This window comes from Nyctereutes procyonoides, unplaced genomic scaffold (assembly GCF_905146905.1).
Source record: "Nyctereutes procyonoides isolate TBG_1078 unplaced genomic scaffold, NYPRO_anot_genome, whole genome shotgun sequence".
Taxonomy (NCBI): Eukaryota; Metazoa; Chordata; class Mammalia; order Carnivora; family Canidae; genus Nyctereutes; species Nyctereutes procyonoides.
The window spans coordinates 23,549,823-23,621,911 of record NW_026575047.1 but is presented as its reverse complement, the minus strand read 5'-3'; the positions used below and the strand labels follow the sequence as shown (position 1 = coordinate 23,621,911).

At 44.6% G+C, this 72,089-nt stretch overlaps 1 protein-coding gene across 3 annotated transcripts; it reads left to right on the top strand.

Annotated features, from left to right (window-relative positions):
* The first annotated feature begins 25,387 nt into the window (after window positions 1-25,387).
* HS3ST1 (heparan sulfate-glucosamine 3-sulfotransferase 1) lies at window positions 25,388-55,177 on the top strand. Of its 3 annotated transcripts, XM_055325965.1 has the most exons (3): window positions 48,441-48,544; window positions 49,410-49,476; window positions 53,222-55,177. In XM_055325965.1, exon 3 carries the CDS (start codon window positions 53,277-53,279, stop codon window positions 54,204-54,206), a length of 930 nt encoding a protein of 309 aa, XP_055181940.1. In that variant the 5' UTR covers window positions 48,441-48,544; window positions 49,410-49,476; window positions 53,222-53,276; the 3' UTR covers window positions 54,207-55,177. The 3 variants fall into 3 exon arrangements, with proteins under 3 accessions (XP_055181939.1, XP_055181940.1, XP_055181941.1); XM_055325964.1 differs by lacking the exons at window positions 48,441-48,544; window positions 49,410-49,476 and adding an exon at window positions 25,388-25,609; XM_055325966.1 differs by lacking the exon at window positions 48,441-48,544 and having other exon boundaries at window positions 49,284-49,476.
* The last annotated feature ends 16,912 nt before the right edge of the window (window positions 55,178-72,089 follow it).

The window sequence follows — 72,089 nt, the reverse complement described above, 5'->3', positions numbered from 1 at the left end:
CTGCCCAGTGTCCTTGCCAGTGCTTTCCACGTGAGTCCTCGGGCACAGGAAGACACTGCCGCTAGACCTCTCTATGGGCAGAAGGGAAAAAAAAAGAAAAAAAAAAACTATTTCTAGTCAGGGTCATGAAGTTCACAATTACACTTCTAATTTAACTTTAGGATTAAGAAGTTATTTCAATTTATTTCCACTTCAGTTTGCCTAACTTAGATTTTACCCCATCACCGCAACTGAAATTGTGTCTCCTTTTGTTTTTATTTTCTCTTTATATTTCATTGCCCACCATATGTAATTGCTTTATGGCTCTAAAGAACTCAAAGCACCTCATAAATTGTCTCTATTTATCTTTTTTCAACGGTCAGTATAGAGACAAGGTAAGTCGGTCTCTTATACAGATATTATAAACACCATCCATACAGTACAGGGTCCCATAGGGTCATATTTCCCAAGCCTATGGCCTAATTTTCTAAAGATGCAATTTACAGGCTGAATGACCTTTTACTCACTTTCCTATCCGGATCTCACTTAACTCATCTATAATTCTTTTTTTTTTTTTTTTTAAACAAAAGGGTGAAAAAAAAAAGGAAAGGGAAGGGAAGGGAAGGGAAGAAAAGGGGGGAAAAAAGCCAGATCTCAAATTTTGTGATTTGAGAATGAATTAAATCTGGGATCGAATCTGCTTCATTAACTAAAAGATCCTGACAGGGTGAATGTGGAGCTGAGACACCCCTGTCCCATAAAACCAAACACTAAATGTCACTCAGCCATTCCTTCCCCATCTGAACCTGAAGATTAAAAGGATTAAACTGTGTGAAAGCATTTTATAAACTTAAACCATGTGTAAATTGTCTGCATTTTTATTATGAATTACCCATCATGAGATATTTCAGGCATTAAGGTGTTAAGGTGCTCACCTAAGTATCGGCAGCAAGGTCCTCACAAAGTCTGCATATCCTGGATTTCCAATTCAGTGCTCTATCCACCACCAGATTATGCAGCATTTCAAATATGAAAATGAATTCCATGGATGAGAAGCAATCATTCACCCATGGGCCAGGCTCTCATCTTTCCCTGCACACCTGTCAGGAAGAGACCCAGCCAGAAAGGCCCCACTTACCTGAGATAAAGGCCAGTCCACTAAGGACTGTGACGCCAGGCGCTCTGCCCTTAAGTCATGCAGCAGACAGCTGCATTTAGGTTGTAAGTCACGCAGGCCTTCCTGGCCTATTTTATTCATCCCAGTTCCCAGGGATGACACTCCATACTCTGAATTAGAGGCATACCTTTGTTTCCATTTCAGTAGAACCAAAGAAAGAAAGCTCATGATACAGCAGTTTAATTAGAGTATGCAAATCACTATGCTCCCATTTCCCTCCTGTGTGTTCCAGATCCCGCCTTCTTGACAAGAGGAGAACACAGTTCAGGAAAGGGGGAGAATGGAAACAAAGATGGCAGTTGGCCCTCCTCCACAGCAGTAACAGGTGGTGAAGGATGAAGGACCACAGTCTCACTGCCATGGGTGCTGCCACGTGACATCATTCACATGTTGACCTTGTGAGATGTCTCTTTGGCATGGCTAAAAAGTACAAAGGGTACACTGCAAACAGCACGTGGCTTTTGTAAATTTATTTTTAATAAGTATATGTTACAGTATACTCTTTTATGTACAGTTGTATGAGACCTGGCATAGGCCACTGTAACCATAACCATAATTGAGATATGGGACAGTGCCATTAACACACAACAACTGCTCTGTACTCAAACCCTTTGTATTCAGATACTTCACCTACCCTGTAACCCTGGCGACCGTCATCAGTTCTTCATCCCTATAGCTTTGCCTTTTACCCAATGTCATATAAATGGAAATCTGGTTTTGTTCATTTGCATAATGTGTGATATATTTGAGATTGGTCCCTGTTGTTGTGTGTTCTTGTTTGTGGCCCTGGGGCATTCTATTGTATGGATACACCAGTGCTTGTTCATCCATTCATCAGTTAATGGACATTTGTGTTGTTTCCAGGTTTGGGTGGTTACCAAAGAAACTGCTAAAAATATTTACCTACATGTTTCTGTGTGATCTAAGTTTTTACGTCCTTGGATAAAGACATAGAAGTAGAATTGCTGAATCGTGGTTTGAGTGCATTTAACTTTGTAAGAAATTGTCAAACTGTTTTCCAAAGTGATTGTACAATTTGCATCTCCATTGGCAATGTATCAGTCTACAACCTCACCAACATTTAGTATTGTCAGGTATTATTATCGTTGTTGTTATTGTTGTTGTTATAGCAATTCTAGCAAGTATGTACTGGCATTTTATTCTGGGTTTAATCTGCATTCTCCTTATGACAGATGATGTTAAGCATCTGTGCTTACTTGCCATCATTTATTTTCTTCAGTGAAATGTATGTTCAAACCTCTTGTCCAATTTTAAATTAGTTGTTTTCTTATTCCCAAATTCCATAAATAATTTGTAAGCTTACATTTTTATTAACTTTTATTAAGTAAAAGCTGAATAGCCAAGATTACTATAAACAAAATTTAAATCACTGATAGCAACAGAAAGTTAGATTTTAAGAAGCCCAAATATTTATAGTTCTAGAACATTGCTTCTAAAAGTTTACTGTGCAAATGAATCACCTAGAGACCTTGTTAAAAATGGCGATTCTGATTCAGTGGAGTAGCGCTTGAGCCTGAGAATTTGTATTTCTAATAAGCTTGCAGGTGACATTGATGTCAATGATGCCTACATCACATTTTAACTAACAAGTGTCTATAAGATCTTGGTTCAAATCCTCTTTTCTAACCTCAAAACTGGCCAACACTCATCATGTAAGTAAATCTTCCTTTACTTTGGGAAGAAAAAGGAACGTGAAATTAATAAAGCTCTCTAGATATACTGCTAAAATTTGAATAGGTATGTCATAGAGTTCATGTGCCAAAGATATGTCCAAGATTATGCTGTGACATTGGTTGATTTTGCTATGTAAGAATAGAGGGATTTCCTCATTGAAGTCACGCCAATAAAGAAACAGTTATATATGTCCCTTATTAGGATAAACTATGTTTTTATCTTCAAAATACTTTGTTGTAGTCATTGTTTGAAGTTACCTTTTTTTAAGTTAAATTTTTTTTGTATTTTTCTCCCCATGATATGGAAGCCAGTGGGTTGTTCAACTTAGGACCTTATTTTATTGTCCAAGTCTCTTTGAGGCTGGAATTTCTGTCTCATTAGCTAATTTTAAAAGAATTAGAATCCTACTAGCCTAAAGAAGAAAATTATTTATGATTTTGGAAAATGTAAACTCTTGTTGTAAAGGGGTTATATATACATTAGTTTGTAAACAAGATAAGCCATTGAGATTTAGGAAGAAAATATTAAAACTTCTATTTTCATTAATTTTTAAATTTAAAAAAATAAGAAAATTGCATTTCACTGTTGTTGAGTATATCAATTGACACGTGGGTCCTCATTCTGTCTTTATGACATACAGTAGTAGATAAAGAATTCTATTTTGGACATGAGCTTTAAATCTCTGAGAGATATTTTAATGTAAATGTCAAGTAAATAGTCTGGTAGCCACAAGAGAAGGAGGGTTGGATCCATAAACCAACAAGGTACCTTAATAGAGAGGGAGTGTATAGGATTGCTTCAGTAACAAAGGAAGGCATTCATGGAAGGGAATTCTAACATTTAGGAATTCTAACAGTAGAGGAGGAGGAACAATCAAGAAATACTGAGGAAGAGGCAAAGAAGTCAAGAATGGCATGGAGAAGCAAGCAGGCTCCCAGAAGAAAGTGGTATTTCAGAAAATAGGGCGCCTGGGTAGCTTAGTCAGTTAAGCTAAGCATCAGATTCTTAATTTCAGCTCAGGTCATGATCTTGGGGTCATGGGATTGAGCTCCCCACCCCTACTCCATTAGGCTCTGCACTTAGTGCCAAGTCTGCTTGGGATTCTTTCTCGCTGCCCTTTCCCTGCTTGTGCATGCCATCTCCCTCTAAAATAAAGACAATATTCAAAAAAATAAAAGTAAATAGTAGGCAGAGTTTCAAGAAAGACTGAGTCTGTGCATTATTACTGGAGGGCTTAGTAAAATGAAGGCAGAACATGCCTATTGGATTTGGTTACTGGGACCTATGCCACTGGTGATCTCCACAAGAGGGGGGCCATCACTAAAAATCCCATGTGCAAAACGCAAGCACATTTATTGTTGTTGTGAACAGAGTTTGTTTTATTTGGGTGTAAATAAAATACATGAATGCTCTAAGTAAAATTTGGGGGACTTAAAAATTTACAAAAGATGAAAAACAGAAATGTGCTTAAAATTGATTACCAATAACACTATCATCTAAAGGCAATCTTTGTCATAATGTTGTGTGTCTAATTCCTGTGTCTTCTTACGTGGTAGTTTTTTGGTTTTTTAAAAGCTTTTCCATATAATTGAGATCATATATTATGCACTGATTTTTCACTTCACTTTTTAACAAACACATTTTAAATGCTTTGTAAGCATAGCATACCATAAAGTGAACATACCGTACAGATATTCATCCCATTTAGATTGTTTCCAATTTGAAGGCTATTATAAATAAAGCTGAATGAGCATCTTTCAGTAGAAACCTTCCCCCCAAATATTTTGGATAATTTTCTCACAGAGGAATATCCAGGAGGTAATGTTTAGGTTCTATGTTATGAGTACCTTCAAACTCTAAGGAAAGACCTACTTTAGACAAATATTGGTTTGCTGTAGATGAAGAGAAGCACCCCAAATTGACCCCAAAACAGTATAAACCCTTGGCAGTTTTAATTAAGCAACTTCCACAAATACAACTTCCCATTTCCTTTTCTTGTGATTTGAAATATTACTTTTCCATCTCGTCTTTCAAAGGTCTAGAATTTCCCTAATACTGAGCAGTAGAACATCACTTCTTGTAAAAAGACAGTAGGGTGAGGGGAGAAAGAGAGAGGAGGGAAGAGAGGAGAGAAGATAAGACAAGAAAAGAGGAGGTCATTTGCTGCCATTAATTTTAAGAAAGTCTGAGTCTTGTATAAACTTTTTTTTTAAGATCTTATTTTATTTTTTCACTCATGAGAGACACAGAAAGAGAGGCAGGCAGAGACATAGGCAAAGGGAGAAGCAGGCTCCATGCAGGGAGCCCGACGTGGGACTCAATCCCGGGTCTCCAGGATCACACCCTGGGCCGAAGGCAGACGCTCAACTGCTGAGCCACCCAGGCGTCCCATAAACTTTTCTTTGTTTCCAAATATTTGTCTTGTCAGAAGTAGGAAAACTTGTATGTAGACACTTACCAGTTTTAGCTTCTCTCACAACTGACCTCTCCTGTCTGCTATCTGCAGGCTCCCATTTGGGAAACCTCTATTTTCTAGAGTCTTAAGGAGAAGCGCCTGGCTGTCCCTAGAGAAGAAAAAGCAACCACAGCTTTTCTAGTCCTGGCTTGATCATTAGGAGGCTGGGATATAGACTGGGCTCAGCAAATGGACAGTCAATGCTAGGGTTTGGCTCTTGAGGGAGCAATGCCATCGTAAGGGTACAGAGGTCTATTTTCATTGTCATGACGGTCTGAGCAGACCAGCCCATGCCTGTGTTTGACTTCTGCTGTAGTCCTTGATGGTCAGCTCCTCCTGATTATTACCCATCTCCACATTTGGTCCTCCTTGTTGTTCTATGAGCCCTAAGAATCCTCCAATAACCCTTTGCCTATGTTGTCATGAGTCAGTCTTTGTTGTTTGTAAGGCAAACAAATAAGCAGGGACAAATAAGCAGGGTCAGGGCACATGTAGGACTTTGGATTTCATCTTTAGAGCAATAGAAAACCACTATTTTTTGCAACACAGGACTAATTATCTGTGGAGAGGGGATGAGGAGCATTAAGTAGGAAGAATGGCAGCAAGAACAAAAAGGTATAAGCAGGTGAATACTCCAGGTCTACAAGGAGCAGAAAGTAGGCTGCTTACCAGGAGCAAGGGCACACTCACTTCTGTGTCATTCAGAGGCTCTGAATACCAGGGAAGGAACGTCATGTGACTATATGTGTCTGGAAGCAGTTACAAGGACAAATGAAGATTCCTGGAAAGACATTTTATGTAGCTCCTGTGTAGACCCACAGAGACATGTTTTGTCCAGTTTATGGGGCCAAACAAAATGAATAATTTGATAGGGGTCTTTCCTTCTGACAACTCTCCACCCCCCCTCATACTCATCTCTGACATGCTAGACAGAAATAGGCCACACCAGCTTAGAGCCTCCTCTCTCACCTCCGAGAAGAGTTTCCTAAGCTTCACTGATAAGATTCATCTGCAATTGTAGTTAAAAATTTAACCTCCCAGGTTCTTGCTTCAGAAGGTCTGATTCAGGGGGACAGGAGTGGAACCTGAGAATGATTTTTAACATGTTCTGTCATATGGTCCTTGTCATCATGGAAGTTTAAGAAATATCACTGTGAAGTCTCTTACTTGATAAAGGTATGGAATACACACCTAGCAGGGATTTTTCTGATCATCTGTAGTTTCATCTCAAAAAGGAGTGGTTTGAAGGTCCAGAGTAAGCGTTCTTGATTTTTCATGCACCAGTATCTCCTGGAGGGCTTCTAAAAATACACATTGCTGTTCCCACCCCCAGAGTTTCTTATTCAGAAGGTCTGGATTGACATCTGAGAATTGGTATATCTAAAAAATTCTTAGGTGCAGCTGAAGCTCTTCTGGTCCTGGATTAGATTTTTTGAACTACTGACATAGAAGGAGCACAACGTCCCCAGGTGCTCAACACATAATTCCTCAAAGGAAACCCCCTCCCAATCAATAAACCCTCAGAACAGAGGATCCTCTGTACAGAATTACAAACCCTGAGGAACCAGAGACCTAGACTTTCTCTCCCACAATATATCAGAAAATAAAGTCTGGAATTGTCAATGTGGTCAACAAAAAGACTTGACTATATAGTTCCAGTTCTAACAAATAGAACAAATAGAAGCAAAGTAGGAGATCAAAGGGAATGGATATCTGTATAGAGGTGATGTTTCTACAGTATAGCCTTGGGAGACCCATGGCAGAGTTAAAGCAAGGAAACTGAGGCAAAACCACCAGGGCCTTGGGACACATCCATACATGCTGGGAGGAGGATAGCCAAGATACAGGGAAGGTTGTGCTGAATGTGGTGCCAGGGTGAGGCCTGGGGAGTGTTGATAGAGCCAGACTGGAGCTTCCCACTCTCCCCTGCCACGTGCCATGCTCTGGTGAGACACAGAGCATCATGCACAGAGTTACGACCACAGGACCCAAAGGATCTACCTTTAAGAAGGCTTTGGGTAAATGCCAGATAATGTAATGTTCTAAGCACTTTTCATGAAATAACTCTCTTAATATTCACAGTAACCCAATAAGTAAATACAACAAACATCACCTTTCACAGATTAAGAAACAAGGCAACAGAAAAGCCAAGTATCCTGGTGGAAGTCACAAGGTAAGCACTCAGTGGAGCCACATTTCAAATCCAGATCATTTGACTTCAGAGACTACAGGCCTAATCTCAACATACTGCTATTTCTTCTTAACAGAATGCATATTTCTTGATCATCTGCTACTTTCGAGTCATTATTTTAGCTACTAGGAGTGGGGACTACAGGAGGGTGAAATAAAATAGATAAATACTTTTTCTTGCCTTGAAAAGAGTAAAATCTGGTAGGATGGACAGACTTACTTACAGCAAACCCTGAAACAAGGCAGATTTCAAGTATAGGCATCTATGTTTCGTTAAAAGCTACGGGGATACAGAGAAAGAACTGTGGGGCTGGATGGCAAGTTGTGGAGATCCCCAGGATCCTTTAATCTAGGCCCTAAGTGGATTGTAAGCAAAAATAAATAAATAAATAAATAAAAACCAGTCCCTCCAGTGTTGATGCTTGAAAGAGGATATCTTGGAGGAAGTAGCAGCTGATTGTGAGGCTCTGACCTCATTTTTCAGATTCTCCTTTACTTTGCACCCCTCTCTGATTCCTGCTATCACCATCCTGCTGGCTTCAGAGGGTAGTAATCTTTCTCAAACACTGGCCCAGACACAAAAGACCTTTCTATTAACTCCCCACTGTACAGCTGAGGCCAGGCTGAAATTAACAGTAATGAAAATCAATAAGCCCTTTACTAAATGCTCAGGCACAGAAACAAGAAAATAAACTGTCCTATAATATCAAAACTCTGTCTAAGAGGACTGCTCTGTCCACACAGAACCCTGGGGGAAGGACATGATCCCTGTGATGTGTGTTCTTCTTAGACCCTGGAATCCTTGAGTTCACAAATGCTATTTTCATCTCTGTCTGATATCTGGACTCCTCAAAGTCTAGACAAGGAGATGGAGGATGACCTTCCCTGGATCTGGTGCCTGCCCTCTTAGGTCCAGCCTTCTATGTTCCAATTCACCTCTTCTCCAAGTAATTGGAAGTAATTGGCTTTTCTTTATGGCCTTTCAAAGAACACCGTGGCTACCTTGTCTGAAATCAAGTCGGACACTTGTTAATTAACTGCCTGAATTTGATACAGGTACCTAATCTTCCGGAGTATCTACTTTTCTGTTGGTGAACTTAGCGGTGTGAATTAGTGGTTAACTCAGTCTCCTTTCTGACCTTTCTATAATTCTAGGCCCATTTGTGGGCCTGACTCAAGTTGCTCATCATATATATTTTGCCTCAGCAGTAATAATACAAAAAAAAATTGAACCTGAACCTGAAAGGTCAAGTCTATGAGGAAGGCACATGTACCTAAGCTCAAAGATCCATTGCTTTTAAAGAACTAGACTAGGTGAGTGGTATCTGGGCTCCTGGGTTCTCTGTACGTATATACATAGTATTGAAGGTACATTAGTGCTAAGGGAATCTAGGGGCTGTTTCCATCTCTGGCAAGCTCAGCCACAGTAAAAATAGTGTGCCTGGTACAAATAAAAGGCTGAGTCATCAACTTCTCCCTCAGGCCACAGCGTCCAGTCTGTGAGCCATCAAAAATGACTAGCAGGATTCAAGCTATTGCTTTCTTATGATCTACAAACCATTGCTCTGGTCATTCACCAAAGGGCCATTAGCACATGTATGGAAGCAACAGAATTTGAACATGAGGGTGATGATGATGATAATAAGGTTCAAATTCAAAGAGGATAAAGCCCCAGTGGAAATACAAAAAGGCTTGAGGTGACCTTATTGACATTACCATCATCATATTTACTGTGTGTTGAAGGCCACACCATTTGCTGGAGGCTTTTCACCAGTAAGAGGCCTAGAGTATTGCATGTTTCTACTTTGACAGGAGGTCTGAGAGTGCCAGACCCAGAAGACATAACAGAGCCAAGATGGAAATGCCTCTCAATGAGAGTAAAGGTGAGACCAAACCTGGAAACTCTGCTCCAATGGAGAATCAAAGCTAGGACACCAAGATGGTAGAAAACAAATATTGAGACCTGGGTGCAGAACCAAAAGATGCAGAAGGTAGAAGAGGAGAGCCAGGACCACTGAATGAGATGGATGAGTAGAAGATCATTCTGGGCAAATACTAACAAAAACCAAAAACCCAAAACCAAACCGAAACAAAACAAAACATAACACAACTCTGCTTCTGAAGTTGGATATTAAGAAGGCTTTTTATATCCTAGTGGAATGATACGGGGGAATCATGAAAGTCTCTGTAAGTCAATCCAGCTCACAAAAAAGAGACAATGAGCTTGTGTTTTCTGGGTTTCACGGTGAATTGACTTCCAACTGAATTTGGTTTCCACCACCTAATTGCCCGGTGTATTAGCTACATATTGCTGAGTAACAATGGACAACAAGCTTAACAGCTGGAAAAAATACACATTTATTATATCATTGTTTCTGGGGATCAAGAGTCCAGTCCCGGCTTTTATTGGTTCTCCGCTTCACAGTCTCATCTGGAAGCTACAATCAAGGTATTGGCCAGGGCTTCAGCCTCACTTCAAGGTTTGACTGGGGAAAAAAAAATCCTCTTCAAGGCTCACGTGATTGTTGGAGGCATTCTATTTCTTGCAGGCTGTAATAGAGGGAACCTCAGTGTCTTGCTGATTATCAATTTGAAGCTACTCTCATATCCTTGCCATGTGGCTTTCCCCTCAGGGCAGCTCACAACATGCATGGCTTCTTCATAGCCAGAAAGAGAGCATCCTAGCAAGACAATGTTATAATCTCATGTAATATAATTGTGTGCATGCAATCACCTACATCCCATCACCTTTGCCATATTCTAGTGGTTTGAGGCAAGTTAGAAGGCACATCACACTCAAGCAGAAGGAATTATGCAAAGGCTTGAATACTAAGAGATGAAGGTTATGGGAACCAACTTAGCATCTGACATACATAAATAGACCTGCTAGTTGGTGCTGAATCTCAATACTACTCTACTGTTCTCCTTGAGAAATTAAACAAAGATACCACAGTATGTGATGTAGCCTGATATACAGGCTCCTGAACCAGAGTACAGAGTTCACTAGGTATGCCAGAGTTGATGGGACAAGGCTGTTTCTCCTACCTTGGCTAGTAACTGAATTTCCATCCCCAAGAATAAAGCCTTCCTTTTCCCAAACAGACAGGAACCATGGACCAGATGAAATGAGGCAGAGAACTTAACAAGGAAAAGTATTAGGAGCTATATTGGGGGTTCCCTTAACCTACTGCAGGAGTTGAAGCAAATTTTGGTAATAAAGGCCTATGAATAAAGCTTAAGGGATTTGGTTGACTCAGTATGAGTCAGCAGTGTGATGTAGCTGCCAAGAATAGCAGAGACTGTGTTAGACTCAGTGTAATTAGTCCAGATGGAGGATTAGTCCAGAGGAGATGACCCTTTCTCACTTGCACTGCTGTGGCCACCCATGAAGGCTAGTGCTAATTCTAGATCCCACATTCTAGAAGGAACATGGGTAAATTAGTGTACCTGCCAAGGAGAGTCCCCCAAAGGTTAAGGAGGTTGAAGATAACAACAATGGAAGATAACAACAGGGATGATGACTGGGAATATTTAATCTGCAAAGGCAAGCTCGCGAAGCCAATAGGAGCATTGTTTTAAAACACTAGTCTTATGGACAAGATATTGGGCAGGAGGGAGGGTCATATGAGCCCAAGAGATAGAACCAATGTCCATAGTGGAATTATTGGAGAATCAGATGTTGGCCCATAGTGAGAAACATTTCCCACTGGGCACAGCTGCCATAACAGAGGACAGATGCTTATCACTGGAGATCTTCCTTAGGTCACGCAGTTCTTCAACAAACACTCATTAGTTCCTACTGACTGCCAAGGACCAAACTGTGCAGATGCCCAACAAACAAAACGTATTCCCTATCTTCAAGGACTGTACCTTGAGGACAAGTAAATAATTTCAATGAGAGACTGAAAGTAACCAACAACCCCCAAGCCTCGTACATTTATTTCTTGCTCATGTCATATGCAGGAGGCCACAGCTCGCTTCCTGTGGCTCTAAGAGCCTTCTTATTCTGGGACTTGGGACAGAAGAACCAAAATGCTTGTGGAAACTTGTGATGCCTTTGAAAACTTGGGCTCCAGTGAGGCTAACCCACTCATTTTGCCTTGGCAGCAACCAGCGTGTCACTACCAAGCCTTGACACAGAGGTCGCTGTGAGTCCCACAAAAATTGGCATGTATGTGCTACAGAGAAAAGGAACCAAATGATGAACAAAAGTACCAGTTTCCTAGTGTCCTCAGACTCTTTCTGTGGGCATTAAGAGGACGAGATTTTGTGGAAGATGCAACTATTTAGAAGGGCTTCAAGGAAGAGGGGGATCACTCTTGACTGTATTGGGCTAATCCTCCTCTCTTTCTAAAATCTTGCTATGTTCACACTTTTATATGGTGTAATCCATTTCATTTTTTTTAATTGAAATTCAATTAGCCAACATACGGTACATTATTAGTTTCAGATGTAGAGTTCAACAATTCGTCAGTTGTGTATATCACCCAGTGCTCATCACATCTCGTGCCCTCCTTATTTCAGTGTGAATATTCAGAAATCAGTTAGCTCTGGTCTGAGCAAGATGGTTTTCTTGCCTGGGAAGAAAAGTGCAAAAACAAACTTTCCACTCGGGGAGTGAACTCTACAGAAATTTAAATGAGGTAAATGAAATTTAACAGTTGAGAAATTACAACTGTGGAGAAGTAGGTTAATCCAGGGACGAAAGGGAGTGAATCAAGAGAAAAATATAAGTTGCTGAATTTAATTAAGGGACCTAGAAGGAAGATATTAGTAGCCATTCTCCATGAGGAATAATAAATGAAAGACTGCATGTCATTTTGGGTTGTAAAGGCCTAAATTATGGTCCTCCTCATGCTTCCCTCCTGAAAAAGAAAAGAATTTATTTAATCTATCTATGAAAATTTCATAGATGGAGGGAGCAAAGCAGGCTGATTACAGTGTGTTTATTTGTTTGTTTATAAGAAATTCTTATTGCCTTAGCCACTGGGAGCAAAGCAATTCCCAGTATGGTAGAAGAGAAAAATGGTCCCTTTTTTCCTAAGTGTGGCTGGTGAACCAAGGGAAGTTGGATGAGGCAGGAATGGGCGCTTGGCCCAAAATACTTCATTGCTCACATCGCACTTCCTTTAATGTTTAATACATTTTATTTCTCTGTTCGGGAAGGTTTTGTTTTTTTAACCTCCCCGTGCAAAACCATTCTGCTAAAACTTTTGGAATTAACACGCTAAACACCAACTGCAATGTGCAGGGGCTGTGAGATGCTTCTTCAGTAATTTTCAATTTGAAAACTACCTTGTTCCCCTTGGAGGAAAAGCGCAATTTTAATATTTTAAAAACAGTGTGCTGATGGTAGTAAAATTACAGCAGCGTTTCACTTCCAAAGTTACCCTTGGGGTCCTGGGTGGGCACAGCGAGGGGTGGAGGTGGTGAGTGCCAATCCTTCTGGCCACGCAAGACAAAGTCACATAAACAGAAGTGACCACTAAGAAAAGAGGCACATCTGAAATAAGACAGAAGCATTTATTTGGGGTCTCAGAATCACAACTTGGGGAGCAGAGATTTGGGAAGCAACACAAGTCCACTAGGGAATAAAAGTCAAGGGTTTTTAAAGGCAAAAAGGAATGCTTGTATACATTGTTTACAAGGAATTTGGGTTGATGTTGGTGGCAGAAAACTAATCTTGGCTACCCGTTATTGGTTGTTAAGGCTCTCGCTCTCTAAGTAAAAGGCTATTACTCTGGCAACTTGCAGATTTTTGTGCAGAATCCCTGGGTTACTTGTAGGTGGGCCCAGTTCAAAAGTTCATGGTTCCATCCATTGAGAACATGCATAAGGCCCATGTCCTTAATGATTTCCTGGCTCCATTTTAAGCACCTCGACATAAGTAATTCTATTTTATTTCAACTTTCACAGAAGGAGGAAGGCCTCTTTGGAGTTCTGTGTCCACAGCCTGTTAGCAGTGGTCTTGGTTAATAACAATAATAAACATTCATTGAACACATGCTGTGTGCCACATATGGTTCTAAATTTTTACATAGACTCACTCATATAATCCTGGCAACAGTATCATGTGAGATAGGTATTATTATTCTTCCTATTTTCTAGATAAGAAAACTGAAGCCCAATAGCTTGCCCCAAATATGTAAAGATCCTCTCTAAGTCAATAACAAAAATGTAAACAATCCAGTGGGGAGAAAAATGGACAAAAGACATGAATTGGCACTTCATAAAAGGGGATAGCCAAATGTCATTAAGTGCAGGAAAATGTGATTGATCTCATTTGTCATCACAAAAATCCAAATTAAAACCAGAATGACACACCACTACATGCTCAATTGAATGCCTAAAATTAAATAGACCGATGGTTCAAAATGCTGGAGAAGAAACTCACACACTCCTGGTGGGGAAGGAGTCGGCCCAACCTCTTTGGAAAACAGTTTGATGCTAATCACTCAAGTCAAACATTTGCAAGTCCTACAATAAAGCAATTCCACTCCCAAATGTAGAGCAAATATAAATATTTGCACCTGTGCACCAAAAAAAAAAAAAAAAAAACATGCACAAGAATGCTCACAGAAGCATAATCTGCAAAGTCCTAAATTGGAAACAACCCCAATACCGTCAACAGTAGGATGACTAAGAACATTCAGTATATGCATACAGTATATGGATGAATCTCAAAAACAACACTGAACAAAGGATTGAAACACAGAATACTGTAGGACTGCATTTAGACAAAGCTCCAAAGTTTGTAACATTAGTTTCCAGTTTTGAAAGTCAGGAATGTTGTGACCTTGGGGGAGGACAGAGGGAATGATGATGAAGAGGAGGCATTGAGGTCTTGTGGAATTACCTCAGTGTTCTTTGCCTTGACCTGACTGGTAAAGGAAAGGCTATCCATGTGTCTTAAGCCACTTCTTTATTTCTGATTCAAGAATTGGGCCAGGGGCACCTGGGTGGCTCAGTCAGGTAGGCGCCTGACTCTTGATTTCAGCTCAGGTCATGATCTCAGAAAAGGTGAGATCAAGCCCTGCCTTCAGCTCCACACTGGGCATGAAGCCTGCTTAAGATTCTCTCTCTCTCCCTCTCCTACTGCCCCTCAGAAAACAAATAATAATTCGGCTATAAGTCTACATGCCCTTCTTTAGAATTCCATGCACAATAAAACGAGAATGTTTTTCCTTCACCAGGAAAATACTGAAGTGTTTATACATTAATTGAATTTTTTAAATCAAACACCTTGCCCCTACTTGTACCTGTTCCTAAGAAACTGGGAATCCAAATGTACAATAACTGTTAGGCTTAAAAAAGTTAAACTTAAAAACTCTAAGTACAACAAACTGGCAGTTTCAATTTCATTCTTTATTTCCCTTATCGTTTACCCAGTCTTAATCCAGGAGTTGCCTTTGGGTGACTAGTGGAATTATTGTCTTGTTTTGTTTTTTCCTTATTTCTAGTTTCCTGTGATTTTCCAAATTAGCTATAATGAACAAATATTACTTTTGCTAAAATAAATGCAAAAATGTACTTTAAAATGTAGCTGAGGGAAGCCTGGGTGGCTCAGCAGTTTAGCACTGCCTTTGGCCCAGGACGTGATCCTGGAGACTCGGGATCGAGTCCCACATCGGGCTCCCTGCATGGAACCTGCTTCTCCCTCTGCCTATGTCTCTGACCCTCTCTCTCTGTGTCTCTCATGAATAAATAAATAAAGTCTTTAAAAATAAAATAAAATAAAAAAATAAAATAAAATAAAATGTAGCTGAACCCCTGAATACAGAGAGGTGGAAGTATAAAAGTAATACTGTCCTCTCTTGTGTATCACTCTGTACCTGCAAATGCTTCTTTCACTCCTCACTTTTGCAGTAAACTCAGTAGAGAATTTTGCCTTTTCAAACTCTTCTGTTGAAAGCAAGCCCGTGATTCTGGGACTCCAGCCCAGGTCCCACCTCTTTGTGAAGTTTTCCTTCCTTGACCAGCCAGCTCGAAGCAGAAAGTCTCTAATGGTCAAGTTAAAATTATCTTATTTCATTGAACACGTCAAATATTTTGAAGGTTTGTACATGTTCCTAGGACATAGCAGTATCCATCTCCTGACTGAATGAATGACTTATTAATCAATAAGTACCTCAGAATTTAATTCCGTGTTTACTTTCTTTATTTTCTATTATAACATGTAATTAGAAAAGTCATGTGGAAGTTACAGGGAGAAAATGTTATAAAACACAACTTTAAGGTGATGTTCCCAGGATCTTAAGAAATAACATATGGCATTTCTTTGACTTCAGGATTTTTTCTTTTTACATTTTATACATTTTATATTTATGGAATTGGATGGTCTCAGGATGGATGGCATCTGACTGTTATTGTTGGCCATGCTGCTGTCATGACCCTGACGTCACTGCCTGCTTCCAAACTGGTCTCTGTGGTCTCTGTCTCCTGAAGTTCATGCTTTCCAATGACCTCAACCTCTTCAGTGTGGGCTGGACCTACTGACTTGCTTCCAACAAATAGAATGTGACAAATGTGGCAATGTGTCACTTCCAAGATTAGGTTATAAAAAGATAATGCCTTCCATTTTAAATGCCTTCTTTTGGTGTCTTACTTGTTCACTACAAGGAAGCCAAATGCCATGTTATGAGCACCCCCATGGAGACACCATGTGGCCAGGAACTGAGGGAGGTTCCTGGAATGGCCAGAGAGGACTGGCCCTCAGTCCAACAGTTGCAAGGAACCAGATCCTTCCAACAGCTAAGTAAGTGAGCGATCATCAATCACTAAGCCTTCCCATGACTACAGCCCTGACAATCGGACGCCTTGCCTAGAACCTGAGTTACTCTGAGCCAGAGGATCCAGGTGAGCCATGCTTGGATTCCTGACCTACAGGCACCATGAGATAATAAACATGTGTTGTGTTAAGGCATTGACTTTCAAGGTAATTTGTTATGCAGCAGTATATAGTTAATACACCCATCTGCTATCACTTCCACGGAGATATTAGCATTATTTGATGTACATGTGGCAAATATAATTGTTTTTAAATATTTTGAAAAAGATGTACTAACAGTATGCATTGGAATAAAGAGGTAGCAGGTAGGCAACAGAAACAGGGCACTGGGGTAATATGACTTTAGGAAGGCAATGTTCTTATTTGTATGAACGATCAGGAGTTCTACGCTTTCTTGCAAAGCAACACCAAGTACTTTATGAGACTGTGTTAGTTGTCTAGGGCCACCCTCACACAGTACCACGAAGTGGGTGGCCTAAACGACGGAGCTGTATTTCTTCATTATTCTGGATCTTAGAAGCCTAAGATTGAGATGTTGGTAGGGTGGATTTCCTCTGAGGGCGTTTCTCCTTAGCTTGTAGATGACTTCCCTTTCCACATGACTTCACAAAGTTGTCCCTCTGTGCAAGTATATGCCCTAATATCCTCTTCTTATAAAGACACCAGACCTTGGATTAGGGCCCATACTAGTGACCTCATTTTCACTTAATTACTTCCATAAAGCCTCTAACTCGAAATATAGTCACATTCTGAGGTCTTGGGAGTCAGAACTTTGCCTCTTGAATTTTGGCATTGGCACCAGGGAACTCATGACACAATACAAGTAAACATATTAACCTTCTAGGTATTAGGATATAGACATCTTTGGAGGTCATTGTTCTTTCTCCATTTGGGTGCATGATGGAAGAAAAAGCGTGGAGAATTTCTACATGCCCCCACATGAATGGCATGTCCCACCTGTGAGGGGACTAGAGCTGGCCTAATCAGAGGTAGAATGATGTGCTCTGCACAAGAAACAGCTCCTATTCTCAATTATTCCAAAGGAAATAAGCTAGTTGTTTGATTTTCCATGGGGCCCACTTCTTGCTGTGTTTTGCCAGTTCAACATCACTTGCTTTTCAGGTGAATGCAAGTCAGATCAGGTAATATTAACACTCTGGATAATAGCACCATCTGAAATCAGGGACAGAATGAATATTTTCCATATGCAGCCACTCAGAAAACATTGACCTGCTATGTGCTGCACAGTAGCTGTGTCATCTTACCTACATCTCAACGTACTGCATTCTGCATAAGTACCATTACATTTGTTTGTTTTATTTTTTTTAAGGATTTATTTATCTATTCATTGGAAAGAGAGAGAGAGAGAGAGAGAGTTAAGGGGGGGGGGGGGAGTCCTCAGGAAGGCTCCCTACTGAGTGCAGAGCCCCTGCCAGGCTGGATCCCAGAGCCGTGAGATCATGACCTGAGCAGACACCAAGAATCTGATGCTTAACCAACTGAGCCACCCAGTCACCCCACATTTGTTTGTTTTATAAAGAAAGAAATGAGTTCAGAGCAGACACACAAATGGACTGGACTGGCAGAGGTTTGTACTCAGCTTTGCCTGAACCCAAAGCTTTGCTCTTTAGAACTGGCCTTCTTTGTGCCCCTGTGATTTTTCAAGCAACAATGAGTTTTAGGGCACATGTTGTCTGTTCACAAGAAGAATTGTTCCCTTAAAGGCCCCATAATCCAGAGGTCATTCAGGTGCTTAGGAAAGGAGATGGGGTTTGCTGTATTTCTTCTTTCTAAGAAAGAAAGGACAGGACATCTGACTTAGTTCCTTTTTGTAATAACAATGCACATGGCTTCAGTGTGTACTATGTGGCAAGTGGTTTACAGTTAACAAGAGAAGAGTGTCTTCATTTCCCCCCCTTTAGCGAGGAAGAAATGGAAGCTAAGTAACTTGGGTGAAATCACAGAGCTAATATTTCAGAACCCCAGCAACATGATTCTGGAACCTGCCCTCTTGGGATTTGTGATATCTACTGAATTCTGGGGAGGTTCACTTCACATTCTTTTTCTAAGTATGAATAGGGCTAAAAGACAGACTATGAACACAATAGATTTACAACCACCCCAGGAAAGCCCATGGCCATGGTAATAATTAGAGAACAGGACAGGACATAATGGGCTCTGATTTCTGGCAAGGGGTACATGAATCAGCAGCCAGGAAAGAAAGGAATCAAGGGCATTAATCAGTTTTGGGGTTTTAAACTGACCTCAGAAATGGCACCCCTCTTCCCTGCCCATGCAACAAAGACTAGGATGAATGAGAGCCCAGTAAGTCTGGTCTCACCAATAGTAGTGAGACTGGAGAATGTGAGAGCCAAAAGGTCAACACCAGAATGGGACGCACTTACCTGGGGAGGGAGAGACAACCCTAGACCAGAGCAGATCTCTCCAGCTGGGAGGACACCTAAGGAGCAGTGAAGCCTAGCAGGTTGGATGCTCTCTGCAAGCAGCTTGCTCCTGAGAGGAAGAAGGGCAGAGCTGATGAAGCATCTACAGGTTTTCTCCCCAAGTTTGCCAGTAAGTAAGTCCATCTGTCTCCCTAGGCAGGTAGAGTGTTCCTGCCAAACACTGCCACTTCTAGAAAGAGGGGAATTCATAAAGGCAGGCGAAGGGTACATAAAGAGCAAGAGCTGGGAAGGGCATTAGAGCCATCACAGGATACCCAAGACAAATTCTGATTTCCAGCTGCATGACGACTGTGTCCAGCTCACTTCTGATCTCCAGGGCTGGCAGAGAGTCAGAGCTATAGAACTCAGTGATGCTGAAATGAATGAGCAGGGACACCAGTGCTGAGGTTGGAGGCACCACCAGAAATTCAGGGCCCCAAGGTGAGATCAAGTACGCTGGGAGCTGCATCTCCATAGCAGCTTTTGTTTTTAAGGGCTGATTGAATGTGGGGAGAGAAAAACAATTATACTGAGAACTGAGCTTTTTAAGCTTAGCATTTCATTTTGTCAATTAGTTTACTAAATGCAATTATAACAATACCATGAATATTGGATTTAAATACCTTATGGATAGTTAAATTTCTAGAATGTAAGTACATTTTCAAGGCATGAAGAGGAACTCAGATCTCTGCTTCTTCATTCGGAGATAAAATACAAAATACACTGGAGACCTCTTTCTAGTTGCATAAAGCTAACACATGCAGTAAAAAGAAGAAAGAGAAAATTATATCATGAGACGGAAAGAAAGCATAGAAGGATTTGATTTTGACCTGGTTCTAAATCCAGCATTGCTAGCTCTGAGACCCTCAGGAAGTTATTTAACTTCTCTGCATTCATATGAAAAATAGGGATAAAAAGAGAATGCATTCAAATGGCCTAGCCTAAAGCTAATCAGCAAATGCCATGATTTTTATTTACCTCTACATACCTCGTCCTTGTTTCCCATACTGTTTGATGGATTTTCCTAACTTTGTACAAATCAGTCAATTTTATAGTAGTTTACAACAAATAGTGCTACAATAGATTGAGATATGCTAACATGATCACTTAAAATATGAAAGCCTATATATATTTTAAGAGTTAAGTTGTCTGAGCTTCAAAGCATGCTAGGAAATACTACCATCATAAAGGAGGGGCTCTTAGGAGTGTCATTGTAAACCTCTTCGTAAGTACAGTATTCCAAAAATTTGGGGAAAGAGAACTCTAGCATCTTTCAAGAGATGCTTGCTTTGGCTGGGTTTTAAATCTGGAATCAAAACAAGGCTTAGAAAAGAGAAGGCAACCCTGTCAGTTTTTAGGGACAATTGGGCCGTGCTGGAAAACTTCAGGGGGTACTCCCAGGGGAGAGAGCGGCTAAGAAAGGTATGCTGCTTGACGCTGACAGTGGGGAGGATGTGAGAGTATGATAGTCACAGTCCAAATGCTCCCTGGATCTCCCTAGTGTTCAGAGAATCAGGAGCTCATGAGAATCATCTGACTGAATTGTAATTTTTCTGTTCATGCATGTCTGTGAGCTCCTTCAGGTAAGGGATTAAATTTTATACTTCTCCATAAATATACCTACCACAGGGCTGCTCTATGGGAAGGACATAGCCAGCACCCAGTCGATGTTTCAATTCAATTGGTGAGGCTGGAGAGAAAGGCAAAGATCTTAATTTTTTAATTTTTTTTTTCCCTGAGAGTTGAACTTTCCAGCGTCCTTGAATAAGGCCTAAAAGAGAAAATCAGCAAGACCTGCTCATCAAAGCATCGGTCAGCTTTGGTCCCAGCAAACCTAAAATCAAAGGGAGTGTCACAATTTCCCACTGCCCTGAAGTCATTCCAGCACGCAGCAGGGCCCAATAATTTGAAAGAGGGGGCCATTTCAGGCTTGCAATATTGCAATTTTTGCAGCACAGATGTGTGTGATTTGGGGCAAGGTTTGACACGGGATCAGAAATAAAAGCAATATGTTATCTAGGACTGTTTATTCAACACAACAAATGGACTGCAGAAAATTGCATCTATCATACCTACTTTATCTGAATCAATTAGGCATTCATTCTATACAATATCACCATCTGCACAGAGCCAGTCACAGGACCCCAAGGTACTTTCAGGGCCTCTCAAAAATGTTTTAACTTCTTTTAGACCTTTCAAGCCTCAACACATATGGAAATAAATGAGAATAATATATTGGTCTTTATGTCGATGCAGTCATGAAATTTAATTTTTAGTTCATTAATTAATTTTGAAGCCGAGGTCCCACAGAGGTCAAAGTTATAACTCAACCCTGCAACCACACATGCAGAGAATAAATCTAGTGTCATAAAGGGGATAAGCATCCTGTTTTCAAAAAAGCATAACATAATCTACTCATCATAGATGGGTGGATTGTTTTTAAGGATGTAGGTAAAGTTGGGAGCTGGACAGGCTGGGGGAGGGGAGAGGCAGGAGATGGGGGTGGTGAGTCAGAAGGAGTCTTGATCCTACATTTTTTCTGGATTTGACCCTCATTCTCTCTTCTCCCAAACTGGCTGCTCCAGCTAATTAGCAAATCAAAATAAATGGAAACAATTCTAGACCTGAGCACAATCAAATTAGCTGGAGTTATTTGAGGAGACCATTTTCACACAGCGTAATCATGCTCTCTTTGTTTTGGTCAAATGAGTGAAAATCATCTTTCCAACCCAATGCCCGCCTCCGCCCCCCCCCCCCCCACCTCTTGCCCAGCCAGCTCTCTGGATGGTGGCATTGCATATCTGTTCTCATCAGTTTTGCACACGATCCTTTCTATAAAGACAGGAATGCACAATGTACAATTAGACAACACCTATCAAGCTTCCCATACAACAAGGACATTTTAAAAATACATCTGACTTTTCAGATGATTCAGCAGTAAGAGCCATTAGTGCACCATCTAAATCAGGACTTGTAAAGTTTATTAAAATTGGATTTTTAACCTGATCCCAATTTCCTCTGCTTATAAAGAATCCCATTGGACTCCTTAATATTCATGCTATTAACCTGAAAGATTCAAACTGTCATTATGAGAGGAAAGACTGTACAGGGTAGGTAGCCCCACAGGCAGGAGTTACAGATAAAATCATAGTGAGCCCAGGCAGGTAGAGGTACTGTGGATCCTGAATATCTTCAGGAGAAGCAGCTCTCTCTTTGTCTCTCTCCTCTTCTCATAAACTCCCTCATCCATGACATACTTGGGGAAAGAAAACAAACAAATAACAAAAGCAAATATAAGCAAACCATTTAATTACAGAGAGCACTGGACTAGGAGTCTAGTTCTTACTAGAATGGTAGCTGCCTTGGATAAATCACCTCTACCCCTAGTGTCCTAATTACTCCCACTCACTCATAACATAACTTTAAACTTCTTGTGCCTAAAATAATGATAATAATAATAATAATAATAATAATATAAATAAAATAAACTTCTTGTGCCTTTGTTTTCACAAAATGAGGAAATCATATAGGCACCTGGGTGGCTCAGTTGTTTAAGCGTCTGTGTGTGTTTGGCTCAGGTCAAGATCCCCAAGTCCTGGGATCAAGCCCTGCATCAGGCTCCCTGCTCAGTGGGAAGTCTACTTCTCCCTCTCTCTCTCTCTTTCTCTCTCCTGCTTCTGCTCTCTCTCTGTTTCACTCATTCTCCCTCTCAAATAAAAAAAAAAATAAAATATTTATTTAAAAAAATCATAATTTCTAAGAGGGTTGGTACAAGGACAAAATGTATATATCCTATAATCCATTTTGCAAGGACCTGGCCCAAAAGCCTTGAATGCAGCCGAGCTGGTATCACTGATTGTTGGTTGAACTCATAGCTCATTTGCTTTTGTTTCCATTTTATTGTCTCAGCCTTCCTCTTCTGCAGAACATAGTTTGTAACTTAACTGATGCCAATGAGTTTCGGTAAAGATGGGTTGTGGGGGGTCAGTCTAGGTTCTCCTTGAGATTAGATTCTCTGCTTCTCTAGGGCAGTGCTGGTGTCTTCACTGTCCACTTCTTGCTCAGTACTGGCGTCGTGCTGAACACATACTAGGTGCTCAACAAGACTCTGGTATCTTATATCAGCAGCATACAGATCATCTATTAAAACCCTCTCGTTTTCCACGTGATGACACCGAGTAAGAGAGTCTTAGGCCACATATGTATGAACAGCCATTCTTCAAGTGGACCACCACCATGTCTCCTGTGAGCCTCCATTCGTACACTGACAGCTCTGAAATGGAAACACATCTGGCCCAATTCAGCAGTCCTTGGAAATGGTTACAAACCTTTTTTTAGGAGTATACCATGTCTCAGACACCATGCAAGGCTCTGGGGAGACATCATCTATGGCTCTCATCATGATTGTGCTGCACCCTCAAAGTGTTTCTAATGTAGTGGGGAAGACAAATCTTTAAGCTGATGTTGTCAATACAATATCCGTGTTGTTACAGCAGAGCTGAGTTCTGGTGGCATATAAATGCCCACTTAGGAAACCTAACTCATGCCCAGAAAAGGTCAGAGCAGGCTGTTGAAGAGAAATGACAAATGTCTTGGCAGAGACATAAAGCTAACTAAGAACGAAAGAGCCAAATGATACTTTCTTACTGTCTTAAACATAAGAACTGATCATCGATCAATTGATCATTGATCAATGAACATTGCTAAAATCAAAAAAAAAAATGACAGAAGCTAAAATTGCAGTCCTCAAATTCTTAATCCTTTGCCCCATCTACTTGGAGCTGCTTCCTGCAAGTGAAGCTTAGAGCAGAGACTCAGGGCTGGGGCCTAAGTTCTAGTTTCTTTTCAGGACTCGTAGTAGGGAACTAAGCAGCTCAGTTAACCTGCTTTTGGCTCCCAGCTCACGGAATCACTGCCAGCCTCCCTTTGCATCTGGCAAATGAACAGTGGTCTGGTGCATGGTCTGAGTCCATGCAACCGAAGCACTTTGAACTCTCAAGAAAAAGTAATCACACAAACTTACAACATCAAAGCTGCTCCCTATTTTGAAGAACCCATGATCTGCACTGGGCTTAGGTTCTGGTAGGAGCTTAAGGATACCAGTAATTGGCAAGCGTTTATCTCAGACTACCATTTGACCCGCACAACCTCCTACACGATTTTATGCAGCTTCACAGAATGAGGGGGAGGTAGTGGTGGGGGAGTAAAATCACTTATTTTAAGCTAATATAAATTTAAATGCTGAGACTTTTCAAAATGGGGCTTTAATGTGACTTACAAATTCATATATATATTCATATGTATCTAAAATACACATATCAATAGTAGTCTGGCTCAGAGAAGAAGACAGGGTTACAAAAACCCCTAAAAGCTTATTTTCCAACACAAGTCTTGGTCTTGGCCTCCCAGATGCTATTGGCTTTATCAGAAAGCCAGAAAATGCTGGTCATTGCTTAGCTTTCTAAAAGGGCAGTAGGTAACAACACATGAGCAAAGGGGTCGACTTCCTCTGGCAACCATTCCATAAATGGCAAAGTATTTTTATACCGAGCAGGATTAATGGCAGATTTCTTTTTTAAAAAGTTAAATGACAAAGTCGAATTCTTCCAAATATTTATCCTCCAATATTTAAGATATGGAAGATCTACTGAAATCTCACCTAAAGTAAATTACTTTGTTTTTCATTTGGCAATTTGTTGTTTTTTTTCTCTTTCCTTGCTCATGTCCTCATGTCGGCTGGCCTGCCTAGGAGGGCAGCTTCCTTTGGCTCTCGGTAAACGGGGCAGCAGGCAGCGCGCAGCGGGCAGTCGGGCCTCTGTAAGGAGATCCCAACCCCACGCCCCTGGACGTCTGAAGTCTGAAGTTGAACTACTCGGACGCTGGTCGAGTTCTCCCCCCAAAACCTCCAGCTTCAGGATCGGGGTGGGGGACACCCCCTGCTTCATTTCAGAGCTGACGTTTGCCACCCTGGGGTCTAGCAAAAACCAGAGGCGAACTCTCCGCGCTCTCCCGGTAAATCCGCGTCCACTCCGGGGCGCGAAGCTGAAGGGCAGGGCGTGTTCGATGGCGAGCCGGGGCGCTCGGGACCCCGCTCCCCGCGCGGGGGGTGCGGGCCGGGCGGCCGTGTGCGCTCCGGGGCCGCTCCGTTGGCCTCCAGGGCGGCGCAGGGGGCACGCGCGCCTAAGGTGGGCCACCTGCGGGGAAGGAACCGGCGGTGAGGCCGCACGGGCAGGGGCGCAGACCGGGGACCGCGCGGGGCCGGGGAGCGCGGGGGGCGGGGGGGCGGGGCTGGCGCACGGGCCGAGCCTTCCCCAGCAGGGGGTCCGCAGGGGACCCGACGTCCCAGCCTCGCCGCCAAGGCATCCCCCAGCCCGCGACCGGCCCCACGCTCCCCGCCGCGCGGGTCCCCGCCCCCCGGAGCCGCGGCGCCGCGGGGCGGGATGCGCTCGTCCGCTACCGGTCGGCGGGAGGAGAGAACCCGGTGCCCGCACGCCGCGCCGGCGGGACTCGGGGCCGCAGCGGAGCGCGCCGGGCAGCAGTGGGCGCTCGCGATCCTCCGCTGCCCTGCGCGCTCTCCCTCAGGGCCCGGCCTCCTCCGTCCCCTCCTCCCGCTCCTGCTCCTCCTCCCGCTCCTCCCCTCCGCGGGACTGCTCGCCTCGCCTCCCGCCTGCACAGTCCCCGGCGCGCTGGCAGCCACCAGACGCCGCCACCGCCACCGCCACCGCCGGGTCTCCGCGGGTGCCCGCGCCCCTGCCTCGGCCGGCCGTCCCGAGGCGCCCCGAAGCTCGTCCGCCGGCCGCCGGTGCTCCGCGGCCCTGCCCATGGCTCAGCCCGAGAGCCGACTTCGGGCGCCGGACCGGCTCGACAGCGGCGCGGCTCAGGTGAGTGCAGCGCGCTTGGGGCGGGGGCCGGCCAGCCTGGGGAGTGGCAAGACGGGGTGCGGGGGGCCCTCACCTGGCGTCTGGGACTTAGAGCGAGCGCTGAGCCCAAGGTGAGTCGGGGCTGGAGCAAGTGGAGTGGATGTAGGGGGAACGAGGAAGGAGAGACCCGGGGTTTCCCATCCTTCTCACCTTCTGCCTTGCCTAATACGCTCTGCAAATCTTGAGAGGCTGTTTTTTGTTTTTTCTTTCTTTCTTTTTTTTTTTTTTTAAATGGACAGACATTCGGGTCTGTGACTTTGTGCATTGGATCCTCTCCCAGCCGGGTCAGGGGGCTCGCCCGTGCCCGCCGCATCTCCCCAGGACGGCGCAGGGCAGCCGGAGCGCCGCGCGCAGCAGAGCCCGGGTACCGCTCCGGCTGGGAACCGGGGCCGGGGATACAGTCAGCAAAAGTCAGTGAGTCGAGAGAGCATCCCGGGTGGGAAAACCGAGGTCTGGTTTGCCTTTGCATTTGGCCAGAGTGGAGGAGAACGTGGGACACCTCCCGAGGGGCGGGGATGCTCGGGAGGAGAGAGATGAAGGCTACGGGCAGTAGGTCGCCTCTTTTCCGAATGGCAGTTCTACACCGTCCTGCTTTTCATTTTACTTTTTACCTATTTTTTTTACCCCTGCGTCTTTCTATTTGGAGCACCTTGGGTGGTGGCGGCAGGTGAGGGTCGGGGGAGGCGTGGCGCCCACCCGCGGAGGGAGCGAGTCGACCCCTCTCGGCCCCAGCGGCGCACTCGCACGCCCGCCGTCTCCAGGTGCGCTCTCCTAGCCGGACGCGGACCGCGCGCTGCTCCCCCTTCTGGCCCCAGCCTGTCCCGGGAGCCGGAGGGCCGGCTTCCAGGGCCGGGGAATAGGATGGAGACGCGGGGATGCAGGACGCGGGTGTGGGGTGCGCTTGGCTCGGTGGTTGAGTGCCGGCGCTCTGCGCCTCCCAAGTCACCTCCTCCGCCGCCGGGCGCCCGCGCTTCCCCGCGCACCCAGGCCGCTGGCTCGGGAGCGGGGCTGCCTCCCTCCTCCAGCCTCCACCGTGCAGGACCAGACGTTGCCTCGCGGTGCCTCGCCTCGCGCGCGTCTCGCTCCTCCCCCAGCATTATCCGAGGGCTATTTTTATCCACTACTTGCGAGAAGATGCTTTGGGGAGATTCTGGGGAGGCGACTCCAAATCCACTCTCCGCGCTGCGCTCCCAGCAGCGGCACCCTGCTAGCTGGAGCAGCTGCAAGGGATGACCAAGGGATTGCGCGTGGAGTGTACCGGGTCCTCCTCCCTCGGTCTTCGCTCTCGAAACCCGGCACCGCCCTCGGCTGCGCCGCCCGCCGCTCGCCTGGGCAGCCGGTCCCCCGAGGGGTCCCTAGTGTCCCGGGCTCTTTCCTTGGCCGGCTTCTGTGGCTGCAGCCCGGGCGCACGCAGGATCCTTTGGGTCCCAACTCGTGCGTTCTCGCTCTGCAGCCCAATCGCACTTTAAAAGATTGAAATGCAATGTTCAGCTTCCACTCAAGGGTTAATTCCAGGAATTCCGTCTTAAAAAGGAGCGGGGTGGGGGGAAGGGGAACTTAACCTAACTTCTGCCTGCCTGTATTTCTAAAGCCCGTCCTTTGGCGCTTGGAATTATTCTTGCTTTCGGCGTTTTCAGTAAAGATTGGGTGCAGTTAGAATAAGCCTGACCTCGAATAAGCCTGACCTCGTGAAATTCCAGGAGGTGGACGCTTCGGCTGCAAATCCGCATCTCCGTGTTACCCTTTTTATTTCCAGGGCTTACGTTCTTTTACTTCCATAAAATTGAAGAAGGAACGTGTTCAAATGGACCATTGTGTTACATAAGGTTTTCTCCAGCGCTGGGAAGAAAAAGATCAGTTTCTTAAGGAGCCTTTCGGGGCTTCCGTGGGTCCCTCTAACTCTCAGCCTAGTGTGTGTGTGTGGGGGGGGCGAGGATCAACAACTTCGTGACTGCGCACTCACTCCCAGGAGTTAATTAGGACAGTAGCATTGAGTGAGGGTTGGTGAAGCAGCCTGGTGTAGGATGCACTGCAGCTTTAAGATGGGATTTTTTTTTTTTTTCCTTTGGGAAACTGGTGAGAAAGTGGTACCTTAAACTTGGATTTGGGATCTGGAAAAGCCCAGGGGTCTTAGTTCTGTCATTTGGAACCCTGGTATGAAGCGATGAATCCTCCAGCTTAAAGAGGTGCTTGCACAGCGTAGATGTTCAGAACCCTTTACTGGGACTCCACAAGACAGTTGAGGCTTGTGCTTTTGTTTTCAAAAGAGGAAACTCCTTTGCTGGAAAGGCCTTGAAAGAACTCTTTGAAGGGAAAGCAATGTGGAAGCTTTTCTTACCTGGAATCACCATTTGGTGGTGACTGGAGGGGCTGGAAACATGGACTGCCTTTCCCTCTGCCAGGGCATCTACTCAGGGTAGCACATACCCACCGTGAGTACTGAGTCTCTGTTCTCTCTGTTGAGGCTAGAGATTGGGGAGAGCAACACTAAAATATATTGATGTCCTGATGGAGATGAGGGAGAAGTCCTGATGAGTCAGGGCTCAGACAGCAGGTTGCAGGGCTTGTCTCCAAGCTAGAGTCCTTGTTCGGAGAGACGGTCTTAGTCTTGGAGGGGGTGAAGGCGAAGCTGGGGAGTGGTAATGTTCTAGCTGCTATGTAGGAAATGCAGGAACTTTTCAGGGGGGCATTGAGTTGTTCCCCACGGCTTTGATCTCTCTTCCTTCAACTCCACCAATGACCCAGTGTTTCCTTCTGAAACTGCCCTAAATGGGGAGGCTGGCGAGCCTGCTAGCTGGATTTGGAGCCAGCTTCTTGCCCTAGACCCGAAGCAAATTATCTTTCCCTCTCTCAGGGAGAAGATCTCTCAAGATTCTTCCTCTGAAAAATAGACTGAAAGGTTATCATGAGAAAGTGAGAAAATGTATGTGAAGAGCATTTCGGCAATTCTAAAACTCTGGTGGAAAATGTTCAGGGCTACTTAACGTGCTTTTCCTGCAAAGATCGTTTGGTCTATTTTAATGTTAATTTTAATTACAATTTGTGTATGTCTGCGTGAATTGCATATGCTCAACTTTAAATGGATGGAGAGGATTTCATATAATGGGCCAGTATCTCCTTGTGATCACCTGAAATCCATTAGTGCCAGGCCTCAGTGCTTCTCAGAATGGTTAGGTTCCTGTTTTTCAGAATCAGAGTTGAATTTTTTTAGAGTTTTTTTTTCCTTTTTAACTTCATGGACTTTATATGTCCTAAGTCATGTCTATATATCTATATCTATATAACTATATCTATATGGAGGAAGGGCCTTGATGCTGATTAATCAGAAAAGGAAGATAGTTGCAGATGAGCGTATCAGTTGGGGAAAAGTGATATGTGATCAGTTCCAGGAGATGACCTGAATCTCCCTTGTCTAAAACTGTCATCAGCATAAAGCGCTGGCTCCCATTTTCGGTGGTCCAGATTTGCCCCCAAGACCTAGCTAAGTGCCTGGCCACTTAATAAAGGCTCCATAAGTATTTTTTGAAATGAGTGAATGAATGCTTGAATGGAATCTTCACAGCAACCCTGTGCTGTGCATGGGCAGATGGCATGATTTCTATTTTAAAGATCTGGAATCTGCAGATCAGAAGGAAAGTTAACTGATTCTCTGAAGGTACAAAGGATTCCAGATTGGAGTTCTGGTCTGTCTGTTCTTGTTCTGCTCTGCTGCACTGTTTGCATTGCCTGTCCCTCCCCTCATTACCAAAAGTCCTCCTCATCTGTAGTGGGCTTCAGCATTTTGGTAGGTGCTCATCGAGGGACTTTTCAGGGGAAGGTGGAGCTTTCTCTCTCTCCTTATTGTCTCCCCGGGCCCTGAGCCGAGGTCCGTAGGATGATCTCACCTGGGACCTGGCATCTTGAGGGACTAGCTAAAGGACACAAGGACAGCTAAGTGTTCATTTGCCACCCAGAGTCGTGAATCAAGTGGCGTCAGCAGCAGCATGAATATCTCAGGATTTCCCCGGGGTGCTGTTCCCATGGCAGGATCCTGACATGTTCCCTGACACTAAGGTTCCCTTCATTCCTTCTCTATTAACAAGCCTGGCTTTCCGACTTGTAATCAATTCCTAGAGGTAATCCTTAGTCTTCAAGTAAATTCCTTTTTCTCTTTGAGTTAGCCAGAATTGTAGCCAGCTGATGGACAGCCTCTCCCGATCCATCTTCAGGCCTGCCTCGGCATGAAGCTTTCTCAGCCTCCTCTACCCACAGGGAATTAAGCTCATAGCATTTTCAGGCCTTTAGAATAATATTTACTGGGCCATAGTTTGTCAATAGTTATGTGGTACCACCAGAGTTCTAGAAAAATGAATACATTATTCTTCCGAGGAATGGCTTGAACATAACAGAAATAGATCCCAGTGGCATCTTTACTTTTTTTCTCCATGTTGCCTGCTTTTTGGTAACTTTCCAGCAGGGGTCGCACACCGAAATGTGTTCGGAGGCCAGGCCTGTCACAGCCTGAGTGAAAGGGGCCTCAGGACCTGGGCCTGGGCCAGAAGTGTGGGGGAGGGCCACTGGAGCTCAGATCTTTTTTTTTTTTTCCTCCTAAATGGGCTGTAAGTTCACAATTTTAGATAGAACCTACTGAGTTTTAAGTGCCAGCAGCTAAGTCAATAGTTTAAAGTAATATGTAGGCCAAGCAGAACTCTTCAGTAGGTAGGCCTTATATCTGTCCCACAGGCCTCCGGTATATGGCCTTTGGTTTCTGGGGTTAGAAGAGAAATTGGTGGGAATATGAGACTCAGTAATACTAGTTACCTGGAATGTTGGGTCAATGGTGTATAGGGTGTGCTGTGTAGATGGCAATCCAGTGAGTTGACCTTTGTGTTTATGGAGTGTTTGCTTGTGTTGTTTCTGTCCCCTGTTTTAGGAGGCAGTTACAACGATCACATTTAGATCTTTAACATGTGCGTACTGAGTTCCAACCATGGACCAAGGATCCTGCTACTCGCCGGTCATCAGTAGGGGGTAACAGATGGAAATCCTTGCCCTTGTACTTGCCTTCTAGAGGACGGGACAGACAAAAGCAAAATAAAGAAGTATGATCTGTCCTACATTAGGTAGTGATGTGCTAAGAGTAAATCAGGGGAAAATCCATCTGAGACCAGGGTACCTCAGGCAGGTAGCCAGGGATCTCAGTTCAGTCTCTGACTCAACATATTCCAAGCACAATGTCATTGTCTGACATGAAAGATTTCTGCGTGTTGGAGGTTGAACCCTTGATTATGTTCTCGGAGTTGCTATTGTGGGTAAACTCCTGATAGCGGACTGTTCTCTTAATTTTAATGAAATTGACTACTGAGCCCATTTATTGAGTGTCCACCCTGTGCCAGACACTGGATTAAGTGCTGGAATACATTCATGAATGAAACCCATCAAGGACCAGTCCTCAAGGAAGTTGTAGACCAGCATGGAAGACATTAATAAATGATGACAACAGAGTAGGTAACTAAGGTGAGCAAGTAGCGTGGGAAGGATGTCTTTACTGCTGAGTTTGTGATATTCGGCGCCTTCTTTTTTTTTTTTTTTTAAGATTATATTTATTGGGATGCCTGGGTGGCTCAGCGGTTGAGCGCCCTGTCTGCCCTCGGCTAAGGGCTCAGGGCATGATCCAGGAGTTCCCAGATCAGGATCCAGTCCCATCCTGCTTCTCCCTCTGCCTATGTCTCTCTGCCCTTCTCTCAGTGTGTCTCTCATGAAATGACTATTTATTTATTCATGAGAATATTTTATTTTATTTATTCATGAAGTATTTTAAAAATTGGTTCTATGTGTGAACCGTACTTACGCCCTTTGAAACCCTGATACACCCTCCCCCAAACTGCCCCAGGCTTTTGGATATTGACTGTTGTCACCAGGGTGGCAGTTATCCAGGAAAAAAAAAGTAGGTCTTCTCCTTATAGGGAATTTACAGTATGGCAGTCAGATAAATTAGCATGTTTTTGCATACAGGTGGGGTGGTAAAAGCCCTGTGCTTGGGCCTCTGCCTGTGGACAGACCTTTCCTGGAGAACACCTCCCTCCAATCACTGTGTTTATTTCTTTCATTGCAATACTTTGTCTCATAGCAGGATTTGTGGCAGTAATGTTTATCTTGCTGCTTGTTCCTTCCTCGGCTGACTTGCTTACCCTCTCTGACTCTCCATCAGAATCCCTGCCCCAGGGGAGCAGACATCTGGACCAGCACCAGTGTTTCTCCCACCAGCTTCTAGAACAGTGTGCCTCCTTCCAAGTGGTTACTCAGAAAAGAAACAACAGGCAACGTTTCTTTCTGGGGGAACTAGGGAAGGTTTCATGAGGGAAGAAATATTTAAGGAAAGAGAGAGGCATGGAGAGAAGAGCCAAAAGAGGATGATAAAACAGAGTCAACATTTGTATAGACCCCCCCCCCCCAACCCTCACTGAGGCCTCATTGGTCCCCATTAGGGATTCCCTGTGTGGTCAATCCAGGTGAATAACTGGCATCTTTACACCCCCCTCCCACTTCGCTGAACAGATCCTGGCTGTGCAAAAGCACTCTGGCATGCAAAGAATGAAAGAGATTTTAAAAGAATTTTTTAAAAAATGGGGGAAAAAAAGAGAAAAGAATGAAACATCTAATAATTCCTTATTTCTGTTTAGTGTGATAAGTCTGGGCAACTTTTCTCAGATCCTCAGGAGGAGGACGGGAGACCCCAGATCCACAGCCGCGATTCTCCTCCACCTGCAGTGAGCAGATGGCTCAAGGTGGAACTCTTAAGTCCCTGGAGGACCAGAGGAGCCCGTATTTTTATATAAACGAAATATATTTAGATTTAAAACATTCGCATCTCCTTTCATTCGTGGAGAACTTCCATTTCAGCACTTTCCGAGATGCATTTTGTGTCTTGTTGAATTTCCCCTAGAATTCCTGCCGATTAGGTACACCCTGCAGTAAGCTGTTTTATGTAAATGTCTCCACTCCTTAGTTTAGTAAATCAGAGTCCTGTATCAGCAGTTAAATACAGCAGGAGAAAGGTGATTGCAGATGCAGCTGAAATGAAAAGCATGCTCGCCTCGCTGTGCTCAGAAAAATAAATACTCGAGTGGCGAGGAGCGAACGCGGGCTGGCTGCCTCCTCCAGAAAACTCGCTGGCACTTCATTTAAATTACGTCTTACACCAGATTCTCCCCCCCCCCCCCCCTCAGCGTCCTGGATAGGAAGGAGGGAGAAGGTGACAGGGACAGATTTCTGGGATTAGATTTTGGAGTTCTTCCTGTGGTGGGGAGAGCAAGGCTTTTGAAGTCACATCTGTCTGGATTTCTCATCTCGCCCTTACGGACTGTGTCATCCTGAGATATAAACCATTTTCTGGGCTTCAGTTTTGTCCACGTTCTAATGAGAATGATAGGAGGTTGCCAATATGCAATGCTTAGCCTAATGCTCAAGAACACGTATGTTCTTGTGTGGCATTGCCAGATTTTACAACTAAAAATACAGGACATCCAGTTAAATTTGAACTTCAGAGAACCGACAGGTAATGTTTTAGCACAGGTGTATCCCAGATTCTAAATATTAAGGGATTATTCCTTGTATGAAACTCAAATCTAACTGAAGGCCCTGCATTTTATTTTTTTATTTAAACATTCCTATTCTTGTGGCGACGGTTCTGAGTGATTACTTTGGTGAAAGTCCTGGAACTCTAGGAAGCTGGAACAGGGAGGGCACAGTAATCTTGATGGTGATGTCATCTTGACCTTGGACCAGGGTGTGGTCCAAGGAGAAAAAGGAAGGGTTGTTTTCTCTGGGGAGCTAAGCAACTGATCAAAGCAAGGCAAAAGCTTATTTGTTTGCTCAAAGAAGCAAAAGAACTGTGAGTCCAATGAGGTCTCACAGTGCACTTCGTAAGTGAGACAGATTCTCTCCCAAGGGGTGACAGTGTGCGCCGGATTATTCCCAACACCCTCTGGAAGACGGTATTTCCACCCCGTGAGGTCACCAGGGTAGCGTCTAGTCCACCAATGCAGTGCCTTATTCCACACAAATACTGCTCGGAGCATGTTCCTGTAGGGCTGGGATTGCAACGACGAGGCCCACACAAGGGCTCCATTGAGGCCACTGAAGGAAACTCTGTGCTTTGAAAACCCACACCTGCAAACGCTCCCTCATCCGCTGAATCCAAAGCTAATAAAACTGTTCCGGGGCCTTCCAGACTTGCTCCTCCAAGTAGATGACCTCAGGTGATAAATCGAGTCAGAGAGCTCCCCTAAGACCACTGGAGTAGGTTGTTCTGAGGATGGCAGTGAAAATGTTGCATTTCCATTTTAGATAATAACCTGGTGGGGAACTAAATTAACAAGGCTTCTGTTGCATGTGGACTTTCCAAAGCAGTTTTAGGCTTTCTTAGGTACTGAGATATTGCTCATGCCCAGATCATTAGTTTCTGTTGCGGAGAACATTACTAAATCCGCATTTAACCCGAGATGCTCACTAGCCATGTGTTTTTGCGCAGCCTGGACCAGAAAGGGGGCAAAATGACACAACAGCGCACAGGCTTATGCAACTTGAGATCTGGTTAGAATCCACTTTGCCGCTTCTCAGCCACACCGCAGGGGGCGAATTACTTCTCATGGCTAATAAGCCTCCATCTCCACATCTGCAAAATGGGCATAAATTTAAATTGTTGCAGATGATCGTTTATTGCACATTAAACCAAATGAGTATGGCAAGCATTGCCACAGTGCCTGAATCATGGCTAACATAAAAAGAAAGGCCGTTACTGGGATGTCAGAAGCCAGCCATAAGCTCTAGATTGCACCAGGGTCACATCAGAGACCAGGATTGATCTCACGCATCATATTCATGGGAGAGCATCTGAGACTTTTGCTCTTTATTTCTCTAAACTTAATTTATATAATTTAAGCAACACTTATTTCATTTTCTGAGCCAAGAGATGAAAAACAGGCATGGAGAGAAGGTATAGAAGGGGCTGTTAGGGCAGGCGTGGTAGGGAGAGGAGGGGGATCCCAAGCAAGAGAGAAGGGAAGAAAAGGAACTAGACTAGCCAGGGCAGGGAAACTATTTAAAAAAAAAAAATAAAAATAAAAACCATAGAGACTTTTAACACTGGGAAACACACTGAGGCTCACTGGAGGGTTGGTGGGTAAGGGATGGAGTAAACTGGGTGATGGACATTAAGGAGGGCACGTGATGGGATGAGCATTGGGTGTTATATGCAACTGCTGAATCACTGAACACTACATCTGAAACTGAATATGTACTTTATCTGGGGTAATTGAATTTAAATAAAAAAATAATAATAACCAGAAGAGTTCGAAGAACAGGGAAGGCCAGGACGTGTTGTAAAGAGGCTGTCTTCAGGAGACTTGGTCTAAATCCCCATGGTGTCATTTAAGTACATGCCATCTCCCCACCCTTCCCCAGGGCTTCTCAGGACCCCAACTGAATGCCCATGCCCTTGAGGGAAGGACACAAAGCTGTCTTGGCGAGATGCTGGGCGAGAACAGGGAATGGGATATAAAAAGTGAAGCTCAGGCCTCTCTCCGGTTCTGTGACAGCACAAAGTCACAGATAAATACAAAAGACAAAGGGACCCAGTGCCATCTTGTGGAGGGACTGGCCATGGTGCCTTTCATGGTCCTCTCAACTGCAAGGGGGTTTGTTGCTCTTGGTTTGGTTTTAAATCTGCATTTGTTAAGCATCAGCTCTTCTAAAGAGGGTTTCAGGGCGGCGTCTCTCCTGCCCTGTTACTCCCCGTGAAGTGGTTTCATGCTTTTGATCTCTAAGCCCTGTCTGCACACAGCATAGGAACTGACCATTTCCATGGGGATGGGCCCATCCTCCTCAGTCTTTCTCAAGGGGAGAGCATCCTCTGGAGATCGTGGTGACTCTGGCCACAAGAGGATCCCCCTTGCTCCAGAAGGGAGCTTATTATATGACTTTGGAGGAATGATTTTGTTTTTGCAAACCTTAGTTGCCTTACCTGTTCACTGGATTTGTACTTCCTCACGGGCTTTTGTGGTGAGAATCACATGATGTAATACACGGAAAACACCTGTTTGAGCTAGTACAGACTAAACGTCCATAATGCAGTACTTCATAGCACCTGTTACCTTTTTGTGCCGGTAAGGCTGATTTTATTTGAAAAGCAGGGAGGTCCTTGAGGATCTAGCCGTGTATCCCTTTCCAGCCAGCTTCCTCCTCCTGGCTGATCCCCCTCCAAGGGGTGAGAGGGCCGTGGGGTTCCCAGGTGGCAGTGGCCCCCCTCATCATCCTGCTCTAACTTAGGAAGTGAGCAAGGTGGGGGGACTCTCTCCTTTTAATCGGGGAAGGAAATCTTTCTGAAAAGCCTGTGTAAGATTCCCGCGTAGGGGTATGGCTGGGTGGCTCAGTCAAGCACCTGCCTTCTTTTTTTTTTAATTTTTATTTATTTATGATAGTCACACACACAGAGAGAGAGAGAGAGAGAGGCAGAGACACAGGCAGAGGGGGAAGCAGGCCCCATGCACCGGGAGCCCGACGTGGGACTCGATCCCGGGTCTCCAGGATCGCGCCCTGGGCCAAAGGCAGGCGCCAAACCGCTGTGCCACCCAGGGATCCCAAGCACCTGCCTTCTGCTAAGGTCCTAATCTCAGGGTTCTGGGATCAAGCACCAGCTTGGGCTCCTTGCTCAGCGGGGAGCCTGCTTCCCCCTCTCCCTCTGCCCCTACCCACACCTCCCTCTGCGCTTGTGCACTCTCTCTCAAATAAATAAATACAATCTTAAAAAAAAAAAAAATCCCCAGTAGGTTCCATTTGCCAAAAATTTGCTCACAAGCCCACAGGTCAGAATTACAGAGGAGGAAATAGAGGCACACAGTCATTTGAAATGGTGGAAGAGAGCAATTAATTGAATACAGTAACCCCGAAATGGTCTCTCTTGCCTTTGAGCAACTATTCCACTCCTGTTCCTACCTTGCAGTCCTTGCAGCAGACGATTGGTCCTGCTCAGTTTCCTGACTGAGCTGTCTTCAGCTGAAATACAAATCTTCTATTCTTCTCCTTTCACTTTTATTTTCTTTCCCAGCTTTGTAACTTTTACCATCTTCTGCAATCTGCGGTAGTTCTCTACGTTAATCCCTCCCCATGACCCAAGCAAATTTTGCAAAACCTCATCAGGTCCCTGCCCTAACCCCTGATGTTTAGAACCTAATGTCCTGGATCCCCATGACTTAGGGCATTAGCATTTCAGTGCAGGACCCTTAAACACAGGGAGAGATGTGGGGCTAGCCACGTTGATTCATGGCAGCATCGCCTGGGGCAAGGTAATAATCTCTAAACTTCACGTAGTCTTCGTGACTTTTAATTATGCATTTTATACACTTACCTATTTAATGTTTAATCTGTTTCAGTAGATTAAATTGTAGGAGGCTGGAGATGTTGTCCAGAGCCCCCAAAGCTGGATCAAACCTGAACCTGCCTGGCAGACAGTTGGCACCTAAGAAATGATTAAGGATACCCTGTGTTTCGGAGTTGTGGGGATGAAATGTGGTGATTCCTCCAGAGTATTTAATGTGCTCAGTGGATGATCAAAGAAGGCTAGCTTTCCTTTTGTTGTTTTGTTTTTTATAATAAAAGTAATACAAATTCACCTCCTGCAGCATGGCACTCTGGTTCCCATCTTTCAAGCCTCTCCCTTGCTGTTACCTGTTTTACAGGACACCTCACCTTCAGACCAGAGCACAGCCACCCCGAGTCCCCTCAGATCAGTCAGGATTGTGGACATTCCACCCTGTGTGGTGGGAGTTGTTCCTTCTGTCGTTCTCCCCAGGCTCAGACTATCATTCTCTCAGGCTTGTCTAGGGTGTTGTCCCGATCCACTGCCCCCACCGCGTGATGAATATGCTCCTGGTAGCCCTGTGGACCACCCTAGAGTTGTGCTCTGTTTGAAGGTCAGCATGGCCGTGTGACTTGCTGTGCACAAAGTGAAGTGATGTGTGTCACATCTGGCCCAGAGCTTTGAGAGCCGGCTCATGCCTTGTGCATTTGCTTTTCCCCTCTGACTCGGTGACATGCACTATTTGAGACAGCAGGTGCTCTTTCTAGGTCTCTGCGAGACTTCACTGAGCAGAGGCCTGCCACCAACCCACATGGGACAAACAGCTAAGGGAGGAAGTGCTGCTTGAGGAGGGGGTGTTTATCTCACTTAGCCTGGCGTGGCCTGACTGGGGCCCTGCCTTTTCAGTCGTCCTGGAGCGTGCCTTCCCACACAGGTGACACTGGTGTAATTACTTGCCGGCCCAGCTGCATCCCTCAGGAAAAAGCTTCCCCGGAGGGCAGGACACACCACTGCTTCTAGAGCTGTGCACTCCCTCATGCCGGGTCTGGGATGTCGGTGCAGGATTGCTGAGGGATAGGGGGACCTGCATGGTGAGAAGGGGTGGGAGGGTCTTCTCCGGTGGTGGGGCTGGGAAGTTAAAGTGCCATTATGAGAAATAGAAATAGTTTCTGAGAGGAGGCTGGTGTTGCAGTTCCTTTCTCTGGAGCTTAGATGGGTGACTATCCAATGTCCCCCACCAGGGAATTAGGGTGTCCGAGAAAATGTTTGCTGGGTAGAGTCAACTGCTACCCAGGACCCTGCCTATCTCAGCCATGACCGCAGCACATCCCAGCAGGACCCCAGCCTCATCCAATCCTGTTCCAGGGACATCTTTACACCTTCAGTCTTGATGGTCGGGCCTGCCTTGCAGGCTTATGATCACCAGCCACTCATCCTTCACCACACAGATTCCTGAAGAAGCAGCAGAAGGGCTGTGGTTGGCATCGAGCCGCTTGTTAGGATCCTGGTTACACAGGCCACAGGACCTGCTGATTTCAACTCTCCCATGTGTTCACAAGTGCCTTCACCTGCTGCCTTTTCTCACTTGAGTAGTGCTTTATGGTCCTCTGCTAAAGATGGAACAAAGGCTAATTATCTCATAATCGTTGTCCTTTAAAAACATTACATTAAGGGCCACTTTATGCTTTGAATTCTGGCTTTTTCTAATCATTTGCATCTCTCTGCATAGCTATCTACACAACAGAATTTTCTGCTTTCACCGAAGAATGATCTTTCTCTGATTTGCCAATTGGTGGAATGTTGTTCTTTCTTATGACAATTATTTATTTAAGCAGACTAGTTGTTATAAAACCTAAATTATGGCTATTAGTGTCCTTCTGTTCTCTTCAAGCCAAGGTCATCAAGCTACTGTTGATTGAGCAAATATTATTGAGGTCCTATGTATTAAGGATCGACCTATCCTGTGTCAGATGGGCTAAGGTTTTTTTTTTTTTTTCCCTATAATACCTTATTTAATTCTTAAACTCACTTGCTTAGATCTTTTGTCACCATTCACTCATTTCTGTATGTCCTTGTTCATAGGCTTTATGTCAGATTTTGATTAAAAGCATTGAACTTGATTTTTGTCCAACCACCAGACCTCAGAATGTTACTCAGGGGTCTCTTCCATGAAGCATGTCCCAAACTACCCTCTTCTTGGCTAATTTTTAAGTCGCTAAAATAGTGTCTATTTCATGACCTCATTGAGTTAGAAGTATTTGTTTCCATATCTCTCCTCCTAGACAGTGGGACCCCTGGGGGCTGAGAGGGGACCCATCTTCTTCCGGTGTCCCTGGTCAATGCTAGGGAGAGGGCCAGCATTCAGGAGGCCTGGTGTCTGTTTCCTGGGCCTAGACTCCTGGGCAGTGTCTGGGGAAAGGAAGAAGGAAGATAGTATTCATAAGAGGAAGTCCCCTTGAAATCCAGTTTTCTAATCCATTTTGGTAACTCACATTATTCAATGTCTTTGTCTCTGTGACTCTAAGCATTTGAAGATGAATTATGGAAAGCCAAAACCAGAAATCTCAGTATGATCCTCAAAACCTCATTTAATTGGAACCATTTTTCCTTGTCAATCCTACTCCTTTCCCATGACATATTGGACACTAATGAGCCTGCTGGTTTAGGCTTGGTACCAATCTGGAGACAAGACCCTCCTGCATGTTCAGACCAGTTGGTGGGGGGGATGAAAGTGGTTGTCAAGGTTAAAAGGCAATGTAGCCTCAATCACTTTTGTTCTTTTGGCACCCCTGGAAACTCCTTGTCTTAGAAACATCCAATGGGCTGGCAGATTGCAGGGCCTCAACGTTCCTGTTGGCTTCATTAATGTGTTAATGGCCTTGAGGGATGTTAGAGATCAGGAAGTCTTGAAAACTCAGTTCATCATTGGAGCTGTCACATAGGTGCATACACACATGCATGCAAACATGAACACATAAGTACTCACAATCACACATGCACACTCATACAGATTTTGGCCAATAGATTCCTTTTGGGAGGGATTGGCTGGGGTCCCACATGAGAGAACCCTACTAGGGTCCCTGCAAACTCAACTGACATAGCTCCAAGAAGGAGTAATATAGAAAATCCCATGCAGACTCCTGTTTCTCCTTCACTCCCTCCCCAGCTAATAATGCCTTTGTTTTTTCCTTCTGGTTCACCAGGAGTTGGAGAAAGAAGTGCAGTCAATGGAACATGGTAATGCATTCTCACATCATTTTTCATTGATCTTGAAACACAAAAATAAACTATTTCTAAATGTCAGTCTGCTACAGTTCTTTTTAAAATTATTCTATTTATTAATTCATGAGAGACACACAGAGAGCGGCAGAGACATAGGCAGAGGGAGAAGCAGACTCTATGCAGGGAACCCGATGCGGGACTCGATCCTGAGACTCTGGGATGACGCCCTGAGCCAAAGGCAGATGCTCAACTGCTGAGCCACCCAGGCATCCCTGATCCACCTTTTAATCAGGTCTTGGGTTCAATTAATATTCATCGAAGGAACACTGAATATGATCTGAATAGAACCAAGGAAGCAGGTGCAGTTAGGGAGATCCTACTCAGGGGAACCGTCTTTTCCTGCTAGAAGCTCTATTGTTTCCCATTATCCAAAAGACCTCAGCAGTGTAGAAACTTAATATATGTTGCCACCTTTATCCTTTGAAGTGTTAGACTGATGCCAGCACAAGTGATGAAACTATACGGTTTACTTTCATAGTAGTAATTTTGTTTGGAGTTTTGCATAATAGTGTCTTGCCATGACAAACACTTATGTTTCTTCATTCTCTAAAGCCCTCACATTTTAGGTAGATACAAGAGGGCAGAGGATCTTCGAATTTATGACCTGAGTGTTTCCTGTTGTAAACAAGACTTACAGTAATTCTGCGTCCTTACCAAGGTCACACAGAAATCAGGGAAGAACTTGGGGCAGAACCTTACCTCCAGAAGCCACAGCTCAGCATCCTGTTCACTTGTGTGTATAATGGGCTCTTTTTTTTTTTAAGATTTTATTTATTTATTCATGAGAGACATAGAGAGAGAGAGGCAGAGACATAGGCAGAGAGAGAATCAGGCTGCCTGTAAGGAGCCCGATGTGGGTGGGACTCGATCCCAGGACCCGGGGATCATGCCCTGAGCCAAAAGCAGATGCTCAATCACTGAGCCATCCAGGTGCCCCTAATTGGCCCTTTCAAGCAAAGAAGACTTTGCAGAGATGCATTTTATGTGCCCGGAATGATCTGTGCGAGCAATATTGACTGCCTGAGTAGGACCTTTCTCAGCGAGAATGTTGGAAGCCAGAGATCAGTGGCAATGCTGACGTTTGGCAAGGGTTTTCTTATTAGCACTTCATGTGTTAAGTTCCATTTAATTTTCATGACGATCTACAAGGTTGATGCTGTTACCAGCCCTACATTTCAGGTGACAGAATGAGGCCCACAGAGTCACATAACTTGCTCTTGATCTCCAAGCCGGAGAAGGGGATGAACCAGAATTCAAACCCACCCCCTTAACCACCAGCCTCCCCCATCTGAGCTCTTATAATTCATCATGATTCCCGAATGTCTTCCCCTAATGCCAGGTTGTTTCAAATACTTTGTCATAAGAAATGAGTAATATTTTAAAAATATAAAATGCAAATCATTTTGCATCAACATTCAGAAAGAATAAGTGAGCGGGCTGGTGATGCTTTAACTTCACATGTAGTATAATAATTAATCTGATGATACTGAAAGAAGGTGACAAGAGATCCCAGAGAAGGTTGTGTCAAGTGTGAGGTCTAGGTGTGCTTCTGGGTAGATTACACAGCCCTTCAGGAGCGAGATAATTAGGTCCTCCCTGGTCAAGTAAACTCTGTATAGAGAAAGTAAAGCTCCAGTCAGAGGCAGATGAGACACTTACTCATTTTGTAGAACTTGGAGCTTCCGAATAAAGGAATATTCAACTTGAATGATGTTTTTCATGTTTGTCAAGTGAGGGATAGAAAGACATCATAGTCGCATGTGCATGTGTGTCTGCAGTAGAGGAAAAAAAAAAAAAAACCTGTGCTGTTGTTTTATTCAGGGCCATCACGTGAACAGCAACTATTTAATTCAGGACGGGATGAAACACGGGTGATACAAAATCAAAACCAGCGATGGCAGCCCACTTTAATTGTCCCTATGTGCCATTTCCCCTCAGCTCTTCACAGGCAAGGCACGCTTCTTCCTCACTGATCCGCTGGTGCGTTTCACGGTGCCTGTCAATGCCAAGTGCTCACTTCAGTGTCTGTTTTTAAATGATCGTGTTAAACCAAGAACAGGCATAACTCAAAAGGAAAGACAAAATCTTGGGCCAAACATGAGCAGCGGTTTCCAAGATTTTCTCTTCACTCTCCCCAACTTGGAGCGCGTAAGTGATGTCACTGAGAGTTAGGCTCAGGACCTGGTGCTTCCTTCCATGGCTCTTTTCCCTCCTGTCTTTCTAAATCCCTGAGCCCGAAGCATCTCCAGATGCCACACCTGCAGGCTGCTGCAGCTTTACACCTGCCACTGTGTCGCACAGACCGTACCTCCCAACCAGCTCCAGCGTAGGAGCAGACCCCAAGTCTCCTCCCAGATGATGCCAGGACATCGGCTGTCCTCTCCAAGGGATCATATAGGGGCTTCCCTGCTCTTCCTCCATCCAGCTCAGTGTCACCTCCGGGCTGTCTCATAGCTGTGGCCAGATCTATGGTCACACTGACCATGGTGATGACTCTCCTTCTGTGTGTGTCTTCTACTTTACAGGGTGCTCTGAGGACAACGGCTGGATCGTTTCTATATCCCCCATAACTGAGAACAATTTTAGAAACGTTGTGGGTGCCTTGCAAAAACAATCACCTCTGGGCAGAGTCTGGACCTCAGGCATCATCAGTGTCTGCAGGCTTACCTGTCAGTCTTTTTTCCCCCACCTTCACCTTATGTGGCAACTAATACCTGTCTGTGACACTCATGAAAATCAGGAGTTTTCACATAAATACCCATAGCTGGATCTTGAAAACTTCAAAGATCAGGCGCTGGTCCTTCGTCTCCAACATCTGGGCAGTTGACAGAAGCTGGGTCCTTAAGGCAGATCCATGCTTGCTGCAGGCCCCACCAGCCAGCCAGCTTTGTCCCCGGATGTCACCTGTTACCACAAGAAATACGCAGCAGTCCCAGGGAAACCTCTTGTCTTCGCTTTTCCCTGTAAGGGCTGTGGATTATTTGGCCTGGGCAGCTGTAATAAATACCATTGACTACGTGGCTAAAACAACATACATCCCCCCACCACCACCCGCCAAGCCCCCCCCCCCCGTTGTGGTAGTGTCTGGGAAGTCTGAGATCAAGATGCCCTCAGACTCAGCTCCTGCTGAGAGCTCTCTTCCTGGCTTGCAGGCAGTGTCCTCGCATGGCAGAGAGAACGCCCTGGTCCCTCTTCTTCTTATCCCATCACTAATCCTGTTGCGAGTCCTTCCCTTATGACCTCATCTAAACCTAGTTATCTCCTGGAATCCCTGCCTCCAAATACCATCCCATTGTGGATTAAGGCTTCAACATATGAATTTTGAAGGAACACAGACACTCAGTCCATACAAACTGGCTTAAGAAATGAGGTAAATCCCCCCTCCACTTTGCGTAGGGGAAGAATTTCCTTTGGTTTGCTCACATTTATTTCCAGCCCCAGATTATCCTAATGTCCTCTGCCCTAACACAAGAGATGCACAGATTTCCATGTGTCTCATGTCTGCTGGGGTGGGAAACAGGAAACCTGGATCTCCAAGTTGGTTTAGCCTCTGCACTCTTGACCCTGAGGTTCCCATGCTCCTCCTACCTTACCCATCCTGCAGGGATAAGGACCAGACAAGATGATGGCACATGGCCCTTGGGCTTCTGATACCCTGTGTGTCTTTGCTGGCTATTTCTGGGGGACATGCTAGGGATTTGTGGCTGCTCATCACCTGTTGGGGAGGGGGTGATGACTGCCTGGGCTCAGAAGCTCCCACAGTCACATGACCCCTGTTGGGGGCAGGGGTGAGCCCACCTGGAGCAGAGACTGAAGCTGCGCACCCCCAGGTACGTCAAGGCAGTGGGCCTCCCTGCCTTCTGCCTACCAGCACGGCCCCCTTTCCACTCAGCTGCGCCGAGTAATAAGAGAGGCCCCGTCCGCCCTCCTGTCACAGAGCTGCGCCATGTACTGCCTGTGCCAGCGTGTTTCTGCTTCTAATGAAGGATTTATTTAGGTCACTGCTGCCTTCTGTGCACAGCCAGGCAGATTAAACACGTTGAGCAGCTCCTCCTCCTCTTCTCTCGCTGGGGCCTCACCGCTGCACACACCTGGCCACTCCTTGCTCGTGCAGGTGCAGGGGGTGTTGAGGGAGGACCCACCACATGGCCCCTTCCCAGACAGACAGCCAGGAACCTTTCTGCATGTCACTGTCCTCTCTTCCTTGAGCTCCTCTTTGGTTGAGTCACTGCAGTACTTTGGATCATGAACAAATGTGTTTGACTAATTATCATCCCCAGATCCCATTTATACCCCACAGCCTTTCTTTTTTTTTTTTTTTTTTAGGGACAAAAATAGCTACCATGATTTGAGGGCTTGCCATGGGCCAGGCAATATGGCAATATCTGCAGCATCCACATAGAGCGTTTTAGTTAATCCTTGCAATTAGTATATAGAGCCAGTGCACTGGATCTAAGGCTCCAAGTTTCAATGCTCTCTTGTGGATTTGAAATTATAGAGCTGTGGTTTGAACCAGCGTTTTTGGCTCTAAATCCTCTGTTAATTTCAGCATGTTCCCTCTAACCCCCTCTGCAGCTAATTCCACCTCTGTAGCCAGGCTGGTCCCTCTCTATTTTGTCTACCGTGAATAGTTTCCAGTCCTGGAATTAAAAACAAACTGCCCCAACAATAGGCAGGAACAAAAACCAAAGGAACATTGGCCGCCCCCGGCCCAAGGCCATGGCGATCAGTATCTGAACCTGAATGGACCCCGGGCGTTTGGAACTCATGGGGTCCTTACCATTCTAAGGGCTTAGGGTGGCCAGGCCAGCTCCCCCAGGGAGCTTGTTAGAAACACAGACTCTTGGGCCTCTCTCCAGACCTCCTGGATCAGAATCTGCATTTTGAACTATATCTCCAGGGGACCGGTGTGCACGTCTGAGTTTGGAAAGCACTGTGCTAGGCAATTACAAAGGGGCATCCCGAGCTCCTGGGAAGGACACTGTACTCACCCCCCACCAGCAACTATTCATTCAGGTCCTTTGGCCCTAATCTGTCATCTCCTTGGAGAAGAATCTTATGTGAACTGGCTTCAGACTTCCTGTGGGACACGTTGCATTTTTCATCCTCATGGTTTTGTGGAGTTCTCAGAGGCTCAGAAACAAGACTGTGATAGAAATATTCTGGCCCCAAATCCCTGTCACGCCGTGCTGCCCTCCCTGGCTTGCCCAGATACCTTCTTCCTTCAGTTCTCCAGAGTTCTGTTCGTTATCCAGGTAGGCTTTTATAAACAGGGAGAACTCCCAGCACTGCTGTGGACACCAGGCAGCATAGTAAGGCTGGAGGAAACAGCGTTCGAAAAGTCCTCTTCGTTCTCAAGGGGAAAATGGACCAATTACACCTCCTCTCCCCAGACAGTCAATGTGACCCGGGGAAACTTATTTACATTATGTGGACTGACCTTGGGTCTTTTCTGCCCTGAACCCTTTCCACCCCATGTGAGGTAGGCCTCACAGCAATTACCATAAGTAAATCCAAACAAAAGCGGGTGTCAACATTTGTTGAAGAGTGTCATGTGCAGGCAATTTCAAGAAAATAAATATTTATGTAAGTCTTGAGATATCACTGTCCTTTCATAGACTGACAGGCACAAGCTGAATCTATTTCCTCCTTCTTGGTTTCCAAGCTGACCTGCCAAGGATGGAAATTTGACACCACCATGCTGTGCTCTTCAGTAGTTGTTTAAAGGTGAAAGTGAAGATGTTTTTGACTCCTAAAGATGAACAAAAAAACTTACACTGTTGAGTGCTCAGAAGTTTGGTTGGGTATGGAAACGACAGTTCTGTTGTTCTTACTGAGGTTTCAGTACATTCCAGAAAATTAAATCACTCAGCACCCTTGGATGCTTGTTCTTGTCTGGCAGTATAATCTCTCTCATCCTTTCTACTCTTCTCATCTTCGTGGATAAGCTCTCCCCTCTGCCTGGAATGCATTTCCCCTGCTGCCCACAGGGAGATACCACCACTCAAAGGAAAAGAAGCACAGCAGGCTTTAGAGGTGGCCCATGGAATGTTCATTCTCTCACTTCCTAGGTCTGTGACCTTGGGAAGGTCGTTGAACTTTAATAGCTTGATCGCATATCTGTCATGGGGAGAAAGGCAGGCCATTCACATTTGTTGAATGCCTGCTGTGTGCCAAGCCCTGTGCTATATATTTGGCAAGGGTAAATGTCCTTACCAACTTAATGCCGACTTAATGTTGATGGCCTCCATATGGAAGTAGGTTTTGCCCACTTTACAGAAGGGTATTTTGAGCCCTTCTCAAAAGGGCTGCCCTTCAGACAAGGAAGACCCTTATCTGAGTTCAGAGAGCTATAAGGATACCATCCTGAATCTGCCCAATTGCAAAAGCTCTTTTTTTTTTCCCACTACTGTACATTACCTTTCTGTTGCTTTAAAAAAGGAAGATAAAATGAGAATAACCACCTCTTAGTTTTGTTGCGAGTATTAGAATTCTGAGTTCATTTATGTACTCATGCTCACTGCCTGGAACACCCTGAGCACCCAGTTAGTAATCTCTTCCTTTCCAACCCTTTCATTATATCCCTTATGGGACTTGTGGTTGAGCATTTTGAGCCTCCTTGCCATCCAAGAGGAGCTACTGGTCTGTGCCAGCTGTGCTACTAATATTTGTTGAGGGGCTGGAAAGGTGTCCATAGACAGAGGGATTATAGGCAGCGCTATTTCTGATGCATTAAATTTACCTCTCGTGGAATATTCTAGTTATTTCTCTTTATCCATGAATGTGTTGCAGTGGTGGGACTGAGGGAATATATTGTAGTTAATTACATTTGAAATCTAGGTCATGATGTGAATTATGTAATAAGAAGACTTAAGGAGAAAATTAAAATATTTTGAAGGGTTATTTCACTGCTTCCCCTCCTTTTTTAATTAAAATATTTTCTAGACTCTCAGGTGATCTTGTCCAGTCACCATTAGAAATCTTGAGACCCCCTTTCAACATCTGGTTTCTGCCTGACACTCTCGGGATGAAGAACTCACTACCATCTGATACAGCCTTTTTCGTAGACAAACTGTTCGGAATGTCCTTCTATTGAATTAAGAGCCTTTCTCAGTACCTTGGGCCATTTGCTTAACCTTCTGCTACATCAACGTGTTCATTTAGCAAATAGGATCGCTAGCACCCACTGTGCACAGAAATCATACTAGGCCCCAGGGGATGTGGCAGAGAGGAGTCAGGACACCATTTGGGAGGTTCTGATATTGGCATCGCAAACAAGCAAATATAGTTCTGGATAGTACATGAGGAATATAAAACAGGATGATGGGAAAGAATATGGTTAAAAGAGAGCAGGTGGGCCCATGTTGTAGGGAAAGCCAGTGTTTGAAATAAAATCTGAATGACAAGAAAGAGCCAGCCCCAGAAAGCCTAAGCCTCAGGATGCTTAAAAGAGAGGGAGCAGCAAATAAATGCTGGTGTTCAAAGGAACAGAAAGGTCAGTGGGGTGGGAGCTTGGCTTGAAGAAGCAGATTGAGGCCAGAGGGATAGGCAGCTCTCATCCTGGGGGATCCCTGGGCTTGGAAAGGAATTTGGATTTAATTTCAAGTGCAAGGGAACCTCCATCTGAAAAATCCTGTGGGCTGCCCCTGTGTCGTGTCACCCCATGCTTGGCATGCAGTGAACACCTGCGTGGTAGGGCCCAAGGAAGCCTAACGTTACTGATGGGGAAGACTTTTGCCTTTTTACATTTTTGCAAATCAGAGCTTGGTTTATCACTGCAGGACCAAGAAAACAGCATCTTTGATAAAGGGGAGTGAACGGAGAGGGGGCTAGATCTCTCTTTGGAACCTTTTAATCCACCTACAAAGGGAAGAGGAGGGTTTGTTTTGCTCATCCTTCCAAGAAACCCTGTCCCTCATCAAAAGATCGTTACCAGGTATGAATGTTTGACAGGACCAGAGAAGCATATCATCAGGCCCAGCAACTACATGTACCCTAACTCCAGGCATCACCAAGGAGTGAAAGGGGCAGCGACATCCCTGACTTTGTCTGCTCAGGTGGAGTTTCCAAGCTCAGCCTCTACCTTTCTGGACAAGCCCCTGAATGTCTCTGAGCCTCACTTTCTTGCAGGGAGATCAGTTCTCTTGAAGACTTGGCAGTGAGCATCACAGGGGCCCAGTGTGCGAAGTTGCCAGCCTAGTGTCTGCTCAGTAACAAGTGCTGCAGATGGGAGCTGCCATCATTGCTTTTGGCAAAGCAGGAGGCCTGGGCTCCAGGTACAGTTGAGCATTCTTTCACTGCCTGTGCCAGCTCAGGGCTTCAAACTTCCAGAAGGTTCCATTTGTTCAATATTACCTGGTTCGCTCCCGGAGAGGATGATCAGTTTCTCCTTATCCTGCCTACAATTTCAACTTGGCTTCCTCCTAATTTGTGAGTGGGGTGAAGGGATCTGACTATTCAGAGAGCACTTTCTCCACTTAAATTAAGAATTGCAACTCTGCTGAGCTCTGTGTACCCCTGCGCTCCCATTTCAGCTGCAACCAGCCCATATGGCCTTGAGATGCGCTGTAGGAGTAAATGGATACGCACTGGATTCTGGGGACATGGTGGAAAAAAAAAAAAAGCAAAACATCTCCTTAATTTCATATAGGGATTATGTGTTGATGAGATACTGTTTTGGATATTTGGGTTAAGATAAAAGTATTTCTTTTTCTTAATGTGACTCCTGGGTCATTTGAACACTTATAATAAAAGCTATAATAATAGATGCTTTGTCACAGGGCGAGATATGGCTAAGTGTCAGAGACGTTGAAATAAATGATGGTTACTGCCACCTTTAGGAAGGGTGACTGTGGCCTTCATGATTGCCTAGAAATGCTGGGATTTTTCTGGGAATGTAGTAAAACTCCATGTTGTACTTTTATTTATATAACTCACCAGCTGCATGACTATTATGGGGCAAGGGCTGTGCTTGGCATTACGGAGAGGAGAAAGTATTGGTAAAAATGGAAAGTTAATCTTATAACTCAGTTAAAATGTCAGATAGGTAGCATAAGTTCCATAAATTTTGATATTTGTCTGATAAATGAAAAAAGTGCCTATGTGGCTCACATTAATATTTCTATTGGTGAATGCCTCTAGATACAGGTCACCTCAGTCCAGTCTCAAGGAAACCATTTGAGGTGGTGCACTTGTTACCATTATACAGGTAAGAAAACTGAAACCAAGAAGGGTCAAGTTGTTTTGACCAGAGACAGGATTTCTGACCCCACAGCCTGGCAAATCCCTGTTGACTTCCCTCCTGAATAGAACAAACAAATGAATCTGACCCTGTGCTATTCTGAAGTCCCTACCCTTTGTGTGAGCGGATTCCGGACTCGCTGGTCTGGGACTTTGTCACGGCTCGCTAGGTTTTTGAGGGCCTGCCTTCTTTAGGACCCCCTAAACATTGTCCTCATTTCCTGTGAAGGCCCCATGCTAGGGAAACAGCAGTAATGGCAGAGAGATGAGGACATAACTGGAATTTCAGAGCCACAGGGTTTAGGCCTAGATTTTCTATGTGACCTTAGGCAAGCTATCTTGGGCCTGGTGGCCACGGCTCTCATGTGCACTCGTGTCAGGATCCGTATGGCCATGGTGTCCTGGCTCATGGGCTCACCTGAGCCTGAGAGTCATCTCTTTCCTGAGAGTGTTAGTAAAAGGCCCAGAAATTTTGGCTGTGCCACTGAGTTCAAATTATCAGATTACCATGGGAGGAAGTTGGCTGGCAGTGACCACTGTGTGTGCGTAATATGTATTTTATAGATAGATAGATATCTGTATATGTGTGTATATATACACATATGCATGTTTTATATGTATATATATAAAACTTAGCTAAAGTTCCATACGTATACATGCTATACATATGTATATATACGTATATTTATATATATATAGCTCATACATATACATGCTTCTCTCTCTCTCTCTCTCTCTATATATATATATATATATATATATATGGTATGTGTGTATGAGACTTTAGCTAAGGTTTTTTTTTTTTTTTCTATATACCTCAAATAGTTTTGGAATGTAGAAGGCTTTAGACATAAGTAAATACATCTTTAGAAAGTATTAAAGAGAAGTGAGGAGCTTTTAAACTACTAATTGCCTGTGTGTTTTTTTTTGGTGTTGTTTTTTGTAAAAAGTATATATATATTTAGGTTCTTCTCTGCTGTCTGTTGATAATTCCCCTTTAGGGGGAAAAAAAAAAAGCTCAGATGTGCATTATACCAAGCAGGATGCCTCATAATAGAGAAGCATGAATAGTTAGAACAGCTGAATTTCAGATCTGGCCTCTGACTGTGTCATAGGTATTGAAGGATCGGGATCTGTGATTGCTTCTTGAGTCTGGAATCAGAGCTATGAGATGGGATCAGCAATAGCCATCACTAAGAGTAGTGTGATCCAGAGGTGCCTGGGTGGCTCAGTCAGTTAAGCATCCAACTCTTGATTTCAGCTCAGGTCATGATCTCAGGATCATGAGATCGAGCCTCCACTTAGTATGGAGCCTGCTTAAGATTCTTTCTCCCTCTCCCTCTGCCTCCCTCACCTCTGTCACTCTCCTCCTTTCTAAAAAGAAGAAGAAGAAGAAGAAGAAGAAGAAGAAGAAGAAGAAGAAGAAGAAGAAAACGATGTAGTATAAAGTAGTCATTCTCTCCTGCACTTCACCCACCTTACTCCTTGCACATGTGCACACACCCATACAGGAGCATACACACATGCACAAACATACATAAGCATGCATTTGCACAGGTGTACATACACACCCCAAATACGTAAAAGGAATCACAGTGGCATCCATTTGCCTTTACAGGTCGAACCCACACTGAGAAAGAAATGAAATTTTACTAAAACATACTAAAGCATTCAAGTGAGTAAGGAAGAGTTCTATGAAATTGAGCTTGTTCATTCAGTAGAAAACTTTGGACCACAGCTGATCGGTCATCCATCCTTAAACATTTTTTTTTTCTCTTTTTCTATGTATTTTTCCTAAATAGTTATATTAGCTGCTTGTGCAAGTCGCTTCTCCAGTATTCTGTAATTCTCTAAAAAATTCCAATTTTTAGTTGCCTTTTTGGGTTAATACATTTTAATATACATTTTTTTCAAAGCAGCTAATACAGTTGATATCTGAGGGAGGTAGAGCAATTGGTTTGATTATAAAAAATGGAAAACCACAAAAATTTATTTATGCATTCTGGACAAGTTTAAACTAATATAGTGAATTTTAAACCTTGCATAAAGAAGACTATGGGCGCTCTTGATGGAGAACATTTTTGCTGGCTCTATCAAGACCCCTGTTCCCAAGGCAGCCTGTCACTAACTCTTCCCTAACTGTGCTCGGACAGAGATGACTTATAAGTACTTTCAATGTCCTCTTTCCAGGAGACGGTCAAACACTTCTTGATGATTATAGTTGTTAATCAGTTCCCTGAAATGTGGGCGTGACTCCTCTGTCTTTGGGAACCCCCTGCCATCTGGCCCAGCAGTGGCTGTGTCCTTGTGGGACTTTGATGCCTAAATGTTATAAATTTCAGGTTGGTAAAGAAGAGAAGATATAAAGGAGGCAGGTTGTGGAAAGAGCCCTGCATTCAGAGTTTTGGATTTGTGCTATGAATTCTGAAGTGGACTAAATTTGTGTGTCCATAGGCAAGACTCCTATCCATAGCTGTCCTGCTTCCTACCTTGCTCTATAGGGTCACAGCGCCAATCAGCTGAGCAGACTTCATGAGCGGTGCAGCTTTGCACATGGGAAAGCCACCTCACCTGTTTGTCCTTCTAGGCTCACTTCAAACATTTTCTCTACCATGAAGCCACCCCAAGTTGTTTTAGGCAAAATGAGGGAATGTGCGCCCTCATACTACCCCACCTAAAGTATAATCACAGCAGATATAGCACTGATGCCTTCAGTCAGGTTATATCAAAGAACCTTTGCCACATTTATTCTGCAATACCGACCACCCCCAAACTCAGTGGCTTAGAGCCACAATGGAGCCAGGATGGCTGTGTTGCACACGGTGGCTTGTGTGGTGCTCTGCCGTACGTGTCTCTCCTCTTCCTATGGAGCCCAAGGCTGGCCAGGGCACATCTTGCTCACGGTCAAGGCAGAAGTGCAAGAGGGCAAATGCAAACACACAAAGCTTCTCGAGGCCTAGGCTGGGGACTGGCATGTTGTCATTCCCACTCCCAGGCCCTTGGCCAAACCCAAATCAGATTGCTGGGGAGCACACTCCCCCCACAGTGAGGCCAAAACGAGAATTGGATGCACGGAGGGGTAAAGAATGGGGACTAGTCATTACAGAATGATCAGTCCTGTTAGATCAGGAGCCCCTGGTGGGAGGTGGGCAGGAACAATGTCTGCTTCCCCATCACCCGCTCCTCTGCCTGGGGCTGGCAGGTAGTAGATATTTCCGTGATGTTTGCTGAGGTCCAAAAGACCTCTCCGACCCTTTCCTTTACAGCAGAGGTTGGCAAACTCTGACGGGCAGGGCCAATCTGACTTTTTTTTTTTTTTTTTTTTTTTTTTTTTGTGCAGAGAACTGAATAGATATAATCGTTGGGGGAAAAAATCAAAAGAAAATAGTATTTTGATGTTGCATGAAAATTATATGAAATTCCGAGTGCAGCATCCATAAATACTAAGTTTTAGTGGAACACAACCACCCCCATTCCTCTGTGCACTGGGGCCACCTGAGCAAAACGGCACATCCCGGGAGTTGCCATAGAGAGTTCTGCAAAGCCCGAAACCTTTCCTGAGCGGCCCTGCACAGTGTCACAGCGAGGGAGCCCCGGGGGGGGGGGGGGGGGACTGCCCTCCCTGCCCTGCCCTGCCCGGGACTCCGGGGTTGTCCGCTCCACCAGGCCCGGAGTGTACTGGGGGCTAACATCTCTCCCCCTTTGTTTCCTAGTAACCGGCGGCCCGCGCCCCCCATGCGTCCCTGAGCGGGAGGCAGCGAAGCCACCATGGTGTCCCGCACGGCCGCGCTGCTCCTGGGCGCCGTGCTGCTGGCCGCCCAGCTCCCGCCAGCGCCTTCGCGCCCCGCGGCGCCGGGGGCAGAGCCGGGCAGAGCCGCCCCCCTCCAGGGCGAGGGCCGGGACGGCGCGGCCCCCAACGGCTCGGCCCAGCAGCTGCCGCAGACCATCATCATCGGGGTGCGCAAGGGCGGCACGCGCGCGCTGCTGGAGATGCTCAGCCTGCACCCCGACGTGGCCGCCGCCGAGAACGAGGTCCACTTCTTCGACTGGGAGGAGCACTACAGCCAAGGCCTGGGCTGGTACCTGGGCCAGATGCCCTTCTCGTCCCCGCACCAGCTCACGGTGGAGAAGACCCCCGCGTACTTCACGTCGCCCAAAGTGCCTGAGCGCGTCCACAGCATGAACCCGGGCATCCGGCTGCTGCTCATCCTGCGGGACCCGTCCGAGCGCGTGCTGTCCGACTACACCCAAGTGTTCTACAACCACGTGCAGAAGCGCAAGCCCTACCCGTCCATCGAGGAGTTCCTGGTGCGCGACGGCCGGCTCAACGTGGGCTACAAGGCGCTCAACCGCAGCCTCTACCACGTGCACCTGCAGAACTGGCTGCGCTTCTTCCCGCTGCGCCGCATCCACATCGTCGACGGCGACCGCCTCATCAGGGACCCTTTCCCCGAGATCCAGAAGGTCGAGAGGTTCCTGAGGCTGTCGCCGCAGATCAACGCCTCGAACTTCTACTTTAACAAAACCAAGGGCTTTTACTGCCTGCGGGACGGCGGCCGGGACCGCTGCTTGCACGAGTCCAAAGGCCGGGCGCACCCCCAAGTCGACCCCAAACTCCTCAATAAACTGCACGAATACTTTCACGAGCCAAATAGGAAATTCTTCGAGCTTGTGGGCAGGACATTTGACTGGCACTGATTTGCGATAAGCTACGCTCCGAACCTTTCCTATTGTAAGTTCTGGTGTACATCTAGGGGAGAAAAACAACAACAACAACAACAACAACAAAAGAATTTTAAAAGGGCATTTAAGCTATAATTTATTTGTAAAATCCATAAATTACTCCTGTACAGTATTAGATTCACAATTGCCATATATACTAGTTATATTTTTCTACTTGGTAAATCGAGGGCATTTTGTATTGTTTTTCATGGTTGTTAACATTGTGTAATATGTCTCTCTATGAAGGAACTAAAATATTTCACTTCAAAAAAAAAAAAAAAAGTCCTGGAGACCCTGTCTTTTTTGAATATAATTAACCGGCCCCTGACTCAAAATAGCCATCTGTGTTGTACTCATTGCAGAATCTATATTCCTTTGTTACTTTAAAAAGAAATGTTTTTTTCGTGGCTATTATGCTTCTCTCTCGCCCTCTCCTTTCTTCATTGTTCATTTTAATTTTTAATGTTTCTCTGTGGTCATCAGATTTATTTTTTACTCGCATTGTGAGATTTGTCTTCACCGAGGTCCCCTATTATTGTAGAGGTGGCAGGTTCACCCATTCCCGACTTCAGCGGGTCCCTGAGCATGGATTTTTTTAACCCCCTGTAAACTCAGAGTGGACCGAGCAATATTAAGACCGGAGAAATAGTCAATACTAACAAGAAGCTCCCTTGTCACACATCTTTGCCTCAAAGAGTGCTTGCGTACATTTCCGATCTCAGCAATGGGCAAAATCTAAAATAAAGGGGATTGAAGCACTGGCCTTCAGAACGGTCTTGGGGCTGTGTACTTTGCCCCAGGTGGCAGCGGGTCTCTGGAAACCCACTTAGAAAAGAGAAATTGCAAACTGGGTGTGTCCCCATCTTGCAGGTTCTGTGGAAAGCCGACTCATGGTGTAGACTTTTGCTTAGGTTGGGAGTTTGTTCATCTATTTCCTGAAAGATCGATATCCATTTATAGACACATATTCCATATGCACTGAGACATAAATATGTGTGTGTTTTTAAAATCAACTCTGAATTTGTAGTCCGGAAATGGAAAGGAAATTTAAACTCCCAAGGGTCAAAACTGCAAAGAGAAAAGCACAAAGTGGAGGTAGCGCCTAAGGAAGCCCTTGTACCTGCACCGAGGGGAGAGAGGCCTGATTTCAGTTTCATTTCTGCACCTGAACAGCCGACCACTTTGTTGGAGGTGGTCCCGCAAGGCCCCTGAGTCATGGTTTTCTCATACGTTCTTACTCAGTTGGCCTTTTACAGAATTAAATACACTGGGTGTTTTTTTTTTTCATATTATGAAAGCAAAACATAATCATTATGTAAAACAAAACAAGAAATCCAAAATAGCCAAAGAAACCCATTTCCTAACAAGAGTTTATCTTTAAGGCAGAGGAGTGAAATGGAAATTATATACAACTCATTGAAAATGCCCCCAAACAATCCTGGGAAGTAGGAATTATTATGGCGAGTTCAAGGAGGAAGAAATAGGCATGGAGAGGATAAGGAGCTTGCCAAGGTCACACTGACTCTAAGCCAAGGCTCGGAGTCCACTCAGAGCCAAAGTACAGATTTGTGGTGTTTTGGTTTTATCCTACCCTACTCTTTCTGAACTCAAAAGGAAAGGCCCAGACTCAGAGACAATTCTTCCTGACTTAACCTGACATTCCTTCCCTGGTGCCAAACATCTCCCACCTCAAGAGGTGTGACTGAGCCCAAGGAGAGGGGCAAGAAAGAGCCTGTGCTTTTCTCAGCGGTGCGATCAGGGAAGTGAGTCACCTTAGAGGCAGCAGCTGCAGCCTGACCTGACCTTGCTGTGGCCCAGGCCCCACCCCTGGCCATGCAAAGACAGCAGGAAGAACGCCTCCCGCCTCTGAAATCTGGAAGGTTGTCCTTACACAACCAGATCCCCCCAGGGGGTGTGGCCACAATATTTCTAGCAGGCTTCCCATTGACATGGCACTTTGTAATCCGGAGAATGCTTCCCTCCACAGTGCACCGTTGGATCTTGCTTTATCACACCCATGAAGAGCTTAAAGTGAGTTTCCAAGATTGCCCAGGAATTTGGTGTGGAGACTCCAATGCGAGTTTTCAGAGTTTCCAAAGCATCTTTTTTGCAAAATACCTATGGGGGTCTGTGCCCCAGTGGGGATGCTATGCTTGAAGCATGCAGTGAGGGCATCAGAGATGCTGGGCAGGCATGGAGGAAGGAAGGACCCAGCACTGGGGACACGATCTAGTGGCTCGGGCTAGCACAGTTCCTGGTAGGGGTGGTCCAGTGTAAAAAATGATAAAGTGGGTATAAAGTCAATAATTGTAGATTTGGGGTGCGGGATCATGACTGAGGATGTGTTCATGGAGTTCTACATGGAGGAAGAGGTCAGGAGTCCTAGTGGTTCTCTGTTACTCCCTTTATGGCAAAAGTCCAGCCAGTCTTTCAGAAGATACAAGAACTTGTACTCCAGTAGCCCAGGCATTTCGATCTCATCTGAGCACTTCCAAATTCAGAGAAGGCCCTGCATTGGACCTGGGCTTGCCTTCCTAGGGGCACAAATGCAGTGACTGGAGCCAGATGGGCTCCTGATCCCTCTCCAAATGCCGAATCAATTCTATTAACAGAGAGATGCCAGCTACAGGGAGTGAAGTTCCTGCCCCGATCCCCCCAGGCCCAGGGGCAGCCTGGGAGCCTCCAGGTGGGGCGTTCCAGAGAGGCAGCTGGGAGCAGCTGAGAGCAAAGCCTCAGCTATTGTATTTGATGGACAGCCCCTCCCTGCCCCCTCCGTCCAGTAGTCAGGTAGTGCTGAAATCCCATTGCCACTATTTAGTTATCAGCTCACAACCTAAAAATGTGCTAGTTTAGCAAAAATGACCATGTGCCTCTGAGCACAGGGGGGCTTGTTCTTTCAATCCTGGAGACTATTACTCAACTGAAGGGAGATGTAGGGCAGAGGAGTCCAATGCGCAGGTTTGGGTGACTGCTACTCAAAGAGGTGGGATCCAAGATCACCACCGAGAGTTCAAGTGTTCACTCTATGTCTTTTTTCCTTTGAGCCCTACTGTGTGCTTAGCATGGTGTTACGCCCTCAGGAGTGAAAAACAAAACACAATAGGCACTAAGAGTCACTAATTCTTCTGGATTTAAATAAAATGCTTGGAGGGGGTAGGAAGGCAAGGGAATGACGCTAACTGTCCTTGGACTGGCCAGACACTATGTTCTGTATTTTCTCGTGTCATTTGGGAACGTCGCTGGGAGGAGTCAGCTAGCCCCAGCACAGAAGGAAGCAGATGTAAGAAATGGACCTACCCTCATTGTTGGAGAAATAAGAGGGATATCACTCGCTCCAGGGTGGTAGTTGTTCCTGAGATGGGGAATGTGGCATTGAGAGTCCTAAAGAGAAGGTGAAAGATGGCAGAGGCATCTCTTGAAATGTCACTACTCAGGAGTAGGAAGAGAAGAAGGATCTTCCCAAAGGGCATGGTCATTAACACCCGGGCCACAGGGAAGCTTCTTGGAGGAATTGTCATGATGCTGGGGAATGGAAGGAGAAGGATGTAACCAAAGCAAGGGCATTCCGGACAAGGGCCCTGAGGAATCAAGACAGTGGTGATGACGGAGTTGGGGGAAGGAGGAAGGGGATGCGGGCAACAGACTTTAAACACATTGGGAACTCACTTTGTGGCCTTGACATCTGCTTTCCAAGTGGTGGAAATTTTCTTAGCAAGCACCCGTGTATCTCTGTCTCTTGCACAGGCATATCTTCACAGAAAAATAGCTATCATTTATTGCACACCCCGCTATTTGCTTAGTGTTTTAAATATGTTGCTTCTAATCCACAGGACAATTATGAGAAGTAGGAAATGCCATGATATTGATTTTACAGAGGAAGAAACTCAAACTCAGACCACAAAGGGCTTGCCCAGGATGCCAGAGCCGGTGATCTGTTACAACTGGAACTTAAGTCTCCGATATCCTTGCTCTGCCACTTTGTGATCCGTGCAATCTTGGCTGAGGGGAGGGAGAAGCAAAGCATAAACATCTGTCTATTACTCAGCGCAGAGCGTGTAAGAGAAATGATGGGCACCCAGGATGTGCCAGTGCACAGATAGGTTATACCAGAAGGTCTTCAAGCAGGAGTGGCTGGGGACTTGATCATGTGCCTATAACAGGCTCCTTCCTGGCAGACATTTATTTAGGAGGCCTGTACTTGGACTCACAAAGGACAGTAGGGTGGAGCTCTCCAAATGGCAAACAGGGAGTGAGGACCACAGCTACAAACACTCAGCAGAACTTCGAGCTGCTTGGCTGAAATATCTAGATGTAGGAAAATGTCCTTAGTTCTACAGTTCATGCTCATATCAAGATATTTACTCCCTTTCCTCCAAATTCCCGTTAGGTCACCTGAGAGAAAAAGCATTTAGAGCCAGGAGTCCTGGGTGTGTATCCCACCTTTGCCAATTACTGGGCATGTGGTCTTGGGTTCAAATTCTAAGAACCTCAACATCTTTCTCAATATAAGTGGGCCGATTCTGTTTTGTGGGGAATTCAATGAGATAAAATAGGTAAAAAACCCTCTAAAAAAAAAAACCCCTCTAAACTCTATGGGGATATGGATTAGTGGTTAAAAGCATTTCAGATTTTAGGAAACAGACCAAAACTGCTTTTGAACCAGTCTACAGACACCCACTGCCTTTGTCTCCCTGTCCACTTCCAGCTATGGGGCTGTACCTACTCTTGTCAGTACCCCATCCAGATCCCATTCCTAGTAAGTGTCCCACCTCCAGCTGCCAAAAGAGTTGGTGCTCAGGGCTTCTGGAGGATTCCCCTGAGTTGAAGGAGCTGCCTTACCTAGAGGTGCTTGGGGACTTGAGCTCACTCAGTTTTCCTGCTTTCTTGGGGGTTGCCTGTGACTATGATTAATGCACATGGGTAGGCTTGTCAAATAGGGTTGAGGGATAGCAGTCTAGCCTGCTGGTCCTGGGGTGGAATGACCTCTGTGCAATTCATGCTCCAGAACACCAAGCGGTATCAGGCCAATGCCAGACTTCTCCTGAAACCACACTTTGCTTAGCTTCTTTCCCTACCTTGTCCTGTGTCCTTCATCGCCTTACCCATTTCTTTCATAACCCCATTCTCAGTAGATGACTTGCCCAGGAAGACAGGGAGCCCCATCCCAGGCTTTGCTTCTAGGGCATCCAATCTAAGATAGGTAACTTGCAGAAATGTTTTAGTCTCTGTACTTCATGTGGATAATATGACCAACCCACCAGATAATTATAATTCTTTCAGTTAAATAAGAGACAAGAGGGACTGAATTTGTGTTATTGGCTGATACACAAAAAATGCTGAATATAATAGTCGATACAATTGTTACCAAGTAATAGTCTCTTTTTTTGGCTTATCAGACTATCAAAATAGTGTTAATGCATCAATATCAAACAAATTCCACCTTCCTAAAGACTTCCTTGTTCTCATAAATATGAAGGCACTGTTCCATCTGATTTATATTCTAGGGGATTGTATCTCTACTGTTCATCAAATAGTTTATGTGGATCTTTTGTATAGCTAGTTCTTTCTCTTGATTGCAATACCTTGGCACCTAACACAGTGCCTGGCATAGAGTAGGTAAGAAATACTTGTTTGTGGATGGAATCGTAACTCCAGTCCAGGAGTCAATCTGATGTGAAAACACCCACTATCATGTCCCAGTTTTGTGGTCTGGCTGGCCTCCTGGGAATACCTTCTCTAGCACTTCATAATATACTGCCTCATTTAATCCTTACAAATCTCTGAGCAAATAATCAATCCAAACTCCATGTTTTTGCTGACCAGATCCCCAGCAAATAGGACACTGCAAATGTTTACGGACTAAATGACTCATGGAGGTGCCCAGGCTCTTCCGCTATGCCATAGTGCCCAATGCATCCTGAATATTACACTAATAGAGAATCTAGTATTCTCCAAGACAGCCCATTACATCTCCAAACTGGGCTATTAAAATTCACACTTCCTGTACCAAACTTCTCTTCCTTAGCTTCCTCCCATGGATACAAGGTCTACAACAGGGTGTCATAAAGAACAAGCCTCATACCAATTTCTTGTGTTGGCACACTGGAAAGAAAGAGCACTGGCCTTAGATTCTAAAGACCTGAACTTAGGGGTTTGGCTCAGCCTTTTCCATAACTATGTGATATTGGGTGTTTTCCTTAACTTCTCTGAATTCCAGGTACTTATTTGTAAAATAGGATAAATGATGCCTTCTTTGTAGAGATTCTATGAGTATTACACAGCTAGTGGACAATGTGAAAATAAAAGAGATCCTAATTCTATAAATATTCTTCTAATATTGAAAAGTAACTCAGATCTCAAGATTGGTATCATCCCCTGTAGAGGGTAATGGGATAATAGGTGAGTGTTTACCAAAAGCTAGGTAGGTATTCTCTCATTTAATCTTCACATCAGCCTATGAGCTGGGGACTACTATTAACCTTTTATGGATGGGCAGTCCGAGGCACAGAGATATTAAATGTCACACGGCTAGTAAATGGTAGAGCCAGATTTTTTCCTTGAGTAGTCTATCTTCATAGCTAGCATATTTCACTTCCGGGCTACTTTCTCTTTTAATGCAAAAGAGACTTTCTCCAAAATATCTGCTCATGGAAAGAGCTAGAGCATGAAGAAGGCAAAACTAGAGATCAGGAACCTAAGACAAATACCAGCAAAACATAGTAGGTGGAATTCACGAATGGCTGTCTGTGCTCCTGGCCCTTATTAAACATATTCTATATGGTTCTCACCCCTTGAAAATTCACAGGACTTGCAAATAAGTTGGGATATCTATTCTCTTAATTAGGTTACTTCATATGGCAAAGACAATGGGGTGTGACTGTATATGATATAGGAGACTAACTTAGTGGACTGGAGAGAAAGTCTCCCACTGGCTTTGAAGAAGTCACCTATACCATGTTGTGAGAGGCATAGAAAGGGGCGGGGGGGGGGGGTCAGTGTGCCAAAGGACTGTAGTGGCCAGTAATGCTGAGAGTGCTCTACCGTCCCATCCACCTGCCCCTCCAACCAACATTGAGCCAAAACAAAACAAAACAAAACAAAACAAAAAACAAAAACAAAAACAAACAAAAAAACCCAAAGCCCTTAGCCTCACCTTTGCAAAGAACTTCATATTCCAACAACCTGTGAGCTTGGAGGAGGGCCCCAAGCTCCAGATGACAAAGCAGCCTGGCTGAAGCATTTAAGAGCTGCCTGGTGAGAAGGAAGCAAAGCTAGCTACAACTTGTTCAAACTCCTGCCCCATGGAAACCGAGGTGCTAAGTGTACGTTGGTTTACCCTGCTAAGTTTGTAGCTATTCGTTATGTGTACATAACTAATGCAAAAGCAAGTCATGATGCCACTCGTCATGGCTTAAGCTCACTTTTTCTTTTTTTTTAATTACATAACATAATTTTGTTTTTTTTTCTGTAGTTCTATTGCTCCTTATAAACACAATCAGTGATTTTGACAAGCATTAGGATGTCTCTCATTTTGATTCATAGTTCATCATTATTCCATAGGATAATTTACAATAATTTCACAACTTTTCCACAAGGAAATATTCATGTTGGTTTCAATTATTTGTTATTGTAACATTTCTTCAGTAGATACGCCTGTATATTTATCTTGGAGTATATTAGCTACATAATTGTCATTAGAATTGATTTCAAAAATTTGTAATGCTGATGCAAATCATATATATATATATTTAATATTTGATAAGTTAAAATTTATGGTTCCAAAATTGATTACCAATTTATACTCTCACCAACAAAGTATGAGGTTTCCTATTTCAGGAGACCATTTCAGTGAATAAAATCAAACTTAATATCTTCCAATTTTATAATTGAGAAATAATTTCATTGTAGAGTTGCATTCCACTTATTAGTGACATTTCCCAGATATATATATATTGATTTTTAGATATATTATTTGCAGACCTCAGGACTTAAGAATATGACCTTATATGGAAAAGGGGTGCTGCAGATGTAGTTAGCAAAGATGCAGTGATGAAGGTGGTGCAGTGGCCTCCTAATTCCATTGATTCCTGTGCTTGTAACATGACAGTCAGATGGAGACAAGGAAGGAAAAAGGGCTGCAAAAGGGAAACCCCCAAAATTGTCCTCAAATTTCTTATAGTTATGGAGAAGCAAGAGGGATTCCTCAGTAGGTTCCAGACAGAACATGGCCAGTCCCTACAACCTTTGGAACTGTGTATGAACAGCAGAAATGCATTTTTATTGTTTTAAGCCACCTAGTTTGTGGTGCTTTGTTATGGCAGCCCTAGAAGCTCACTTTTTCTATGATTTCTCTTGAAAACAAACACAACGCAAGGTTGTTACCCAAGGAATGCGTGTCTATTGTATGACAACCAGATCCTTCAAGTAAGACTATTCAGAGATCATCATTATCAACATTTTGGTATGTTGTAATGGCTCCACATTTTTCCAATTCATGAGTATGTGTGTATCTGTGTACGTATATTAAAATTAAGTTATGTCTTTTTGATAATTCACCCAAAAACTGGAGGAAAAAAGAAAACCAGTTGATATCTGTTGATGCAGCTCAAAGTGATCTTAGAAGTCAGTTAGGCCAATCTTCCTGTTTTATGGATGAAAAATGTGAGGGTATGGAGAAGTAGTCAGTGGTCACACTCACATAGTTAATAGCAGAAACCAGATGGTCACTCAGAACAACTTCCTGGTACCTGTTCAATTGCTTATCTAACTCCCCACCTGACAGTTTGCACCCTAAGTGGAAGATAGTGCCTCACATGGTCATTTGCATAAAGCAGATATCTAGTTGATAGTGGTCCAGGGAAGTTACATTCCTCATTTAGTCATGTGTTTGTTGTGGTGGGAAAAGCAATAAAAGCTAAGCAGACCTGGTCTTCCAGTCACCTACAGATGTGCCAAAATATCACTCTAAAATGTAGTGGTTTGATGCAACAATCGATTATCTCTCCAGGTTCTGGGGGTATTCTGGGAACAGTTGGGCAGGTCTTGCTCAGGTGCTCACCTAAAGTCAGGTAGTAGCTAGGACTGACATTGTCTGAAGTCTGGCCTGGGCTGTACATCCAAAGGCTTCTTTCACTGCATGTCTGATGTCTCAATTGGAATGACTGCAACACACGAGGCTGCCTGGTTACCACTGTTTCTCTTTCTTCATGTGGCTACCTCGGACTTCCTTGCAGCATAGCAGACTTAGGGTCATTGGTGGGACTTCTTGCATGGCAACCGGCTGTCCCAAGAGTAGGTGTTCCAAAAGACCAAAGCCAAAGTTGCAAGGGTAACATATTAAACTACTTCCACATTCTATTGTTTCAATAGGGCCAGCCCAGATTCAGTATGATAAAGGACTACATAAGGAGCTGAATAATAGGGGGTGTGGTTGTTGGGGGGCCCTCTTTGGAGACTAGTTACCATACTTGGTTGTTCCTTGACAATGAAATGGACAGAACACCTACCTAATGGATCTCTGGTCATACTTAAAAGGGAGATTAATATAGGTATGAGCTTTCATGAACCCTAGAGTCCATTATACTAATGTAAGGTGTCATTATTGTAAGTCCTTGGGCCTGTTATATAATTTCAACTCTTTTGACCTAAGGCATTTGACTATTTTCAGCCCTATCTTTTGATCATATGTGATGGCGATTAAGTGATTTTGCATAAATCATTCATTCCATAAGTAGGATGCCGACATGCACACTGTTTAGCTTTCACTCTTTTTTTGACATAGCTCAACCAAACCATCTAAGGAAAAAAAAATCTGCTCAGAACAAACAGTAAACTGGGGTCAGTGTGGAAAATTTTGTCTTTTGTGGGTACAAACCCTGGCAGACCTAGAGGACCTCTTGGATAATTTGTCACACATGAGAGAATGTTGCTGAGACATTTAACACTGCATGTTAAAAGCTGTACACAGTTTTTAAAAAAGAATGCATGGTAGACTCCATTTCCACTTTTCTTAATTTGGAAGTTCTATCTTTAGCAGCAATTTGCATTTTCCACACAATTAAAGACTGTACCTAGTTCTGATTTGCACTTCAAGTATCCAATTCAGCTGTGATTTACATTTTTTTCCCCTCTGTCTGTTTATCTGCTTCCCAGTAAGAATACTGGGTTTCTAAATCTTGCTATAATCACATGTAATGTGGGTGACTCTGGACAAATGTGATTAACCATTGCAGAGGGTCAGTTTGCTAGTATATTAAATGGGAATAAGATTTTATTTAAGGAATTACTGTACATCTTTTTTTTTTAAGATTTTATTTATTTATTCATAAGAAACAGAGAGAGAGAGGCAGAGACACAGGCAGAGGGAGAAGCAGGCTCCATGGAGGGAGCCCAATGTGGGACTCAATCCCGCGATCCTGGGTCTCCAGGATCAGGCCCTGGGCTGAAGGCGGTGCTAAACCACTGAGCCACCCAGGGGTCCCAGGAATTACTGTACATCTTAAAGGCTATGAGCACATCTAGGGACAGAGTAGGCATCTGATACATGTGCATCTATTGTTCTTTTAATTCACCCTTTGTGGGCCCATCCAACGGATCTGTGAATAGAACGAACTGCTGGTAATAGAATCGTCCTTCAGCTATTACCTTCCAACGTGAACACCAAAACCGACACATCTGAAGGCAGTGAGGTTTTCTGTGCCTCTAAACATAAACAGTCATATAAATCCAAGCCACAGGCAAATATACACAATGTTTGAGACAATTACCCAGATAATAAAGGTCTGTTCTTTTCCTGAAATATTCAAATAATGAAGAAGAAAAGTTTGAACACTCTTTGTTTCTTTCTTCTCTATATATAACAGATGCATTTACAGAACAGTTGCATTCTCTTCCACAGGTCCCTGGATGTGGCTACCCGTCATCCTTGAAAAGAGTTCCTTGATCCTCCTTTCATCTTGTGTTCTAGACTTTAGACCCTTCAGAGATCAAGTGACTGCATCTTGGGGGCACATCAGAGCTCTGTCTAAAGCTCTGTGGGAAGCTGAATAATGCCCCCTGAAGATGTCCACACCCTAATCCCCTAGAACCTGTATATATATATATATATATATACCATAAAAGGAGAATAAAAATCCAATCTTAGGCTGCATTTAATTGCAAGCAACCCAACTATGTTATTGATTCATTAGCAGTATATGCAGAAGGACTTCTATAAAAGTGCTAACTCTATGCGTCATCATTGCATGACAATTCCAGTTTCCAATCACTGCATTATTTGACAGTTTATAGATGGGAAATAAACATTATACTTAATATGAAGCAGACCTAATTACACCCACTTTTCATGTGTCTAACTTCTGGCTTAGTTTCAAACCAAACAAATCATTCATAGTCATCATCTGAGCTACTGTACACAGTTTTCAAGTTCTCCCATCCTAAGAAGGACACTATTGACTGTCCAGATGATGCTGTTCCCAAGCTACTGGGAAGTGTTTAGCATCAGTCTAATCTTTCCAGGGTGAAAATTAACCCATGGCCTTGTCAGTTCTGTCTGATACAAATTCACCATCGCAGGTTGAGGTTAGCTAACCAAATTGTTTGAAATAAATGCTAAAAAGATGAGGTTCTTGATAAACAAAGGCAGATAATATGCTTAACCTCTATTAAAAATAACTGAAAAAAGAAGAAAAAAAGTAACTGAAAGAACAAATTAAGGGTGGGAGGCACATTGAAATACTAGGTTTTTTTGTTTGTTTTATTTTGTATTTATCCACCAGTCATATGGGCAGAGTGATTGAGTGGTTATCATTATTTCTCATATACCAACTTCCTAGATATTGAGTGGGGAAAAAGTCATAGAATTAGAAAGAAGACTGCTCTACATTTAATTTCATAGAGAGTTAATTGTGCAGATATGCATAGTCTGATAGAGAATTTGACACATTAGAGTTTACAGTTTGATTTCTATAACAGTTCAGTAATTTAAAAGAAGCCCCAAGCAGGGGAGCATTTCTCCTAAGAAGGGTTTCTAGGTATAAAGTGTTCAAGGGATTTGGGGCTGGTTAAGGAAAATGATTGTTTATTGAGTGGCACTTGGACAGGGTTGCTTGAGGGGAGTCCACACAACACAAGCAAGGGGATTATCATTCAGAAGAGGAGGAGGGCAGAGAACTTTGGGGGAGAGGGGGGTCTGAACGGGACTTAGAAGTCTAAAAGATGTCACTCAGCAGCATGGCCAGGAGTCTCTGAGTCAAAGAACTCTGAAGGGCAACAGCTATCTGGGGACTTGTAACTACAAGTCTGTCTCTTGTCAAGGGCTAACAGTTGCTGGGTGAGGCTTTCCGGGGCACACAAAGCAGGCAGTGTCCAGTTGGCTAAAAATCTGCTTGTTTGGGTTATGTTAAAATTAACTGGATGTGTAAAAATTTGAGTTAGGGGTCAGCGGGCTTTTGGGCTAATGAATCTCAGCCTGCCATGAAGATGTAAACATTCAGGATTCCAAAGCACACAGGCTATCTTTGGGCCATTTTTTATAACAATAAGGTCCCAGAATGTCTGCCTTGCTGACAAGTGGGCTTCCGTTAACCCAGAAGATCCAGCAAGCATTTGTTTGTACCCATTTCCTATTGACACTAACAAATTACCATAATCTTAACTAATGACCTAAGACAATGCACATTTATTATCTAGCATTTCTGGTACATGAAAGAGTCCAAAGTCCATCTCAGTTAGCTAAAGTCCAGGTATTGGGAAGGAGTTGTCCCTTGTGGAAATTCTAGGGGACAATCTTTTCTAATGTATTTTATAGCTTCTGGAGGCTGTTCTCATTCCTTGGCCAGTAGCTCCCCATCACTGCTCTTCTTCAGACACCTGCTTCCTTCTTATAAGGGCCTTTAGGATTACATTGGGCTCACCCAGATAACCCAGAATAATCTCTCTACCTCAAAATTCTTACCTTGATCCCATCAGCCAACTCCCTGTGCCATGTAAGATGCCATATTCACAGGTTCTGGGGGATTAGGGTGTGGACATCTTCAGGGGCCATTATTCAGCTTCCCACAGGGCTTTAGACAGAGCTCTGATGTGCCCCCAAGATGCAGTCACTTGATCTCTGAAGGGCCTAAAATCTAGAACACAAGATAAAAGGAGATCAAGGAATTCTTTTCAAGGATGATGGGTAGCCACACCCAGGGACCTGTGGAAGAGAATGCAACTGTTTTGTAAATGGAAAGGTGAGGATAGAATTCATGGTTTGAAGGAGTTCTTCCAGCTTGGGGCTTCTTTCTGATTCTCAGCCTTGGGGCAGGTTGAGAGATGGGAGCTGATAATGTCAGGCTAGTGTCCAATTCCCTCAGTTTCTTTCCTTCCCAGACCATCCCATCCTGTCTTCTCTTTTCAGTTTGGATCTTTCTGTCTGTACCCTGAATCCTGCTGTATGTCCTTCATCTGGACATTCTTTCAACACATTGCATGAGGCTTCTGATGTACGACAAATGGAGACAAATGGCTCACACAGTCTCTGTCCTGAAGGAGCCCACATCCCAGAGGAGGAGACAGAGATGAGGGGAAGACCACAGTTCACTTGTAAGCCCTGCTGGAGTGGTGGACAGAGGACAGGGTCCAAAGGGGCATGATAGTCATCTGGCTTGGGGAAAGTATCACAGGACAGGGGATATTTGATCCAAGACTTGACAGATGGTCCTGGGTTTGCCTCCATGCCACCAGTGGGCACAGCCCCCATTCTTCAGTAGATTCCTGAAGATTGTCTTAAATTCCATCTCTGCTCCTCCATCAGTGTCTTAATGATGACTTATACATACAAGGCACCAGGGAGCTTTTTAAAAAGTTGAACTAAGTGGGTACCTTGGTCACTCTGTCAGTTAAGCATCTGCCTTGGGTTCAGGTCATGATCCCAGGATCCTGGGATTGAGCCCCACATTGGGCTCCCTGCTCAGTGGGAAGTCAGTCTACTTATCCCTCTCCTCCCTGTTCATGCTCTCTCTCACTATCTCTGTCTCAAATAAATAAATAAAATCTTCAAAAAAACCCAAAAAACTTAACTAAGAAGATTCCACTTCCAACAGATTCTGCGTCACACTGAGGGGCCTGGGCTTTGGGAATCTGATTTTTTTTTCTCTCTCTTTTTTTAAGAGCCACAGTTATTCTGATATACACAGAGTGATTCAATGGTCATTCTGTGATTTGGATCAGAGGACGGATACCTGAGAGTGTCTCTTTGCTTGATGGAGTTGAGGCAGTGCTCCATGATGGTGGAATCACAGTGTGAGTCAGGGTGCTGGGTTCGAATCTCTGTGTCCACAATTGTGTGTTTCCTGTTCATTCCTGAATCTTCCAGGCCTACCACAGTGCCTGGTTTATGCTATCTCTATTTAATGGATGAATAAATGAATCATCTGTCATATAGAAACTGACACCAGAGAGAACAGGAAGGCAAACTTTGAAGATCAGCAAAAGACAGACAACTTGGGCAATGGAGAGCATCTCATGTTTCACCCTCATTATTCCCTGCAATCTGTGCATTGGTGGTCAGCTATAGAAAGTGAGACTGAGAGACAGCCAATAACTTCCCCAAGGACACATAGACAGAGACAGAGTTGGAATTCTAATCCAGGTCTATTTGACCACCAGCTCCATGCTTTAGCTATCGCACCTGTTCGGAATGGCATACACTTGGGGTGCCTGGATGACTTAGTCAGTTAAGCATCCGACTCTTCATTTTAGGCCAAGTCATGATCTCAGAGCTGTGAAATCAAGCCTCATGTCGGGCTTTGCACTAGGCGAGGAGCCAGCTTAAGATTCTTTCTCTTATCAGTGACGGTGACAAAACATGAGAGACACCTAACTCTGGGAAATGAACAAGGGGTCTTGGAAGGGGAGGTGGGAGGGGGATTGGGGTGACTAGGTGATGGGCACCGACGGGGGCACTTGGTGGGATGAGCACTGGGTGTTATGCTATATGTTGGCAAATTGAACTCCAATAATTTTTTTTTTTTTTAAAGATTCTTTCTCTTCCTCTCCCTTTGCTCCTCCCCAACCTCACTTAAAAAAAAAAAATTGAGGAGCACAGATGTACTGATTGGTGAGTGGAAGAAATAGTGAAATAGGGAAGGGCTGACAAAGACCTCAGTCATAGGCAAAGTCTCTGCACTGTGAGCACTGCCCATATCCTCCATGCAAAATTGATAGATGCTGGGATTTCTAAACAGTTAGGGTTTAGATACCTGAAGAGATAAGTCATTTCAGGATTTATGAAAGAAAGAGGAGAGGAAGGAGAAGAAAAATGGGAAGGGGGGAGGAGGGGGAGGAGGGGGAGAGGGAAGGGAGCGATCAGGAGGGAAGGAGGAAGAAAAAAGAAAGTAACCAAGTGGGGCATTTAATTGACTTTTTGTTCACATCAGTATTTCATCCTTGGCCAGCAATTATGCACTTGGAGTTGTTTACCATCCTGGAGGGATTTCTCAATAGTTCCCTGTGAAGGATTCCTCCGTGCTCCTCAGCGGAGAGCCAAGACTCCTCCCAGCTGGGAGGCTCCCTCTCTTTGCCTGCGGTCCCCCTGAACCCATTCCAGAACCTGCTTCTCTGGCGGGCAGCCAGGGGCTCCAACAAACACTGTTCTCTCAGCACAGAGACCAGGTACCGTTGTACAGACGGGCGGCTGGATCTCTGGTGCAAATCCGGGAGAGATACTCATCCGAGCTGGTGTTTCTCTAGACAACACAGGGCTGTGTCCTGTTGGCTGAGACTCTGCTGGATTTCAGAGTGCAGCACCAAGTTTTAGTTCATCTATTCATTGGCTCTGTGATTTGAGACAAATGCCTCCACCTCTCTGAGGCTCAGATTTCCTTCTCTGAAAAAGGTCATACAGCTAGAGTTCTTTAAGATCTTGGCATGTTCTAGAACATCGTGACCTCTCTCGAGTGAGAACAAGAGGGGCGTTTGGTCTGTTCCCTCTCCTGTCTATTCTTCTTTCGCTCCCTTCCTCCCTTCCTGTTCCTTTCTCCCTCTTTTTTCTTTCTTTCTTTTTTCTTCTTTCTGTCATGTGCCAAGATTCTAAGTTAACAGGCTGCTTTAGCTGAAATTAGTACCTTAGATTTTTTTTTTTAATCATCCCGGGTAGGAGCCAGAGAAATGATCTCTGAGAAGCTGTGACCATGTTGTGATGCTCTTCGACGAGGAAACTGGAGGATCCCTTCGCAGCCGCTCCCTCTGTCCTGAGAGCCATCTATACACAAATCTTGTTCTCAAAAAGTCACTCCTGCCATCCAGGAGGTTTAAGTGGGGGCGTTCAGCAGTGATTTGAGAGTGCAAGACATTTTTCACTTCACATGGGACCTTGATCAGTCATTCTGCAGTGGGAGAGGCTAAGTCCTCTCTGTCTTGGTCTCCAGGGCAGCCTGGCCAGGACCAGCAAGAGGGTAATGGATGTAAGCTGTGTGCAAACTACACTGTATCACTGGGGAAAGGGAGATGGTGCTTGAAAGTCTGTTTTCAGAGATTTTCATGCAGGAAAGGAGACATGGAGAAGAGCAGCCCAAGGAACTGGTTTCATGAGAGATTCTGTGGGATTGGGGGAAGATCAGGGCTTCTTTGGGGCCCAGCAAAATACAGCTCCCGGTGCATCTTCCAGTCCCTATTTTCCCTTGCCATATCAACAGCAGGGACAAGTGGCATGGAGACTGCAGTGCTGAAGTCCCTGGGTGCTCTGAGGATTTTGTGTGAGCTAGAAACAAATTTTTGCTTCCAAAGTAATCTTTGAGATTCAGGGGCACTGCTGTTGTAGAGACCATAGGTTGTATGATACAACCTGAGTTTAAGCAGACAGACAACCCACAAGGCAGTGACCATGGGCTGTTCACTGTGAGCAGGTGATGATAGGCTCCTGTTGGGGGTGGAAGAGAGAATTGGAAGATGTTGGTGAGAGGAGCTGGGTTGTGCAATCAAGCTATAGGGTTTGATGAACAAAATGTAAATATCATCTTGCTTGGACACAGAGTACATGTCTGTGGTGTATTTTGTCTCTGTGAACCTTTCCTCCTTGGAGGTGAGGAAATTGAAGCTGGGGTTTGAGCCCAGGGCCACCTCCCACGACAGCAAATTCTCCCTATCACACAACACTGAACCTGTCCTCCATTTTTCTCTGCTCCGCTCCCTGCGCCTGCATGTGCATCATTTTAATATATGCATTTAATTTATGCATAATCATAGCACATTATGTATTTCACTATCACTGCACTAGAGGCAAGGGACCTTTCCTGCCAAAGACCCTAACATATTCATGGCATACGAAGCAAAACTTAATATTTGGAATACCTCAAGCTTAGGTCCTCTTCCTATGAGAAATACTTGGAGTTGAAAACCCTTGAGCTCTTGTTCCAAAGCCATGGAGCTAGTAGAATTGAGAGGGTTTCAAATGTGGAGGAATTTGTTTTTCCTTGGCAATCTCATCACTCAAACAACCTCTAGTTTTTAAGTGCTACACTTCTGTGATGTACTCTAGGCTGTCATTAATAAACATGAACTTTTTAAAAAGATTTATTTATTTATTTGAGAGAGAGAGAGAGAGCACGCACTAGTATGAGTGAAGGGAGGAGACGGGGGAAAAAATCTTCAAGCAGACTCTGTGCTGAGCGCAGAGCCAGACCTGATGTGGGGCTGGATCCCAGGACCCTGAGATCATGATCTGAGCTGAAACCAAGAGCAGGACACTCAACTGACTGAGCCACCCAGGAGCCCCCATGAGTAGGTTTTTGAAGTTTATATAAATGTCAGTAAAGAAGGGATGGGAACAGATAGCAGAAAGCAGAAAACAGTTGAATGTGTCAGGAGCTCCAATTCCAT

Coding starts and splice junctions, on each gene's coding strand:
- HS3ST1 (XM_055325964.1), top strand. CDS start 53,277: ATGGTGTCCCGCACGGCCGCGCTGCTCCTGGGCGCCGTGCTGCTGGCC.